This window comes from Aedes albopictus, chromosome 3 (genome assembly GCF_035046485.1).
Source record: "Aedes albopictus strain Foshan chromosome 3, AalbF5, whole genome shotgun sequence".
NCBI lineage: Eukaryota > Metazoa > Arthropoda > Insecta > Diptera > Culicidae > Aedes > Aedes albopictus.
In genome coordinates this window covers 144916261-144988349 of record NC_085138.1, presented here as the reverse complement: position 1 = coordinate 144988349, position 72089 = coordinate 144916261, and the positions used below count along the sequence as shown (strand labels likewise).

The window sequence follows — 72089 nt, the reverse complement described above, 5'->3', positions numbered from 1 at the left end:
TACTGAAACACGGTGTTGTGTACTTTAACGGTAGATTATAATTATCCTAGGCGGGGTGGTAATTGTATACGTAATATAAGTTAGTTCATGAATTTTGTTTGGTTTTACAATGGTGCATGCTGTATGTCATATGGTAGGTCGGTCACTTACGTTTAGTCCCCTAGGTAGTATCGTACGTCTTCGGTTTCTGTCTCGTCTTGAGTATCAGTCGGTAGCTAGATAATTAATCTGATAAGTGGTTGGAAGAAACTCTACAATGAAGTTTTCTTACCGTTGCGCGGTATTGTACGTAGACTAGTGGACGGGTTATGTGCAAGGTACAATTGAAGAGCACTGGCTGAACCTATTATGATGGCAGAATTACTTAATTTCCTTGGAGTATGTCGCATTACAATTATTACCTAAAGCTCATGAAATAGCTATCACGAATTCAATTGACGTTCTAATTCACTTGGTGTATATCTAATAATCACAAATTATCTTCTACAAATTTAATGCCAACTCACTTTGCTATTGCAGGATTGTTTTCCTCCTATCCATCTTCTTCCTTACTCACCGGTTGACAGCCGTTGGTATTACCTGTCATCTCGGCGCTCGTGGTGTTCGTAATTCAGGGTTGTATTGTAGGGGCGCGCTGGCAGCAAAGGGCTCGCCAACAGTCATTGATTGCGTACTGGGATGATTATACGTATTTCACTTGGTACTTCATCTTATTATGTCACTTTTACTCGCAATGGTGTATGAATAAAAACGCATAAATGTAAAAATAACAACAAACTCGCATAATCGAGAATCATGTATGTTGACATAATGCGAACTAGTATGCGGTAACAATGGAAAAGATGCTATTTAACTGCGGTTGCAGCGTCAAAAAGCCACAAGAAAGTGAACAGTCATCATTATGGATAAAAACTCATATTATTTTTGTTTTCATAGTCTTGATAATCAACAATGGGTGGCGCTACCCAAATAACCAAAAGTTTAGATAAGAGGGTACTTAATTAGCTAAGTAGCTTGTTAGAGGTTGCTCTTTAGCCTTCTAAGCAGCTTCATTTTTAAGTAATTTCAGAACTTGAAAGTTCACATAAGGAAGTAGGATAGCCTTCTAAGCAGTTTCTGACGGAACTTTCTCAAAATGAATGTGAAAACAAAAATGTGCTTTTCAGATTCATCACAATTTGTTGTTGCGTGTATTATTGAGAAACATGCTCAAACTTTCTTTACACACTTATTTATTTATGCATATGTCACTCCTATGTGGATTAGACTGTCCTCATACGTGATAAGCTGCCGTCATACGCGCTGCTACAGATACATAATATGGGTAAGTTAACTTTGCTACTGTACAAGTGTGCAAACCTAGATGTCGACAGAGGATTGATTCAAGTCAGATCATCCGCTGCATTTCATCGCAATTGTGGTGTTGGGGTAGAGTGTAGGGCTCTAACACAGCGACTATCGGTTCGAATCTGGTGGGCGTCATAGTGTTTTTTTCATTTGCACTTCATATTCATTGATTGGGTGAATTTAATTTAGTTGTCTATGAAAATTTGCTTATAATGATGTTTTTGCTAAAATGACAAAAATAAATCCTTAGAATATCAAGCTACTGAAATGAACTTCAAAGAACTAGAAAGTTCCAACAAAGTTCCGCGTAGCATCTTAACCAGCTTTCAAGTTCCACGAAGTTCAGATAAAGTAACGAATGGAACTTTCTGGCTGCATAATGTAGGAGTTTTAGTAGGCTATGATTAGCAGAATAGGGTCATTCAATGTATGTCAAAGTATTATTCCTCGATACGCCAAATAAACGAGACGTACCTATTGTTCAAGCTCTATGTGTTAACAATCCTTCAATAAGAGGGTAACAATGAGCCTTGCTGGAGCTTCGCACTTAAGTTCCAGCAAGGCTCATTGTTAACCTCTTAAGCAGTTAGAAAGTTCCGTTCGGAATTTTAGCTGAACTTTGTGTAACTTGAAAGTGCATTTTGTCATGGAAAGCGGAACTTTTGGTTACTTGGGTAGCGAGGAAGTGGCAGTGAAAATTGCGCGGGAAATCACGGTCCGTCGTTTTGTACTCCTAGTTTGCAATAAAGCAAAATGCATTTCAACAAACACTGAAGTGAGTTATAGTGTCATAATGTCACCCCCGCCCCTAAATTTTGCTACCGCCCATGTGATCGCATTTGAACTGCATGCAGCCCAAACCAGCCATCCAAATCTTCTCCAATGCCATCCAAAACCGTGGTAACGAGTAACAGCATCCACCTCCTCCCAGAAGAAAAAAGCAAAAGTACTCAAGATCGTTCGAGTTTCGTTTTCAATCAAAGGATTATAAAGAAATAAAAAGCAAGCACCATATTTGAAAGCTGCCGAACACTATCGATTTCGATGTGACCACATGCGTACCACGTACCTATATGCATTGATATCCTACAACATCATTTGTGGCAGTGGAGATTTATGATCTTGACGCTTGGTGTTGTTCTTTTCTCGACAAGGACCGGGTCACGATCTCCACTCCAGGTTGAATGACATGTCACATTGGTGAGGTAAGTAAGGCGCTGTCCACAAATTACGTAACGCTCTAGGGGGAGGGGGGGAGTATGGCCGAGCGTTACGGCTCATACAAAAAATTTCGGGTTTTCATACAAAAAAGCGTTACGGAGGGGGGGAGGGCGGGTCGAAAAATGTCGATTTTAGCGTTACGTAATAAATGGATGTCGCCTAAGAAGATCGATAGAAGCCCAAGCACGACAAATGCCAATGCAATGGTATAACTGGGCTGGGTACCTGTCATGCAATCAACCTTGAACTCCATCTCCCAAGATCTAGATCAACAACGGCGACGCAATGAAAAATGATTCATTCGCACGTGACCGTGGTGCCACACTGCTGCTGCTACGCTACGGCACGGGGCGCTCGATTCCCGGAAAGGAAAGTTCGACCAAGTGCATAGCGCTACGATACGATAGAAATTCTTTGCCGGCATCTGGCCGGGCTCTAACATCATCGACGTGGATCGGTAAGAATTCCAATGCATTCCGATGCAACGGAACTCTGTCCAGCCAAATGCAACTCAACCGAACAAACGGTCCCTATCAACTTAATCTAATTCGTGTTCAAACACGGTTCGAAATCCATTTTTATTGGGTCGGTGCACTCGAAGGTGAAGAGGATGTGGTGGACAGGTAACCACGAACCAGACACCGCTTGTCCTCAAATTTTCTATGAAAAATGAACAAAAGAGTGCCGTGTGTGTCAGAAGAATTGATAAGCTAGCTTACGCATATAACAGCACGATTTAAGGCGGTCATTTTCAGCTTATAAAACAACCACTGATCCGGGGAAATCAATCGGGGATGGCTCTTCGCCCGTTCCGTCCGGGTCCAGATCGAAGCTGACGGTGAGACAAGATGCACAGACACTACACGAAAGAGAAATGGTGATCACCGTTCGATATTCTTCGGACCTCATCGACGGGTCAGTTGGCGGTCTCTGCGGGTGAGGTAGGAATTAAATGGTAATGATTCTTAAAGCGTTGCACACTAGAAGAATCTAATGAAACAATTCACATTAGTTCTAGTTTTATTTTTGGTATACGCAACACGTCTCCAGTTAGCCTAGTGATTAAGTCTCCTCCTCCTATTCTTGGCGTTACGTCCTCACTGGGACAAAGCCTGCTTCTCAGCTTAGTGTTCTATGAGCACTTCCACAGTTATTAACTGAGAGCTTCCTTTGCCAATGACCATTTTTGCATGTGTATATCGTGTGGCAGGCACGAAGATACTCTATGCCCAAGGAAGTCAAGGAAATTTCCTTTACGAAAAGATCCTGGACCGACCGGGAATCGAACCCGTCACCCTCAGCATGGTCATGCTGAATACTCGTGCGTTTACCGCCTCGGCTATATGGGTGATTAAGTCTATGGATCGCCAATCCGGCGATGGCGGGTTCGATTCCCATTCCGGTCGGGAATATTTTCTCGGCTTCCTGGGCATAGTGTATCATTGTACTTGCCTTACAATATACAAATTCATGCAATGACAGGCAAAGAAAGCCCTTCAATTAATAACTGTGGAAGTGCTCAAAGAACACTAAGTTGAAGTGAGGCAGACCAAGTCCCAGTGCGGACGTAGAGCCATAAAGAAGGAGAAGAAGAACAACATTTTTAACGTTGATATAATAATAAAAGTGAAACGCAGTCAGAGGAGTTAACATTAACGTTGTCATTGTCATGATATGTATCGAATACTGAAAACTAACAATATTCATGTTCCCTTTGGGAATCGCGCCCAATTTACTCTTAGGAACAAGTCTTAGGAGTTAATTATAGTCCAATTTTAAACAACAGCACAACAGCAACTATTACCCGCCACGGCCGTCTGAACTACTTTGATTCCGCAATTTGATTCCACACACACTTTAAATGCCAATTGACGTATTACCGAAAGGATCCTTAGAAGAATTCTTGAAGGTATTCTCGAAAAAGCCTTAAAACTATCTATGGAAGAAACCTTCGAGATATCCCTGTAGGTGTTCCTGAAGAAATTCTTGGAGAATTTCCTGTAGGTATTTCCAGATGACTTTCGAATAATGGAATCCTTGGAAGAACTCTTGAACTCACCTGAAGGAATTCCTTGACGTCTCGGTGTAATATATCCAAAAACAAATGTTTAGAGGAATTCAAGAAGGAATTCCCTTAGGAATTCCTGGTGCATTACCAAAAGAAATTCCGAGAGGAATTCCTGGGAGAATTTCGAAAAAGTTTTCCTTGGGTGAATTCCTGGAGGAGAAATGTCTGAAATATAGCTGGAGGAATTGGTTCTGTCACATTCGCCCGAATTACAAATGCCCGAAAGTTATTCGCCCGAAAAGACCATTTGCCTCAAAAGACCATTCACCCGAAAACCATAATAATCTTGAAAACACTTTTCTGAAATCAATTTAGGCGTAATCAACTAAAAGTAACTGCAGCCATTTTTGTCAGAGGGTTTTGCTTTCTTTGAACACGATCTGATTGAGAACTTACACTGTTACAGACATTTCCGGCAACATAGTTGTGGAAACATTGATTGGAATTGTCCCTTCTTTTGTTTATGGGCTTTTCTTTCTAGTTTCACCTACAAGGAAATTAAATTCAATTTGATGTCATTTTGTACCAGAAATTTGCCCTTCTTTCAATCAGGAGCTGTTCTTTTAAGTTTTTCTGTTATGTTCTGTTGTTCTGTTATAACTTTCAACTTCAGGATTCCAAACATGGTTTCAAAAGAAAAGCTTGTTCAAATAAGAATGGAAAATTCTTGCGATTTTGGTGTTTATGCATCCAGTAGCCGTGAACACTATCAACTTAAACGTTTTGACTACTCTGTACTGAAATTTTGCCTTTATCTTTTCGATCAACAATTCTATAACAATTAATGTCCTATTATGTAATATTTTCACAAGCAATTATGCCTTCTTCAAAACATAGGTGGTCCTTTGAACTAAGCCAATATGATTATTATTGGCGCTAGTTCTTGTGATTGGCCGTTCTTCCATATTAAGCTAATATGATTATTATTGACGCTAGTTCTTGCGATTGGTCGGATACTAATACACCATGCGTTTGTCCTTAAACTTTCATCATGGCAAACCAGAAAAAAATGAACTTGTTGTAAGAAATTGCATGGACTGGTTCTGGCGAATGACTTTCGAGCGAATGTTCTTTCGGGTGAATGGTCTTTTCGGTCGTTTGTCATTCGGGCAAATGGTTTTCGGGCGAATGTGACAGAACCGGAGGAATTATTGTAAGAATGGATGAAGTCTAGTGTTGGTAAAAACTCAAATTCTCAAATCTCATGGTTGAGCTGTTTCACACGCGATTCTTGACTCGCCGAACTCACCGCTGAAAAAATCATGCATGAGTTGACTCGCGATTGCACTCATTGCTTTATTTCTTGGTGTTCTTATTATTTACATCAAAATTTTATGGATTAGATAATAGAACAAAATCTAATCTGGCGTGAAATAACATTCAATGCCGGTCAAATTGATTTGGATTCGTTTTACAAGCGAACGAAATTTCGGTGCTTGACTCGTGAGAGCGAGATTTAGCATGAAAATCTCACGCATGAGAAAATGATTCAGAATCGCGCGCGAGTTTGCTCACGCAGGAGCGGTTCATGAGTCTGCTTTGAGTGTGATTTTACCAACACTGATCCTGAGTAAACTCCAAAATGAGTTGCTGGAGGGGTTCTCGAATGAATCCCTGGAAAATTTTCAGGCAACCTCTTGGAGTAATTCAAAGAGAAATTTCTGGAGAAATTTCTACACAAATTTCGGAAGGAGATCCTTGGAGTAATACCGGAAGGAACCCTTAAGATATTCCAGAAAAATTTTTTGAAAGAATCCTTTGCAAATTTGATGGAGAAATCCTTGAAGGACTAAAGGAACACCCTCAAACATCCTTTAAAAAACTCCTAGAGAATTCTCTGGGGGAGCTCCTGAAGGAATCCACGGATAACTTCTTGAAGCATTTCTAAGGAATTTTTAGAATTTTTAGACTAAGATTTCGATTATGAGATAATATGGATACTCATACAGAATTCAATTCTTTTGCAGGAGCTTGAGGGTTATTTGCAGGGTTTACAAATAAGTGGATAAACTCTTAAAGGATTTCTTGGAGATAACTGTGAAAGAATTCTTGGATGACTTCCTGGAGATTTTTCTGGTTCCTGCATGCATCCCTCTAAAATAAAAAAAAAAATCCACACAGTTCGAAAAAAAACCTGTAAAATTATGACGGATCGAATGTAACAAAAAGACCCCGTCATATATGATGGAAATTTTTGTGCGATCTTAAAACCACATTGCAGATATCTGTTAGAAAATATAATGAAAAATTGAACTCCGAGCGAGAATTGAACTCAGATCCTTGGGGTGTGAGTTGCACGCCCGAGCTCTCTCGGCTATCTCAGCTTGTTGAAGAGTAAATAGTCAAAGTTAAACTGCTTCTACCATAATGCACGCATTCCCGACATGCTCCGGCTGCTGCAGAGAGTACTGTGAGAGACAACGGGGAAACCGCCACAGCTGCGAGCAGCCGTTCGTTTAGCTGATGACGGAGAGTGGCTGGCATGATTTATAGCAGATGCATGTAAATTTAAAGCGAATATGTTTTAAAATCTGTAAACAAACGTCTGACCAGCAGCAGGCTGCTCGCTGTGATTTACATTTTTCTGCCGCAAATTTCAGTTAATCTTCAATTTACGTGCTGCTTAACTTTCATATTTTTTTGCTGTGCAACACAAATCGTAGATGAAATTCCTCTATACATCTTTTAATTATATCAAAAAAGTCTTCTGGTATTCCTGGAGGCATCCCTGGAAAAATTTATGGGTTTCCCTGGAAAAGATAAGGAAAGGATTTCTGAAATTTCGGAACAACTCTCTGAATGAATTTTTGAAGAGATCTCGAGAGAAATTTCTGAAAAAAAAATACTAGAGGGGTTCCCAGAGCATTCTCTGGAGAAATTCCTGGAGAAAGCCTTGGAGGAATTCCTCGAAAAACTCCTGACAAAGTTGCTGGAGGAATACATGGAAGAATTCTTGAAGGAATTCCTGGAGAAAATTCTGAAGGAATTCCCGCAGAAATCCCTGGAGGAATCTCTAGAGAAATTGTGGACAAATCCCAGGAGGCATTCCTAGTGGAATCCCTGCTTAAACTCCTGGAAAAATGCATGGAGGAATTCCTGGAGAAATCCCTAGAGGAATTCCTGTAGGAAACCCTGGAGGAATTTCTAAAGGAATATCTAGAAGATTTCCTGAATTTGTCTGAAGAAATTCCTGGAAGAATGACTGGAGAAACACTAGAGCAATCCCTGGAAGAATCCCAAGAGGAATTCCGCGATCAATCCCTGGAGAAACTTTTGAAGTAACTCATTGAAGAATTTCTGGAGGAATTTGTATTTGAACTCCTAGAGGAATTCTTAGTGGAACTCCTGGAGGAATTTCAAGTGGAATTCTTAGAGAAATTTATGGGAAAGCCCCTGGAGACATTTCTAGATTAAAACCTAGATGAATGTTTGGAGGAATTCATGAAGAATTTGATGGAGGAACTACTATAGGAATTTTTGAAGGACTTCGTGAAGCTATTACTGAGGAAATTCTTAATGAAATTCTTGGCGGAATTCCCGGAGGAATGCATAGAGGAAATCCTGGAAGAATCATTGGAGGAATCTCTAGAAAAATCCCTTGAGGATTTCTTAGAGAAACTCGTGAAGGAGTGCCCGGAGGAATATCTGTAGGAAACTTGGAGGAATACCCGAAGAAATTCTTGCATGAATTAATGTAGGAATTCCTAAAGGAATCCCTGAAGCAATTTCTGGGGGACTCTCTGGAAAAATTCCTGAAGGAATACCTAGAGAAATTCTTAAATAAGTAGTGGGAGAGATTTCGCTAGAGGGAGCCATGGAGAAAATCCTGGAGAAATTTTAGAAGGAATGCATGGAAGAATATCTGCAGGAATCCCTGGAGGAATTTCTGGCGGGATCTCTGAAGAAATCACAGCAATAACCTCTAAAGAAGTCCCTAGAGAAATCCCTGAAGGAATTCCTGGAGAAAACCTAAGAGGAATCCCTATAAAGTTTTCTAGAGTAATTCCTAGAGAAATCCTATAAAAATGCCTGGAAGAATTTCTAGACAAACGCCTGGAGATCTAGACAAATCTTGGAGATAACCCTGAAACAATGCTTGGAGGAATCCTAGAAGAAATGCCTGTAGGAATCGCTGAAGCAATTCTTGAAGGAATCCCTGTAGAAATTTCTGGAAGAATGTCTGAAGGGATTCCTTGAGGAATCTATAGAGGAACTTTGCAGGAATCTCTAAATGAATTCCTGGAGAATTGTTTCGAGGCATTCCTAGAGGAATCAGGAATCCCATGAGGAATTTTTGGAAGAATCTCTGGAGGAATCCCTGCAGGAATTCCTGGAGAAATCTTAGGAGGAATCCCACACACTAAGAAATTCTGAAATTTCAACGAAACGGAATCACCAAAAAACGTAAACGTTTTCAAGACTGAATCACAAATTGGACTCAATTTTACGCGCATCATGTAAGTGCTGATTGGTTGCGTTAGATGTCAACAAATCCCTTTCACCAGACACGTAGAATCAGCATCACGTTCATCGACCACCTTCCAACTCGGTGAAACAGCCGAGAGGCAAGAGACGTGGCTCACGATCAGCAGATCCGGTGTTCGAATCCCATGCATAACCATATTTTACATTTCTATGTTTTGTCTGTCATATCGGTTCTAGCGATTGCTAGACGCTAAGAAAAAATAAGTTTTCTTTTGGGGTGTCTTGTAAGACGTAAATTTACATGTTATAACCTTTAAATTTGTGTTTTTGAAGATGCTCGTATATGTCAGGTTCAGGACACTTAAAATTACATGATATTTTCTAGGTGTGCAGGAGGAATTCCTGAAAGAATTTCAAGAGGATTTTCTGAAGAAATACTGTAGAAGTTGCAGAAGGAATTCTTGGGAATGCTAAGAAGAGTTCATGGGGGAACTCCTGACAGTTCCTGAAGGAATTCCTGAAGAAACTCCAGAATGATTTCCGGAAGTAATCTCAAGAAGAATTCCTGAGATATAGACTGTTTCAGAAATTATAAATACACTAACGATTAACTGCCTTTTCAATTTGAGCACAATATCCAAAAAAGTTTCTTCTAGCTTTTATAGTAAATATGCTAGGGCCCATATAGCCGAGGCGGTAAACGCACGGGTATTCAGCATGACCATGCTGAGGGTGACGGGTTCGATTCCCGGTCGGTCCAGGATCTTTTCGTAAAGGAAATTTCCTTGACTTCCTTGGGCATAGAGTATCTTCGTGCCTGCCACACGATATACGCATGCAAAATGGTCATTGGCAGAGGAAGCTCTCAGTTAATAACTGTGGAAGTGCTCATAGAACACTAAGCTGAGATGCAGGCTTTGTCCCAATGAGGACGTTACGCCAAGAAGAGAGAGAGATAGTAAATATGCTAACGATGCAAATAATATAAATTTTATTGATGTTTCTGGTAAAAGTTCAAAAATAGGGCTCTGTAAACTAGATGATTAAAATTTGAAGTTGCACAAAGTGGTCTAAAAATGTAGCATAGTAGAAAATCTCACAGATTAAATATTTCATATCCAACCACAATAAAAATTGCTGTATTGATAATAAAAGATATTTCTCGATTAGTAAGTGTATTTTTCACTGGAATATTTGATCAAGAACCACCATTACGGGCCTTCCCAATACAAATTTTTTTGTTTGAAATTTCTCAACAACACCAGTAGCAGCAAACGTTAAGCAAACGAATGTCTTCATTACTGCTTAATGCATTCGTTTTTATGGTATGACAAGCTTTCCCATCTGAAGGATCGGATGAGCTGAGAAAATAAGTTTCTTTGGAATAAATGCGTTCAGGAAAGCGAAGAAACTATGTTGTAGTTCTTATGTTCCGTAGAAAATCTTAAAAAATAAGAAATTTGATCTCAGTTGTAGAAATGCCTTTATCGATTTTTCCCAAATTTTGATCAAGGCATTCCTTAGACAACTTGTTGAGAAAGCGAATGTGATACAAATTTAGATAACTTTTGGTATTTAGTGATAAGTAATGTTGAAATCATTAAAAAAACACCTTTGTGCAAATGCAAATTTGAAAAATTAAGTTTTTTGATAGAGAACTTGACTGTTGGTTCCGCCACATCTATTGATCCGACGAGCCCTAACGTCCCCACTTCTATGAACGCGAATGATCAGACGCATCCACACCCAAAGCGTACAAAGAGGATGGGCTGTAACCCGAAAGGTCACGAATCGGAGATACGATGAGTGGACAGAACGATCGATAAAAACAAATAGCCATTGGGGAAAACCTAAAGTGTCCAAATCTATCAGCATATGAATAATAACGAATTTGAGCTTAAAATCTATACCTTACATACTAAACATCTAGTGTATTTACCATCTAAATTTGCCCTGTTTTATAACAGTGGAATCTCGATATATAGTGAACTAAGGTGTTAAATTCAATTAGTTTTTTTTTTAAACATACCCATAAGGGGTATACTGTGCAACACTGTAGCTGCTAGCAATAGGGGAAACCGTCTCACACGCGTATTTGAAACACGTGCGGCATTCAGCTCAACTAATCCGCTGATAGAAAGATACTAAATTTCACGAAGTTTGCGGTAGCGAATCACCAAACGAAATTTGTAACTATTTTCCAACAAATAAAGTTCACAAATCTACTGGTTCGTTTATCGCCCAACATTGACTGTTCTTTAAAATATCAAGACAATTTAAAGGAAATATAAAAATATGGAGTACAATATGCTATACTCTGAAAGAAGTTGGTAAAAATCTTTATAAAAGTTCATTTAATTTAAAAAACGAAGTGTATTTATAATTTCTGAAACAGTCTATAATCCCTTAATAATTTGTGGTGGAATTTCTTAAAGGATTCTTAAGAAGTATTCCTGGAAGTATACTTGAAGAAATTTTCAATATTATCCCTTGAGTTGTTCCTGATAAAACCCCAGCAAAATTTCCCGAGTAAATCCCTTGAGGATATCTTTAGCAAACCCCTTCATAAAGTCTTGGAAGATTTTCCGAAAAAAAAAACCCAAGAAATTCTTTGGAATCTATCCCACGAAATTTTTTTAGGAAATACCAGGAGAGCTTTCTAAATGAACGTTCTGTAGGAATCTCTGGCAAATTATCGAAAGAATCATTAGATGAACTCCTGAAGGATTTATGTGTAGAAAGATCTGAAGCAATTCCTGGTTTATTTTTTGAATAATCTCTGGTGAAATTTTCTGAAAGAATTCGTGGAAGAAATTCCTCCAGAAATACTTCGAATGATTACAGATGGCATTATTGGAATTCTTGAAGGAATATTTGGAAAAATCTCTGAAAAAATCTCTGGGAGAAGTCCTGCGAAAATAACTTAAAGGATTAACGGAGAAATTTCTCAGGGAATCCTTGGGAAAAATCCTGAAGATTCATCTAAAACAGCCCTGGAACAATAACTGGGGGATCCGCTCAAGATATCCCGGGGGAAGTTTCCCAAGGAATGTGAGGTAAAATCCTTAAAGGAATTCTTGAAGGTATCCATGATGATTGCACTGAAGGAAGCTATGGGAAAATTCCAACAGGAACTCTTTGATGCATCCATGCAGAAGTAGGTACATATCTGTAAAATAATTAAAAAAAAGGGAAAGTAATTCCTGAATCATTTCTAAGCCATCGGAACCCCGTAACAGGGGTTCTCAAACTTTTTCAGTGTGCAACTCACATTTGATTTTCAAAGAATTTGGCGACCCTCCAGCACGAAAAAATATAAAATAAGTCATTCTTCTGCAAATTGGGACTGCCTTTTCAAATAAATCATTTCATCACTTTGATAAGTGGGACAAACTTACGTTACGTAGCCCTCAAATTAAAGAAAAAAGTTTTTTTTTGTTTATTTATAGTGTTCTTTCTTTTGAAAAAGAAAGGTTAAGATGCCCAAGTTTACAGCATTAGTTAACTCTTAGTCTTGAAAATTTGAGATTCCATGTTTTTAATATATTTAACCAGTCTGGGTCGAGATATAATGGTAATTTTAGAATTCTACAGAACTTTAAAATCTACTTTAAAATTAAATATCGGTTGAAAATGCTATAGATATTCACAGCGAGTGGGTGAACATCAAGTAGTTTTTATAATTATAATACTGCTTAATGATATCCTTCATACACACTTATTTTATTTTCATTTTTATTGAAATCAATTTTCAGTTGTTCCTTTAAAGTTCAGATTATCAACCTTCATCTGAATATCACAGAAGTTTAGCTTTACCGAAGTTCGGTAAAAGTAAGGTTTCTTGTCAAAGCTTGTTTTTTTTTGCTGATTTTTGGTATTTCTAAAATTTTGATATTTTAACTGCTGAAACTAAGTTTCATAGAAAAGGCTAACTACAAGCAAGAACTTGAATTCATTTTTTCCAGAACACAAGTAAAATCTAAAATTGTATCCTAATCATAAAACTTCTGAGTTTTCATAATTTTAGAATCGATTTTAGAACGTATACAGTAGTTACTCCAGCAGTACTCCAGACAAGATTAATAATACAAAATTTTGAATAGAATTCGGTAGAAACCGAAATTCTAGAAATAACTCCCAAAGAAATGGATTCTTCACGGGAGTATTTGAAAATTGGAAAATGGCTAGCAATAACATTCGACATTACGACCCACCAAAAATCAGCCCGCGACTCACCAGTGGGTCGCGACCCATAGTTTGAGAAACGCTGCCGTAAGACGTCCATCGAGGAATTCACGAAGAAGAAATTTTTGAAGTAGTGTCTTGTGCAATTCCTGAAGAAATTCCGTTCGTAATGGAATTCCTTGAAGACATTTTTAAAGATGTCTCTGGAGAAATTTATAAGAAATCCCAGGTTTGTTGCTGTTGTCATGACCATTGGCGGAGCCAGCATTTTCTTTTTTCTTACTCACTCTCCCAAATAAATATGAGAAAGAGCGAGATGAAAGAGAAGGCAAGCTGCCTCCTCTTCTATCTTTCTCCTTCTCGTGTATGTTTTGAAGAGTGAGTAAGAAAAAAGAAAATGCTGGAAAATGGTCATGATGTCTGTTTGAAATAAATAACAGTGAAAATTCATGAATTTTGAGATTGATCTCTAGCAGCATTGATTCTAGAAACTCCTTCTTTTTCGTTACCGGAACCGGTTCCTGGATAATTTGGCATGTTGTTTTTGTATTCCATGAATAGAAATCACAAAATTTAGCCATTCAACCGAACTTGTTATTTGGTAAAATTCTATGATAAGGTTGAAGGGGTGCTTTTATAGATATACTTGACAACATTTCTTGTAGGTTTCATTATTCACGCACTCATCCCTAAGCGGGCGTACAGCGAAGGTAATAAAGACAGAGAATGAGGTTTTAGAGAGTCGACTCCCACATAACTCGAGTATCCACATCCATATAACGGCGGGGGTGGGTATTTAGCGTGACCATGATGGATGATGAGCTTGATTCTCGGCCAATCCAGGAACTTCTCGTAAAGGACTTCTTCCTAAGACAACTGTGGTGACAACAATGATTGTCGGGGCTGACAATCCTTGTTTTTTCCAATGAGCTCCCGTGACCTTACCATAGAATGTTGCACTCTGATCCGTGCTGGAGCTTCGGATGTTTCACTAGCAATAGTGCGTATAGTGGCGAGCATTACGTACCTGGAAATAAAAAGAAAAGGAAATTTTTGAATACATTAGAAACGTTTAAGACAATTTTGAAACAATGATGTAACTTTAAGTTAATACAAGTAATCAATTTCTCAGAGATGAGTACGAGGATTAGCAAAAGTAAAATTTAAATCCGACCATCACGCCGTCGATTCACTGCCATAACCTGGCATTAAGTGGAATGCATTTGCTTCGTAATAAATCCACAAATCCACCTCGAAAATCCACCCACGAAGCCATCATCGCTTGGGGCGAATCCTGTGGCGTCAAGATTCAGATCGTCAGGTTGCAAAAAGCAAAAAGATTCTAGGTATGTGAGAACGATTACTTTCGGCAAACGACCCACCACACCACACGAGTCGCAAATTTACTGCGTGCCAAAACTCTGCGGGGGAGATATCTTGCAGCAGCTTAGAACGGCGCGGTCGCGCTTTCATGATGGCCCATTTTGCTTATCCCACGATGGTTGAGGTCAATAATCCCACCAAAGTGGAACCATTTAGTGCCGAGCGAAAACAGTAACAGTCAAAAGACAAAACGACTAAGCAATTTTGGTTGGGGTCTGCTTTCGCGGTACCATTTTTGATGGGTTAGAGGATTTATTGGGCGATTCGGTGAATGCACGGAATTCATGCTCTTTCGGTTAGTTTCCACGCATTTTGGATTTTAGTGATCCACGGTTGCATAGGTTTACCTGGGGATGCTAGAAAAAATAAAACTATATAAAACACAATACATTTTGGCAAGCATGATTGACTGCTCGCGGTAGCAACTGCTGTATCGCCAGATCAACAACACTCACAGGTTCTTAAGAAAAGAAACAACTCCAACAACATTTTATTATGATGGCCGATTTCTATGCATCTGGCATCCCTACCCATCAGCATCGGGAAAACATTAATCGAAGTGTACGCTAAAGTGCGATCCAGAAAAAGAAGTTCGTTAGATTTCGTAAGGGCTTCAGCAGGCCCCATGCCGATCTGCAGTTTGACTCAACGGTTTCACGGTTGGTTGCGGTTTTGGAAGCGAATCCGAAAAGATTCGTCTGGAACCCCCTGCTGAGTCGGAGCCCTGATTCCCTAAAAAAGGGATCGAAAAGGTGGAAGCCAACATTCCTAATCATCAAACTCGCACGCATCGCCACTCTTTCCGCCTGTCACTACTACTGTTCGTTGCTGTTGTTGTTGTTCGAATGCGCGAAAACGTGTCAGACCTCCTGGCGTGGCAATCCAGTGATCCAGTCAGTGTTTGTTTTTCAATCGGGGAATATTTGGACCGGTGAAGTGTTTATATCGAATGAAAATCCATCGTTTGAATTGGAGCTAAGCACGTTAACGAACACGGTCGATAGATTGATTCCTGAGGCAGCAATGAAGTTCTTCAATTCTAGATGCTGTACGTACATAGTACGACTTCAATACGCATACGACTTCATCGTATTCGGTTCCACATTAAGTCAACCGGCCGCTCAGAGTCATGGATAGTTCTGACAAGCTGACGATCGTAAATTATGCTCTTAAAGATGGGTCATAAACATCACGCGTAAGGGTTCATTCAAATATTACGTAACGCAAAATTTGACAATTTTAGACCCCCTCCCTCTCCCACGTAACAACTTTTGTATGAGATATTTTGAAATTTTGTATGAAGCGTAACACAGCGCTAGACCCCCTCTCTCCCCCATTAGCGTTACGTAATATTTGAACGAACCCTAAGCATGGTCAGTTTTTCTCTGTTGCTTGGCAGCATCGACACCACTGCAGAAGTTATAAGCGATAAAATCAATTTCCTCGTTGATTACGTTTCTGCGTTGTCTATTAAGTTGTGCTAGGCATAAGCACTATGATTGCGGCCTAGTTCTTTAAACGGTCGTGATGATGGCACAATTTATTGTATGCGGTGTCTGTACGAAGATATGGTACTAGGCAGCTCTCGGTGTGACCAAAACAAACGATATTTAGAGGAGCCACTAGAACAATTGAAAAAAAATCAATGTTGGTAGAAACACAATCACTATCGGCTTTGTGAATACCCAAGTAACCAAAAGTTCAGATAAAAGGGTACTTTATAGGCTAAGCAGCTTGTTCGAGGTCGCTCATTAGCCTTCTAAGCAGCTTCATTTTTAAGTAATTTTGGAACTTGAAAGTTCACATAAGCACGCTGGATAGCCTTCTAAGCAGCTTCTGACAGAACTTTGTCAAAATTCATGCAGAAACAAAAATGTGTTTCAGAATCACACCCTGTTGGTGGGGGTTTGTGATTCACGTCTGGAAATCGCTACTGATAATTATATTTTCACATATGACGCTGCTATGTAGATTTGAACTGGAACCTCCTGCGTGATAGCCTGCCGACTTACCGCTGCGCTGCTGAAGACACTTGACAAAGTCAAGCTAACTCCACTACTGTACAAATGTGCAAAACTAGCTGCCGACAGAAAATCGATTCAAGTCAGACTTTACCTGCTGTCCTCTCAATCGCAGCTGTAGTACTGCGGTAGAGCGTAGGGCTCTCACGCAGCGTCTGTCGGTTCGAATCCGATGGGCGGCAACTTTTTTTTGATCAAGCCTAGTATTCATTGATTTGATATATTCGTATTTGTCTTTTATTCGTGTACGCTTAAACAGTTGTTTTCTGTAAAAGAAATAAATTTAATCTTCATTGAAACACAACACTACTGAACTGAACTTCTATGAACTTGAAAGTTCCGACAAAGTTCCGACATAGCATCTTAAGCAGCTTTAAAGTTCCGCGAAGTTCAGATAAAGTTCCGAATGGAACTTTCTGGCTGCTTAAGAGGCTAACAATTAGCCTTGCCGGAACTTGTGACCGAAGTTCCAGCAAGGCTCATCGTTAGCCTCTTAAGCAGCCAGAAAGTTCCGTTTGGAACTTTATCTGAACTTCGCGGAACTTGAAAGTGCATTTTGTCATGGGAAGCGGAACTTTTGGTTACTTGGGTACCTTCTGGGAATCCGATCCGACATGCTAGAGTTCAATTGTACCATCGTTCAATATTTCTATTTCAAAATGATGCCGGTTGTCTTTGCTCGAGGTGAATAGCCGACTTCCTCATCAGCAAGCTACAATACACTGTGGTTGCCAGGATGTAGAAATTGCTTCTTGGAAACCAAATATAATATTAATCCAAATTTCTGACGTTTCGGCCAGGGGATTTGGCCTTTTTCAAAGGGTCCAAATATCTATTCTTTTTTTTTTTTTTTATTCTTGAAAAAGACCAAATCCCCAAACCGAAACGTCTGGAAAGTATTAAGATAAAAATCGTTCTTGATTCAAAGACTGAGCAAGCCATTTGCATTACCATTAAGTTTCTGGTCGTCAAACCCCATACAGAAGTAGTTCATTTTGTAGCCCTCGCTACCCTACAGCTTCGCCATGTATTCGGCTTCCATGGTAGACAACTCCACAGTAGTGGGTTGTTTCTTGATATTCCATGAGTTGACTGTATAAGCAATATTAGGCCTCGTATAGGTACTGTGCCAGGAATTGAAGTCCACCAGCTAATTGACAGAATGATACATCCTTCGGCAGTTCGTGGACCCATAGCCAGGCATGCCAGATGATTTATTAAAAAATCTGCTTCACACTTTTCAAAAATCTGTATGCTATACAAAATATGGGAGAAAAATCTGTATCCCATATAATAATAAAATGGCCCATCTAGCTCAAAAAAAATTTTTTTTTGTTGTCTTTTTAAAAAAAAAAAAGACGCGGACACGTTCAGTACTTCCAGTGAGCTATTCGCTCTTTGAAGGAAGCACGACACTAGACAACGGACTAGCATGCAACGCCCAGTGGCACAGCCGAAAACTTTTCCTGACAGCTGCGGCGGGAATCGAACCCGCGCTCCTAGCACGATGCGACTAAATGCTTGGTGACACTAGCCGCACGACCACGAAGCCACCAATTGTATTTCATATAAAACAAAATGTGTACGCATGCTCAAAAATCTGTATAATACAGATCAATCTGAATATATGGCATCACTGCCCATCAGTTTGCGATCAGTCTTCGTATCGGTTGGACGTATTTTCAATTGCGAGAAGCTTTTCTGTCAGTAGTGTGGTGTGATGGCTCTCAATTCCCGAGAGCACACATTTAAAGTAGATTTGTCAAACTTCACGCGACGGCCAAGTTATGAACAAATCCACGGTTTTGTTAGGCTAACACTTGGCTTACAACCTAATCATGTGAAACGCCTGCAAATCAATCATGCTGCGAAATGCGTGCATGTTAAATGTGCAGACCAAGCGATGGCTGAAAAAATAGTGGAAGAACACGACGGACGACACGAGCTGGAAGTGCAAGGCAGCAAACATCGAATACGATTAACGATTTACACTGGTTGTACTGAGGTCAAAGTTCACGACCTCTCCGAGAGTGTGAGCAACGAAGATGTAGCTGGTTTTCTTCGTCATTTCGGCGAAGTTCACAGTGTGAAAGAATTGAGTTGGGGTCCCTCATTTCCCTACCAAGATGTTTCTTCTGGGGTACGCATAGTAACGATGACACTTCGTAGCCACATACGATCTTTTGTTACGATTCGAGGTGAAGAAACTTTGGTTACCTACCGAAATCAACCAGCCTCATGTAAGCATTGCACCCAACCACTTCACCCCGGTAGTACCTGTGTGCAACACAAAAAACACTCCAAGTCAAACGCAACAATCAAACAACATCCAACGACCTCGCGGGCGATGATAGACCGACACGCAATCTAGTGACCGAATTGAACGAGCCGAACATCTGTTCAAGCTCCAGTGCAGTGGACGAGAACCCAAAGAACAAGCCATCGATCGACGACGTCGCAACTACCGGCGGTGGAAAAAAGAGGAGGAAGCAGAAAGATCAGCAACAATGCGTACAGCAGCCCGCGTGTGTGCAAATGATTGGACAAACAACAGAGTCGCCGCCGAGAAAAAAGCAGGATGGGAACTTTTTTCGTAAAGTGAAGCAGGGAGACAGAGAGCGCATCCCAGATGTTGATATGAGTACCGATTGGAAGGATGATGAGTCGGAGCCCGAGCCCGACCGCAACGACATGGATGCATGGCTTGCCTGGGTGCAAAACAGCATTGATAGAGGAATGCGTAGACGAGACTCCAAATTCAATAGTAAATAATGTGTGATTTGTAATTGTGTTTTTTGTTATATGTATTGAATTCGTATTCCGACCCGAATGATAATGTTTGATTAAAGGGTCGTTAATAAAAAAAAAAAAAAAACAAAAAAAAAAATCACTGCCCATAGCTTATGTTAGCTTCTGTGCTGAATCGCAGGGACTCTGGTTTGTAATACAGTTAGTCATCCAGAACCTTTTCATCAAACAATCCTTCACGTAGATGACCCAGTGACAGAATTTGAAAAGAACGGGAAATCGTCGATATACACGGCGATAATAATAAGCCGCTCGCTGTCCACGTGATAGTAGACACATGAATCAAAACTGGAAAGCTTCCAGTTTCAAAACTGCATCCAGCTTCCTGTTTCATACGCAAGTGGATTGTTTCAGTCCGTACACCGCCTTCTGCAGGTGACAAACTTTCCTGGGAGCGGTTGTATCCCCATGCCCTTGAGGTTGAGGCTGTTCAGAGTAGATGACTTTTTTACAACTTTTCTTGAAGGCATTGGCGTAGCTAGGATTTCTTTCTGGATGAGGCCCAGGGGGGCCTGACTTGAGATGACTTTTAAGCAACATGGGTCCCGATATGTGTACATGCAAATCGACATTGCAGTTTTGAGGAATCCTAATGACTGGTTTAGATTTGATACTAGTTTCTTTAACTATATGAGTATGAACAATTCCTCCATGATTTTTTTCCATAGCTTGCATCAGTGACGTCATCATGAATCTCTCCAGAGATTCCTTCAAGAATTCATCTAGGGATTCAACCACACATTTATTTGGGGATTTGTCCTGGGATATCTTTAGAGGTTCTTCCAGTGATTGTTCAAATACTGTTTTTGAGGCTTTTTCAGGACTTTCTCCAGAGATCTTTTCAGGTATGGCTGCAAGTATTTCTTCAGAGATTTTTTCAAAAATAAATCCAGGAACTTCTTAAAACAATTGTACAAAAATCCTTTAGGAGTCCATCCAAGTATTCCTTCAATAATTCGACCAGAAATTACTGCAGACATGGATTTCTTCAGATTTTTTTATCCAGAGATTCCTACAGAAATTCTTCCAGGAATTCGCCAAGAAATCTCCCCTGAGATTCCCTATGGAATTCCTCTTAGGATTACTTCCGGGATTCATCATGGAGATTCTTCACGTTTCATCCTGGGATTGCGTCCGAGATATCTTTTTTTTTCAGAAACTCTTCCAGGGATTCCTTCAGTATAACTGCTACAGGGATTCCTCCAAACGTTCCTCTACACACTCTTTTTAGGATTCCTTCAGGATTTCCTCAGAAATTTAAACTTTTTAACAGTTTTGGTTTCTTCAGTACTTCCTCGTTGGATTTCGTCAGAAACTCCTCCTAGAATTGTATCAAAAATAGATCCTTGGAATTCTTCAGGAATGCTTCCTGGGATTCCTCCAAGAATTCTTTCAGGGATTCTTCCAAAAATTCCTCCGAGAATTCTTTCAGGATTCCTCTGGGGATTCCTGCGTGAATTTCTCTAAAAGATCCCACAGGGATTCGTCTAGAAATTCCTCCAGGAATTCCTCAAGAGATTCCTCTAGCAATTCCTCCACAGATTCCTACAAGTATTCCTTCAGAGATACCTCAAGGAATTCCTCTAGAGATTCCTCCAGGAATTCCTCCAGGAATTCCTTCAGAAATTCATTCAGGGATTCCTCAAAGGATTCCTCCTGAAAGTGCTCCATTGGTTCTTCAAGGAAATTCTCTAGGAATTCCTCCCGAAACTTCCTCATTGAAATATTACAGGGATTCCTCCAGGAATTCCTCTAGAGATTCTCAAGGAATTTCTCTAGAGATTCATCCAGGAAATCCTACAGGCATGGCTCCAGGAATTTCTCCATGCATTCCTCTAAGAGTTCATCCAGGGATTTCTATAGGGATTCCTCCAGGATTTCATTCAGGGTATCCTCCAGGAATATCTTCAAGAATTCCACCAGGAATTACCGCAGGAGTTCGTTCAGATATTCCTCCAGGAATTCCTTCAGAAATAACTATTTCTCCAGAAATTTCTCACAGGAAATCCTCTAGGGATTCCTTCAGAAGTTTCGCGGAATTTCTCCAAGAATTATTCCAAGATTTCCTTCAGGGATTCCTGCATGAATTCCTATCGAGATTCCTCTAGGCATTCCTTCAAGGATTTCTTCAGGAAACCTCCAGGAAATCCTACAGGTATTCTTTCAGAAATTCCTCCAGGAATTTCTGCCGGAATTCATCGAGGAATTTCTTCCGGAATTCATCCAGGAGTTCCTCCAGGAATTTCTCCAGGAAATCCTCCACGAATTCTTCCAAGAATTCCGCCAGAAAATACCCCAGGTATTTCTCTAGGAATTTCTCCAGACATTTATCCAGGAATTCCTTCGGAAATTTCCAAAGAAATTCCTCTAGGAATTTATCCAGGAAAACCTCCATGGATTCCTTCAGAAATTTTTTCATGAATTTAACTAGGGAACCCTCCGGGAATTCTTCCAGGATATTCTCCAGGAGTTTATCCAGATTTTTTTCTTCAAGAGATTCCTTCAGGAAATCCTCCAGGAATTCATAGAGGGATTCTTTCTGGATTTCTTCAAGGGTTTGCTACAGGGATTCCTCCAGGGTTTCCTTCAGGATTTTCTTCAAGAATTCATCCAGCAATTCCTCCGGATATTTTTCAAGGAATTCATCTAGAGATTGCTCCAGGAATTCTACCAGAGGTCCCTCCCACAATTCCTCTAGAAATTCCACCAGGAATTTATTTAGGAATTCATCCGATGATTATTCCAGACATTCGTCCAGAAATTTATCCAAGGATTATTACTTCTCCACATTATTTCTTCCGAAATTCCTCCAGGGATTCTGCTAAGAATTTGTCGAGAAGTTCCTCCAGCGATTTCTCTAGGACTTGCTTCATGGATTTCTCCAAAAATTCCTTCTGGGATTCCACCAGAAATTCGTCCAGAAGTTCCTCCATGCATTCCTCCTGAGATTCGTCCAGAAATTGCTTCAGAGATTCCTCCAGGAATTCCTCGAGGAATTTTTCCATTATTTTTCCCAGCAATTCTTCCAGGAATTTCTCCAGAAATTTCTTCAGGGTTCTTCCAGGAGTTTCTCAAGGGATCCCTGAGGCATTTTTCCAAGAATTCCCCCAGGAATTCTCCCAAGATTTTCTTCAGAAATTTCTCTAATAATTCATCCAGAAACTCCTCAAGAGGTTTCTTCAGAAATTTTTCCAGGGATTCCGCCCAGATTTCCTCTAGGAAATCCTCCAGGAGTTCATCCAGGGATTCCTTCAGGATTTCTTCCAGGGTTTGCTACAGCAATTCATCCAGGAATTTCTTCAGGGAGTACTCCAGGAAATTGTCCTGAAATGCCTTCAGGGATTCTTTCAGGGTTTCTTTCAGATATTCCTTCCGAAATTCCTCTAGGAATTCTTTTAGGAATTCCTCTACGAATCTATCCAGGAATTCCTCCAGAGATTTCTCTAGCAATTCATCTAGGGATTTATCCAGGCATTCATCCAGGAATTTCTCCAAGAATAAATCCTCAAAATATTGTTCCAGAAATTCCTCCAGGGATTCCTTCAAGAATACCTCTAGCTATTTCGCCAGGAACTCCTCCAGGTATACTTTCAGAAATTCCTCCAGAAATTTATTCAGGGATTCCGTCAAGAATTTGTCCAGATGTTCCTCCAAGATTTCCTTAAGCGATTCCTCAAGGAGTTGCTTCAGGGATTTCTCCAGGAGTTCCTCCAAGGGTTACTCCATGAATTCCTAGCTACTGGAATTCATCCAGAAACTTCTCCAAGGATTGGTCCAGAAATTTGTCTAGTAACTTCTTTAGGGATTCCTCAAGCGGTTTCTTCAAAAATTTCTCCAGTGATTGCTCCCATAATTGCTCTAGAATTCCTCCTTTCAGAAATTCCTACAGGGTTTACTCCAGGCATACATGCAGAAATTCCTCCAGGTATTTCTTCAGGGATTCCTTCAGGGGTTGCTCCGAGAGTTCTTTCAGAAATTGCTCCAGGAATTCCTATAATGATTCTTCAGAAACCTCTCTCGGGATATTTTCTAAAATTTATTCAGTGGTTCGGTCAGAAATGTCAGAAATTCGCCCATTGTCTTTTCCAGGGATTCACCCAAGATTTTTTCCAGGATTATCATATTCTTTTTGATTACCTGGTACTTGAAAAATTTCTAGAGGAATACCTCCAGCGATTTGTATTGAAATTCCTTAAGATAAATTTAGAGGGATACTGGACCCAGGATGTTCTTCAAGAAGTCATCGAAAAATTCTTTTACAATTATCTTCGAGATATTTTTAAAGAGTTCATCCAATTATTTATACATGAATTCCTTCAAGAATAGCCCCTATAGCTCCTGCAAAGCAGTTTCTTCAGAAATCCGTTCTGTGATTTTTTCGGGAATACATCCTGTGATTCTTTCACAGTAACTGTTACTTACTTCAAACAACTTGCATGCTTACTTGCAACTTACTTCAAGTACTTGCATGCTAGACACGATTTCAGACATTTCTCCTGGAAATCCTTAAGGAAACCCAGAGAAGACTCTTTCAGCATTCTCCCAGGGTTTCCTCCTGAAACTTCTGCTGAAATTCTATTGCAAATTCAACTAGATTTTTTCCACATGGTCTTTGAATTCCACAAGGAAGCACTTAACAATATTTTGCAGTAATGCTGCTAGAAAATTCAGAGGTTCTTTGGGATACCCATCAAAGGATTCCTTTGAAAACTATCATATCGATTTCATTTCCCGGCGATTAAAAAAAAGATACGAAGTATTGCTAATTATCCGGTTATATCATATTTCCAAACAAAACTAACAGTCCATTTTGGACAATGATCTTGTGAAGTGTGACAAGTTGAGAATAGTCTCCAATAACTATCATTTGTAACGCATATTATGCCAAATAAATGTCTACTATAGATCTGTGTTTGTCATTAAGACAGTGGTCTTCATTTTTTTTTTTATTTTCATACCTATATGAAGTCATTAAAAATTTCTGTGGGGGGGGGGGGGGGGGTGGAGCTTGGCCCCCACATGCGTCGGACCTAACTTCGGAAGTGGTAGTCCTAGTCGTCCTCCACAGGACTACACCGTGAAATCATCCAAACATTGCTCATATTCCCGGAAGAGAAATCGATTATTGTAGATACGCCCGAATGATACTAAGTGCGAGATATGTTGATTTTCATGGCTGCAGTAGAGCTTTGACAGCAGAAGAAATCGCAAAAGGAAAAAAAATCTGATGAGAAATATCAGAAGGAACCCTGGGAGGAATCCCGAGACGATTCTCAGAAGGATTCACTAGAGAAATGACTAAGAAAACCCAGAGGAATCCCGACAAAATACCTACATTAATCCCGGAAACAATTCATGAAAGAATCTACTGTGAAGTTTCTGAGAGAATACTAGAACAATACCTAAAGAAATCTCAGGAATAATCTAGAAAAGATTCCTGTGATGAATCTTCGAAGGAGTCTCTGAAGGAACCCTGGGAAAATTTTCTTAAGGAAATTCGGTAAGAATCATTGAAAGTATCACGGTAGAAATATCTGACGCCGCTCTAAAATTATTGAATAGATTGTTTGTCACTGGATACTGTTGAAATTGATCTATGATCAACCACGAGTTAAACATCTGATCCGTCGTAGATCGGCCCTCACGAAAACCAGCCTGATATTCACCGACGAAATTTAGCAATTTGCACAATCTATATAGGATGTGTCCTTTTTTCGGGCATATGATAAGGTCATCCAATAAGCTGAGAGGTAATTTTTGATCCGCCCATATCTTTATAGGATCTAGGGAACACTTCCGCGTTGCTACTACAATGTATGTTATTTATTACAATAAACTCCCTTTGTTGATTTGCTTAAGGTATTCTACAGAACGTGATAGTCTATTGTACAAAAAAGAAAGCAGCAGCGGAAATTTCCTCTTTGTCAAATGCAAATCACAATGATGGTATTTGTCAGGTGCCAGTCCCAACAACCTAACCTAGGCCATTAATCAATTTAATGGCACACCCACGCTTGCCGGTGCACCGCAAAGTATATGATTAAATATGAATCAAAGACGCTGATCGGTTGTATACCATTTCATCGAATACCATTTCGCAGAAAAGACCGTATGAACTCCCTCCCTCCCTCATAGTTTTTTTTTATCAAGGATAATTTAAAATTTGAATGAAGTAAAGAGTTTGTAGGACCCATAGAGGCGCAGAAGTAAAGGCGCGGGTGTCAGCAAGAGCATGTTTGGGATGACGGGTTCGATTCCTGTGCAGTCTACAAACTTTTCAACGTACTTAAAATCACCTATATTTATTTTCGATATCTATTTCCTCGGTTGTTCTTTATCAGTTCAATCTAGTTAAATTTGTTTTTCTTATGTAATGATTTTAAGTGAAACGAAACATTCTGCCAAATGGTTTTCGTCAAAACGGTCAAATCTACTTAGTTCATTCCGTCACATGTGGTTCCGTGAAATGTTAAACTGTGAATATGAACTATGAACTATGAAAATGATTTTCGGTGAAATGTGATACATTCACCTTGACCATGATTTGTAAGAAGTGGCCGGACCAAATGCAATCAATCGACTTCACTAGTTTTAAACGAAACTTTGATAAGATGGTGTATTGGCACGGAAGCCTTGCCAAGGTTCGACTCTTCAGGGGTCAACTGGAAGATGCAGTCAATCGATATCTGGACCGGGATTATTTCTGTTGCTTGGAATTGGTCACCATTGGTGGAGGAATCCAGTACAGCAACTGGGAACCGTGGAAACGATGCTGCATGACGTTGTACCGTCTGCTGGGTGTTTACCAATTCTGTGTGGCCATGTGCAAGTTTATTTTCGATGTGAATCATCAGGAAGATAGAATAACACTCTACGCCACGGTCCTGGTGTTCGTAGGTTTCTTGATATGCTTCCTTAGGATATTCATAGTACAGAACTACGATGAAGCGATTCAACAATGCAGAACATTCGTTGGGAGACGTCGCTGCAGTTCCGGGGATCCAGATTACGATACATCAATACGGAAACAGACATCTCGTGCCACAGGTCACGGAGTCCTGGCAATGATTTTGTTCTTCCTTGGTAACCAATTTCTCATCTGGATACCGTGCGCTGCCAGAGACCGCGTTTTCGGAATACCCCACCAATTTCAGAGTTTGGGACCTACTCTAACTGTTTCCATGCAGCAACTGTTCACTGCAACATTGGCTTTCTTTTGGGACTGCAGATTGTTCTACTCCACTATCATGATGTCCGTAATACTAATGGCATTGCGAGCTGAATTGTTGATCATTTCCCATGGGTTCAGAACAATCTTAAGTAGAGCGAGACAAATGCAAAAGGAACACGATCAAGGACCATTGCCGGATGTCGTCCAGCTTAAATACTTGCAGAAAACATTGAAATCGGTCTTGGAACAACACACTGAATTTCTAAGGTTTACATTGTTCAGTTATCCAGTCTAGTATGAACTTAAAGAATTTCATGTAAATTTCAGAATCATAGATGTGTTGCAACCGTTCATCAACTATGCATTTGCTGTGACCTATTACTGCACAATGGTCCTCGTTGCTGTCTTGGTATATGTGCTCATCCGAGATGGGTCTATAACAAATGCTCTCCTGTCTGCGTCAACTGCGATGTCCTACGTTCTGGAATGCTACTGGTGGTGCTATTTAATTGATTCACTACAAGTTCAAGTGAGTTTTTTTTTTGTTTAGTTCGAGGAATGTCAAATCAACTCTTTAAATTTGAAATTTTGCAGGCAGTCGGCATTGCCAATTTGGTAAATGGTGTGATATTTGAGCTGTCACGCCTAGCCGAGAATCACTCTGAGTATGTGCAAATGCGTACTTCTCTCATGATCATCCAAATCTACGCGTCTACGAATAGCCAGTGGTTCAGTTGTGCGGGAGTTTTTCCTGTGTCTATCGAGGCGTTCAAGAATTTGTGCAATATCATTTACTCATTGATTACGTTTCTACTCAATATGCCGTAATAAATACTTTGAGAAATGGTTAGATGTAGTTGTGATCACGTACTTCACGGCTAGATCATTTAGCAAGGCATAACAGAGCTGCTGCACCTAATTTTCTTCCTCACTATGCTCCAGCAATAATATCCATGTCATTCGCAAAACAGACAAATTGGTGGGCTTCGTGGCCGAGCGGCTAGAGGCGTCAGTCATCTAGGCGTTTCGTAAGCCTCGGAGTGTGGGTTCGATTCCCGCTCCAGTCGGGGGAAACTTTTCGTCAAACGGGAGATTCTCCACTGGGCCACTGGGTGTTATGTGTGTTGTCCGTTGTCATATGTTAGTGCTTGTTCAGTCTGTGCAACCTCTGGTTGAAGACGGTTTAGTGTCTTTTTTTAAATTGGCAGGATTTCGTGAAAATCATTCCCCGACTGTTAAGCCCGGCTCGTCACATAACACCAGGGCGATACTGAATAGTCAACATGAAAGTCCTTGTCGAAGTCCCCGGTGAGATTCGAACGAACCCGAGACCCTTACGTAGTTTATTGTACTGTCCATCGTCGAATTGATCAGTCTAGTGCGCTTCCCGGAGAAGACGTTCCCGTCTATGATTTTCAATTACTCCTCACTACGCCGCGGCGTAGGCGCGATGAACAGGCAGGTGGTGCGTTGGGACCTGGTGTTCGCGGCATTTTTTGGAGGATAGTGAGCATAGTGAAGATATGGTTCGTTGCCGAGCGGCCGACGACAAAGCCGGCTTGATAAGTTTCCAGAAACTCATTCAATTTAGGTAAAAACGACCGAAGATGATCTGGGATAGCACTGTGTAGGCGGCATTCTTCTTCTTCTTCTTCTTTCTGGCTCGACGTTCCAACTGGAACTTGGCCAGCCTTTTCTCCAACTTAGTGTTCTTTGAGCACTACCACAGTTATTAATTGGAGGGCTTTCTATGCCAGCCATTGCATGAATTCGTATATTGTGAGGCAAGCACAATGATACACTATGCCCATGGAATCGAGAAAATTTTCCCGACTGGAACGGGAATCGAACCCGCCGTCTCCGGATTGGCGATCCATTGCCTTAACCACTAGGCTAACTGGAGACCCCAGGCGGCATTCAGAACTGTGATTACTCGGAAGTTTTCATTCTCCAACTTGTCACCTTTCTTGTATATGGGGTAAATAGCCCCTTCCTTCTCGTCAGTGGTGTCATAGAGGTTACTCCAAGTTACTCAGCAATCAACTGTTGAGGTCAAACAAAAACAATTTTAACTCCCAGTATAAGCGCCTTCGAAAAGCCGAATCCAAAAGCGTGAAAAGGACAAAACGTCGAAAACGAGTAGTAAGTCAATAGTGAGTTCTTTATTCTTTTAAAAGAAACCTTTTTTTTTCGTATTTCGACGTTTTGTCCTTCCGACGCGACGTTTTGTCACATTTTATTTATTTTATACGTTATGGATATTTTTCCTCTTAAATATAAAAAACCGTCTACGATTTGTTTGTATCCTTATATTTGTAGACGTAGAGAAACTGAGCTACGTTTGTGAGTTTTCTATTTTTCGTGTTCATGTACAACAAAAAAAATTGTAATATTGGAACTTCTTCTAGGGATTCATTCAGAAATAAAGGGCGAACACGATGAAATTGCCACACAGAAAATATTGTATAACTTTAGATTGCGTTCGCCAAAATAGCTATTTTTTTACCATGAATAGTATATTATGTGTAGCTAATACCATAAAATTTTCATTAAAATCGGTTGAGTATAAAGGTTGAGTAAAGGATTCATTAAAAAAATCATCGAAAATTTCTCCAGGGATTTCATTAGTATTTTCTGTTTTTATTAACGTGCATTTTAACAGGGAGCTGGTTATGTTCCGAACAGAGAATAAAAGCAGGGAGCTAATTCAATACTATTTCATTAGTAACTCTCTCAAAGATTCTTAAATAAATCCTTCCAGTGACTTTCCGAGATTTTTTTTTCAAATTCTTCCTTTCGAAATTAGTTTAGGTATTTCTTCAATCCATCAGAGATTTGTTCGGGAATAACTCCAAGAAAATTTCCACATAACTATGCCCAGAAGTATCTTCAGGAATTAATACGAAAAAAATCTGCGGGAATCCCTCCAGAGATTCTTGTGTTAGTACCTCCATCGATACAGGCAGGAATTCTTCCTGCAGGAGTTCATAGAGATTCTTACAAGAATTTATACAGAAGTTTCTTTACAAATATCTCAAGAGTTTTTTTTTTCAGGGATCTCAGGGTCCACCCATATCCCCAGCAATACTTTCAAAATCCCCAAATAATTTTGTTATAGGGTTTCTCCAGAAATATTCCTTTAAAACCCGCAATATTTTTTTACTTGGAATTCCACCGCGAGTTTCGCGAGAAGTCTCACCAGGTATTTCTTCAGGAAGTTCATCCCAGGATTCATCCAAGAATATCTCCGGAATTTATTCGGATGTCTTTCCTGAGATTTAGTCAAAAGTATTTCCTAAGATTTCAACAGTGATCCTACTGAAGATTTTTTCAGAAATTTTGGGTATCTTTTTCTGGGGTTTTTTAGAAGATCTTCCAAAATTTGCACTACAATTACAGAAGTACTTTTTTAGAATGCTTTTTTGATTTTTTTCGAGGAAACCCTTTACAAAAATTTCTGGAGCAATTTCGGAATCTTGTACCGACTTTTCGAACCCTCTAAGCAGAATACCCTCTTCGAATGAGTGTAATCAGTTTCGTACCTTCTAATTCCGCCCTATGTTGCTTATCCTTTGACAGATACGCGTATTTCGACTACCACTTGTAATTTTCCTCAGTGTCAGTTATCCACACAATTTCGGAAGTTATTTTTTGATCAATTTCTGCATGGATGCCTAGGATTATACCTAAGAGAGTACCTGAAAAAAAAAACTTTAAGATACCTTTGGACTTCTCTGAGAAAAATATTTGAAGACTTCTGAAGGAACTCTGTAAGTAATTCCAAAGAAAAAAAGATTGACCAATTTCTAGAGGGATTTCTAGAAAATCCCCAATAAATTTCTGAGGTATCCCTGAGTGATTTGCTGGAGGAATCCAAAGAAGAGTTGCAAGACATACCTCTGAAGGAGTGCTCAGAAAAAATATTAGACAATTTCTAAACAAATTTCCTGGAGGAATTCTTTGAAGAATTTTACTGAAGAAATTAAAACACAACGTTTTTTTTTTTTCAAAGAATCGTTTTCGCTGATAGAAATACAGAACTCTCTTCAGGTATACAAAGACAAATTTATGGAAAAAATTCTTTGATAAGTGCCAATGATTAGATTCTGGAGTAATTTTTGCAGCAATTGTTGGGAGAATCTCTAGAAAAAATTTGAAAAAAAAAATCCTTGAGGTCATATATGGTCCATATGAATCCAAAGCAATGCCTGGGGGAGTACCTAAAGCAACCATTGGAAAAATCCCTGGCGGATCTTCCAGAAGAATGCTTTGAAAAACTTTAAAGGAATTTCCAAATAAATGCCCGAGAAAATCCCTGAATATCTTCTTCTTCTTCTTCTTGGCGTAACGTCCTCACTGGGACAAAGCCTGGTTCTCAGCTTAGTGTTCAATGAGCACTTCCACAGTTTTTAACTGAGAGCTTCCTCTGCCAATGACCATTTTGCATGTGTATATCGTTCTTTTTAAAGACAGTTGATAAATCCTTAAACAATTCCCAAAAGAATTCCTGAAGGTTTCCCTGGAGGTAACCCTAAAGAATTTTCTAAAAAAATCAAGATGAGTTCTTTTTAACCTCGTAAAAGGAATTCCAGCAAGAATGTCCTTTCCGGGATATTTACAGAAAGAATTCGTGACATAATAATGCATGGAGGGGTTTTCTCGGAATAATTCATAATTAGGCGCGATAGTGTAATCCTATCCTTGGGCCGTGTACCAGTATGGAGGCGCTGAAATTTAGGAACGTTGAGTAAGCAGTTCCGATTTTACCATGACTGCTTCTTCTCCTCCGGTAGCTGTTTAGTTTAATCCAGACAATTAGCCAGTGCAGACAGGTGGCCAACTTTTCTGGTCCATCTAGCAGTGATGAAAAACAGTGAGGAATGCAGCTGAGTAGACACAAACGCAAAGCTATCCTACTCGTAAACAACAGAAGCCAGAATATATTCGCACTTCCTTCACTCGCGAGCTAACGAAGCTGGTCGCACTCGTGATTGATTCGCGAAGCAGCTCTGAACATTTTTCAATTTTTTGAAACAACGAATTTACACGGCCGACAGATTAACTTTTCAGGAACAATAAAGCACAAAACACTACTATCTGATGGATCATTGCTTGTTTTGCTATTAAAATCGCACTAAAATGCAATTCCCGCATCTCCACTTGTTCTTCGCGAATAAAAATTCATGAGTGTTTTTGTTTTTGTTTTGCTTCATACTCGTGAAGCAAGCGAGTGCGAATAAACTCACACACGGCTTACTCTCGGCACCGGCTACTTCAGTTCTAAACACACTACGCTGTAGCAGATGAGCTTGTCCAATGAGGTACAGATACAGGTGGCACAGATAAACATTGCAAACCACTAGTTGTCTCTTTCGTTCTACCGCTGATCAAATGCAACGCAATTAGTGACGTCACTAATTGATTTGCATTTGATCAGCGTTAGAACGAAAGAGACAACTAGTGATTTGCAATGATTATCTGCGCCACCTGTATCTGTACCTCATTGGAGCTTGTTTAGTTTGATGCTGATGGTGAGCTGCAGTAACCCGACGTCTCCACTAGACAGAAATGTCTTGCCATTTTGCTGGACAGATGTGTCATGACAGAAATGTTCTCTCGCTGTTTGCATGGAAAGCAGCGGTGTTGATCATTTCTGTTACGTTTTCTCTTTCTGGCAGCAAAATGGCAAGACATTTCTGTCTAGTGGAGACGTGGGGTAAAACGCCAATTGTGGTGAAGATTCTCGTTGTTGACAATCTTAAACATTGTTACTCCAACCTTCACGGTATATAGCCCGACAACTGGGAGAATTTGTGGTCCATTGCACTGTACAGTGTGTATGATGATAGACAGTAGGCGTAGCCGCGATCAGACGTGTTTTGTTTTGCTCGTCGCGTTTTTTTCGCGTTCGCCAATTTTTTTGTTATTCTGCTGACGGTTTGGCCGGTGCTACGCCATCCGGATAGCTTCCGCGTGTAAAAGAGTGCTTGTCATTTGTGAATTTTAATAGTGAGAAATGGATTGATTGATATTGAAAAAAATAAAAAAATTCGGAAACGGTGCGAGAAAGTGGGAATGTGCCGTCTATTTCGCGTTTTCACGTAGGACGGTCAATGGCGTTACGCCTTCCAGTAGTTTTCCATAGTAAAGTTGTTGTAAAGGCGCTATAACTGCAGTTTTCTTTCGTGTTTTTTTACGTATGTGGCTATGCCATCAGTGATTCGCGAGGGATAACAGAATCATCCCGTGTGGCTTAACATTCATATTTTTGTGGGAGCTAAAGTGACGTGTGTTCAAATGATGACTGACTGCAAGCACAACGGTGGCGAGACGAGGAGGAAACCTGACTGCACAACGAAGACGTTCCCATGGTGATGGCAGCGCTACCTTGGATTGGATGGATTCCGGTGAGAATGTTCTGATTACTTTTACTATAACAATATGAACTAAATACGCACCAGTTTCAAAGATTTACTTTGAATCAGGAAGTGTGTTTGCATTATCATTGTCGAAATGATAACGGTAATGTACACATGCGGGGCTTATTGTAAGTGAAAGTGACTTCTGAATGGACGTGTCTCTCCAGCCATTCTGAAATGGGTCTCTGAATCTGCAATAGAGCTATCACCTTCTAACTCCTGGACTAAAGCTTTTTGCAATAGTATAAAAATGATATTGCAGAAATCTTTCTTCCATAATACCACTGCCGGACAGTGGGGGTTAGTTGGATCACACACACACACACACACACACACACACACGGCTTACTCTCGGCACCGTGAGTAAACCGTTTGTTGTTTTTACACTCGCGAGTTGATTCACGATGAGAGTGTTTCCATATCTGTCATCTAGATGAGTTCATCACCGATATCGACAGCATCCTTATCGCAGGAGTTGACTCGTTGTTGCTCCCTGCTGTACTGACGTAGTTATTTCTCCCACTGCACTGCCTTGATCCACCATGTCTGTGCTCCCCGCACCAGTCAGGTGTTTGTCGTGAAGCTGCTTTCAACTTTCGATCACATTTTTATAGCTGCAAAGTCCGGCTGGCGTTACGAAGCTTTTGTGGCATGCATTGAATTTCTGGTAGAACTTCCGAACAGCGCAGCAATTCCAATTATTTGCATTCCTATTCCTCCAGGTTGCGCTTTTTCTCCCGGAAGAGACCGGTCTGCTATTTCAGCTTTTATGTCATGCCTCATTCTGCCGGGTCCAGTACTGCAGCATTATCACCACCCTCGTTGCGTTTTTCTCTCCCAAGAGCTCACTACTCTCATCGTCGAACCAATCGTTACTTCGGCTCCGTTCCACATATACTCAATGTTTACCAGCGTAACCCCAGCAAGACTGAAAAACTGTCCCATAACCGCAGCATACCAAAGTTAGGTATCATACCAAAACAAGGTAGAGATTAGAAATCGAGGTTTTGAAAATAGCTTATTTTGGTATTGTAAAGGAATTGCGTCATCGACCTAAAATACATAACTGATTTTTTGGTTTGGTATTGAGGACTGCTTGAGTATTATTCAATAATTGCTGAATCGCTATTTGTATGGAAAAATCGTCCATTATTATTGAGGTATTGCAAGACCTGGTGTCATTATTCATCAGATGACACCCAAGTTATCATTATAGGTATTTTAATTCTTATGCAGGGCTTTCTAATAACTCATTCAAGTTGTAGGTATTGGGTTTTACCTTTTTGTTTTGGTACCTGAGTTTGGTGTTCTAGAGCTAGTCCCAACTAACAATCACTCATTTAACAGGCACCATTATGACGAATTAATTCAGCATAATGTTGAATAACATTTGAATTATTTTCACGTACAACCTATGTTCGGGTTTTGTTCACACAAATTTGGAGAAGTTATTAAGCATCATGTTGTGCACCAACTTTATTTTTTGTTCAAAGCGTTTTACAAATGTACAAGAAAGTTGTTATTCAGCTATGGCAAAAATGACTGAAAATAAATAAAATGCAAAAATGTTGAACCACTCACGAGAGTAATTATTTGCACTCATGTTGAGAACACCTATTATGAAATAAGAATTACATATAAAATTACTTAAATCCGGATTAGAACTCGAGACCTGTCGATTGCCAGCCGCATGCCTTCCTATCTGCGCCATCCTAAAGATGGTGAGATGCAGCACCCAAAGCAAAACATAATCTTCCCATGACTCAATAATGATCACTCCTGAACTTGTGTTCAGCAGTGGTGAATTAGCACAGCACGTGCTAATCAACTGAACAACGCTTCAACTTCAACAGCTGTTCAGCCCAAAACACGTGTTTTCCATTCTGATTTCGCTGTCAGTATTTTTATTGCACGGTGAGAAAACTTGTATCGAATGTGGCCAAAAAGTGTTGATCCTTATTGAAGATATTGTTTCCAGACGAAGTAATTGCGATATGAATATGTTTTTATTTTTATTATTAAATATCGATCTTTAAAAATGTATGACAATATGTGGTGAATGGTCTTGGACGTGGTGCATTCACAGCATCTGTTCAGGTAATCTACTCATGCTCAGTCGAAGATCCGTCAAGCATTTTATTATTTATGCTTTTGTCATGGAATCTTGATATTATGTTCAATAAATAGTGCATAAGGATGTTTAGGGATACTTGAAATATGTCGATTTCTGAATGATGTTTGATTATCTAGGTGATTGTGGGAACAATATTCAGCACTAATGTCAAATGCATCGATCCAAGCGTCTCGTACAATCGAACTGCTGCGGAAGATAACAAAATATAATAATCAAGGTACAAGATCTATACAAGATATCAAGATAATAATAATAAATAAATGCCGCATTTTTACGTTGATCACGTCTCTTGGCACTCAATGTTAAACTACATAATTCTTTTCTGTTTTATTTTATGTGATTCGTTTAAAATTTTGGTTCTTTTACCCTTCGCGCGCTATTGTAAAAAGAACACTACCAAAAATCCTCGGTTGCTTGATGGCGCGCGTCCTGAAAGGCTAATAACTTGGTTATTTAAACAGTTTTAGCCATGATTTATCCCATAATCCGAGCAAAGTTCCGAGTCAAACTATGACGGGCTGAAGGCGTTTATTTGACAAGTGAAAAGCACATTGTTCAGGAGCATATGCTTATCGATACATCAGCTTAATAAGATGCAGACAAATGTTTTGTTAAACTCTTTTGTTAAAGAATCAATGCTTGTCGAATAAATTTCTTGTTAAACTTTTGAAAAGTGTTTTAATCTATCATTGTTGATACCGATGAGGAAAGTCGAACATTGACTATTTTCTCAATTGAAAAATCATTTAAACAGTTACGTGTTGAGCATAATTTTAGTTCAGCTATCATTACCATTATTAAGCAACAATTCAGCAAGCTTGCTTGTTTGTGACTTGCAATTGTTAGTTGGGAGTTTCTCTTGTTCGGGAAGTGCAGCAGTCAATTGCAACCTCTAAGTGCTCTTGTGGACAACAGAGCTGTAAAATAATCGGTGGATCGTGTTAAAGTTTATGTCTTTGTCATCAAGGAGAAAGGATGAATCATTGCTAGTTGGATTATTCGTCTATGACGTTTAATTCATACGCCCCAAAAAAAGCAAACCGCTGAAATTGCCCGATCGCTGTCAACAACTCGTAATGCGATTCCATTATCTCTCGACCAATGAGAGTGAACTGCTTAGGACAGCGCCCGAGCCTGCCTGGCTTGCGGCTAGAAAAACTTGCTCGTGAATTATTGCGCATATGATTTATGGCTGGATCAGGAGGGACACGAAGCGCGGTCAAATCAGAAAAAAGCAGATACTGTCTGCTACATTGCTTCTAATCCAATCTAAGTATTCAACAGCCAGGACAACACCTTGACGAAAGCGCGCGACCCATGGACTAACTGGCAGAGTCAGCGAAAAGTGATTCGGACCCTCCGGGAAGACAACAGCGTAGTGCGCCAGTCAGTCACGGCGGCGATCATGATGGACTGATAGGCGCTCTGGCTGGCTGTCTTCGAGGCGAATTTCCTACCAAACCGCGCGGACAGGTTTTAATTGGTGGTGCCATAACATTCGTCGGATTGTTTCTAAGCATTACACGACGTGAATGGAAGGCGGGCCCACTCAAGTGATTTGCTCTTGATGAAGGTTTTTTTATCGCAATGTTGAAGATATCTAGGGTAAATGTACCAATAGTGGTGCTATTAGTAGCTCCTTGTAGAAAAATAATTGAATAAAATTGATAATACCACAAAATAAAAAGCCTGAAAACGTTAATCGGTAGTTTTTCACTTAAATTTGCTAGGAAAAATGTAAAAACCATTGTTTATTACAGTTTTTGCTAATAAATCACTTGCACCAACTATAGGTACATGGTTCCTATTATGGAGGTAAAATTTAACATTGGTTCCTATAGTGGCGCATCCCATTGAATTCTTATGGGACCCACCACTATAGGAACACTACCACCACTATAGGTACAAAGGAGCCAAAAATTTAAGGAAAATAATTGTTTAAAATAGGTTTTTCGGCGAATCCTGAACACAAAACTGAATTAATGTTATTAATTAGTTATGATGAATCTATTAAAAATGTCATTTGCAAGCTTTTTGTTTGAAATAGTGCAAAATACGCACTACCACCACTATTGGTACTACCTCCACTAAGGGAGCTTTTACCCTACATTGCATTGTGGTAGCTAATCTGCACACAAATGTCTTCTACGCGGGAGTTCATCATGTCAACGGGGTTTAGTCAGTTTATCTTGTTGAATTGAAAAGAGGGGGGGTTTCAGTGTGGAGATGAGCTTTATTAATTTTCATCACGTCAGATTGGGATGATGTGACACGGGTGCAAGTGATGCGACAGATGACGTGAGGTGAAGAAAGGTCAGGATCAGCAGTGGGTACTTTTGCTGTGCAGTTATTTTCGTTATACTGGACCGAGAGATTTGAACAATGAACCGTTAGCGTTTCTGCTTTGGGTTTCAAATTACTATTGATTTTTTTGCGTCTCATCCATTTATAACAGTCAACAATTGAATTCTCGAAAGAACCTCTAAAAGGATTCCCGAAGGAATCCCTAGATGTATTCCTAGAGGAATCTCTGGCACAATCCACGAAGGAATTCTTGAAGAAATTTTCTAGAATTTTCAAAAACTGAAACCACACTGAGTATTTCGTTAGTAGGGTATGTGTGCCATCAGTAATCTCATGCTGAGAGACGAACCAGCCAAGGGCTGAAAGTCTCTCTAATAAAGACAAATCAATCAATCAATCAATCTCATGCTGCCATTTTCATCCTATTCGAAAACAAGCTATTACGGCACCGATTTACTCCGTTCTTTTTGTTTTCATGGGTGCTCGCTTCATACAAAAAATACAAAAATAAGAAACAAAACTAACAGCGCTTCAATCCTTTGTTTTTCGTGGGATGAAAATGGGAGCCACATGCTTAATAAGGGAACCAATACCCTATATGAGAGCACAGTATTTATTCATCTAGTATATTTCATTTAGTACCAATGTAGTGCAGACAATAAATTGCGAGTTTCGTTTCATAGTTCGATTGAACTCACACCCTTTATTACTTGTTTCAACTGGTGTCCAATAAACGCAACGTTCCAAATAATTTCGTTGGTTTGTCGAATTTTGCAAGGTCATTGTCCTTTTGGTACAAATTCGACTAACAACCAAACAGCAGATTCCAATTGCCCGGACGACTTCATCACTTCAGTTCGGCTGAAAATCACTTTCTGAATGACACTTTTCATCTGCAATAACATCAGCACCCGCGCAATCGAAATTGATAATTCCCGGTAATAAACTCAGCATCAACCGAATGGTTATGGGCCTGTTCGGTGGTCGATAAAATTACCGTCTCATGTACCAACCACATCAAATCAACGGGAGAAATGTGCATAAACCCCCAATTGAACTGTTGCTGTTCGCAGTAAAACATTTCGAGTTCGCTCGACAACAACTGCACCAATAATGGAGGAGAACGGGGTGAAATTACTTCATCTCTTATTGGCTTATTATCTCGATTTAACATAGAGGCTTTCCACGAAGCAGCACGAAAAAAATCCACTTTTAATTTTACATTTTTGATTTGCATATAATTTTGCACAGCTGTTCTAATCAATATAAATAACCATTTTTTCATATTAAAACTTTTTATGGAGTCTCGACTAACTTTCAAATAGGGCCTATGAAAAAATGGAACACATGTGAATGAAAAATCATATCTCTGAAACTGCTTGTTTGATCGGAAAATTTTCTTCGGCAAAGTTGTAGATTAATAAATGGTGGCTCTCAGAAAAATACACATTGAAAAATTTATTTAGTTCTTCTTCCGAAAAAACTGAATTTTGTAACTAAAAATTAAATATCTCAAAAAGCTATTTTTTTACCTTCGTCATATTTTGTGAGATTAAAGTTCATTCTGTTAGCTACCATCTGTAGAAATTTCATAATGGTAAAAAAAAATGTACAAAAAAGTTATGGCACTTTGAGCATTTTCGGTTGTGTGTTTTTTAGAGTGTATGACGAATTCACGCAAACTCGCCGTAGGGGTTTGGCAAAACTGTCTCAGAATCCGATGGAATTTCTTAGGTTTAAAGACTATGTATTTTAAAGCAAGATTGCATACGTTGTTTTTTTATTTATCTAGACTAATATTTGAAAAGGGCTAAAGTATTTGACCGTTTTTTACTCAATATAACTTAAAAATGACATTACCTACAATAAAGTTATGTATAATTAGATAATCATGTGAACTTTTATAACATTGAAAAATGTCAATTAGCTTTTAAAGTCAAAAAAATGCAAATAAGAAAAATTATTTCAATTTGCAAAACATGACATTTTTGTTATTATTGAAAATTTTTCCATATATCGCAAGATGGGCACTTTTGAAGAAAAGCATTTTTGAGGTACCGTGATTTCGGGTGAAATTGATCATTCATTTGTTAAAAATATTGCTTTAAACTTAAAACAATTTGTATAAAATGACCATCATCTGGCTAAAGGATTATTGAATGATAAGTTACATGTTTTACAGTCAATTAGTCACATATTTCTGTATTAAATTAAATATTTTCCGTAATTGCGTGTTTGGCACCCTTTCAAACTTTTGTTACCGAGGCTGTATCGCACATGTAATGAATATTCGAATGGATGCTTTTAGCTGCCAAGTATTTGCTAAACACGATTTCATCATCAAAATTTTTATAAATATTCAAATTTATACATAAAATTGCACTTTTCCGGAAGTAATCACTTTTTCAGCATGAAAAGTGCATACTTTAAGGCGTTTTCATAAAATTTACTAGATTTAAAACTTGAATAATTAAAAATTGAGAAAAGTCGTAAAAGTTTTGCGTAGCATTTCGCATACTGGGGTGGTTAATACAAATGGAAAACATATTTTTGGCACATGCAAAGGTGTTTCATTTACTGATCAATTTCATCCCGAAAGCAAAATTATTGAGTTTTTATTTCAAATGATATTTACCTATTGCAATAAAATGATTTGTAGTAAAAGTTTCAAACTCGTTGACTGATGAGAATCGTACGCGTACTTGTTTTATTGCTTTGAGTTTGACTTTCTTTGGGTGATCGACTGCACGTTGGATGATATCTTTAATTGGCATTTCAGTCTAATTTGGTCAATCAAAAACAACTATATGTTTTCTTAACTCGACGTTTCGGTCCTTATTGGACCTTTTTCAAGGATTCTGTAATGTTTGAGTTTGACCATATCGCTGCATTCGAAATCACGGTAGCATTAGTGGAAAATTTTTGACAGCTCCTCCCCTCTTAAAGTATATTCTCCCATACCTAATAGAAGGCTCCTAGCAATATCACAAGCTTCCCCTAAAATGTTACATCTTTAATGGACGGTTCCTAACAACAAATACTTCATGTCATCATTTTGCGTGTTTCTCTCCGGTAGAAAAAAAAAATGTTTTTATCCAGGGCGTTTTTTACAGATATTTTCATATATTAAATTAAACATAGCTCCATATGTTTGATTCACAAGTCTATCTAATGCAAAGTATTTATTTTATTCTCCTATGAATAAGTTGAAATTCGACTTCTGGTTGATATTCTGAATTTCTGTGTAACAGATCTGGTGTTCTGGTTCAAAAGAGAATCCTAAATTATACTCTTTGTATTGGATAGATTTATAATTGAAACAAATTAAGCTATGTTCAATATTAATATGTGAAAATCCACGTATAAAAATACCCAAAAATTGGTTTGACTAAAAAAAAAACATTTTGTGTTGGGTTGGATTCAGATAATAGCAATTTAATTACTTTGATCCATTTTGAATTCTATTCTTAACGGTTGGTGTGGGGTTTGGTTCTCCGAAATAGGATTTATTTAATTTCGCATATGGGCATGTATTCCAAATTGACTTCAATTTATTTTTAAACTTTTTTTAGCGTGATCGTTTTTTCAATATTTCAATTTTTTACTTGAAAGTTCACACAAATTCCTTAAAGTCACACATACCACACTTTTTTGTAGGTCATGTTATTTATAAGTAAGGGCCCATATAGCCGAGGCGGTAAACGCACGGGTATTCAGCATGACCATGCTGAGGGTGACGGGTTCGATTCCCGGTCGGTCCAGGATCTTTTCGTAAAGGAAATTTCCTTGACTTCCTTGGGCATAGAGTATCTTCGTGCCTGCCACACGATATACACATGCAAAATGGTCATTGGCAGAGGAAGCTCTCAGTTAATAACTGTGGAAGTGCTCATAGAACACTAAGCTGAGAAGCAGGCTTTGTCCCAGTGAGGACGTTACGCCAAGAAGAGGAGAGAGAGAGAGAGGAGAGGAGTTATTTATAAGTTACATTGGTATAAAAAATGGTCAAAAACTTAAGCCCTTTTCAAATATTAGTGTAGATAAATAAAAAAAACAACAAAGTATGCAACGTTGTTTTAAAGTACATAGTCTTCGTACCTACACAATTCCATTGAAATCTGAGAGGGTGCTGCCTACCCCATAATCTAGTTTGCGGGAAATTCGTCATGCACTCTAAAAAAACACGCAATCAAAAAAGATCAAAGTGCCACAACTTTTTTGTACATTTTTTTACCACTATAAAAATTTTAGAGATGATAGCTAACAGAATGAACTTTATTCTCACAAAAAACACGAAGGTAAAAAAAATGCTTTTTGAGATATTTGATTTTTAGTAACAAAATTCAGTATTTTCAAAAGAAAAACTAAATAAATTTTTCAATGTGTATTTTTCTGGGAGCCGCAATATATTATTCTACAACTTTGCTGAAGACACCTTTCCGATCGAACTAGCCGTTTCCGTGTTATAATTTTTTATTTGCTTGTGTTCCATTTTTTCATAGGCCCTAATTGAAAGTTAGTCGAGACAAAATATGAATTTTTGATATGAAAAATTGGTTTCTCACATAAAAAGGAATAGTATACAAAAATATCAAGTAGATTAAAAAACATCGATTAAAATGGTTTCGTGCTGGTCTGTGGAAAGCCTCATTAGCAGTGACACTGTTTCTGCACTATGCATAATATTTTTCAACAACAATTGATGATTTTGAACAAGATCATCTAACAAATTCATCAATTTCTGCTGAGCAAACCAACAACTAAAAGGTGAAGAAATGTTACACCAGAATGTGATGAGCTCGTCCCAGTTTATGTTTATAATTTTGTGAAGACAGATATTCTATGATTTTTTTTAAATTCTAGATTGCCAATACTAAAATTCATTCGCAAATGCTTATTTTCCCCAACATTATATGCTGCGCTTTCTAAAAGTATGAATCTTACCGATTCTCCCTAGTGGTTGCAGAGTCCGTCGCTGCTGGCGCTCAGTTGATTGGGTTTTACGACTTTTTGAAAAATTGTGCGATACACGAATAAAATTCGCATTATTTAATTTAGAGAGGCCCGGACAAATCGTGGTGGTGACGCTTGCCATCCGTTGTCAGAAAGAACTTGGAATTGGATGATACGTCGCCGAAAGCAGACTCCTCTTCTCGCATATAGAGGAGACAGGCAGGCCGGCTCGAGAGTGATGCGTCCAATCGAAAGTGATGGGGCTGACGACAGCGAACGAAAGACAAATTTTACGACCGGCGAGAGAATCAAGTTAATCAAAGCATCTGAATGAAGGATTCTACTAAGAGCTGACGATACAACCGACTATAGTTTGCATGATGATTGTGCGGCCGCTTTTGTGAAATATGGTAAATGTGGGAATGGGACTTTAAATTGAATAAAGTCATTTGCTAGAAAACCGCGGCTGCGGTCATAAAAAAGGCGGGATAGTAAAATCTCGCTTGGAACTATTGGCAAACGGGTTGATCCCTGTGCGAATATTGGCTTATTAATGGGATTAGCAGCTGTAGCAATTATGTTGACAACTGATATGTTAATCAGCTTTATAATGGGTGATTAGATTTCAAAACTGACATGTTATCCAAATTTAGACACGGAATAGGTTGTAGTTTAGACATAAAATGGCATGTTGCTTCATTATCTACATCAATTTTATGATAATTTTTTTTTTAGCTTTTTCCTACATCTCAACCCAAAACTAGTATTTCTTTTGACGACAGCTCATGATTATTTATGATTCACATGCAGTAGTTTCCCTCCACTGACCAATCAAACCATATGGTAGAGCTGAGAGAAGTATCTATATGGATCTTTAGATAAGGTTTAAATTTATATTTTGCAATGTCAGTGAGCCGACCTTTGCATGATTATTGTGATCATCATCTAGGATTTCTAGAACAAATCATAGAATTAATGACCAACAAGATGTATCGCCACCTTAATGACTTTAGAGTAGCTGAAAAAAAAATCAAAAGGATGTAATACAGAAATTTCCGAAGAAATCCCTAAATAAATATTTGAACAATTTTCTTGTCCAATTCCTTGTTCGAATTCTTGAAAGAATCTTGGAAGTATTATCTGAAGGAATGATAGGAATGGTGGAATTATTTGATGAAATTATTGAGAAGTTTGCAGAGCATTCCTGCAAAAATCTCCTTTTAAAATTCCTGGAGGATTTTGAAAAAAATAATCGAGAATCCGTGGAGCTGAGCTGAATTTCTGAAGAAATCCTTGGACGATTATTAAAAAAAAAAAAACAGAATCCCGTATAACATTTGGTAAAGATTGTCTAATCTAAAGTAAACCATGGAGAAACTTCTTGAGGAAATCTTGAAGATTGTTTTAGAAAATACATTTAGAAAAACATTAAGGAATTTCCAAAAGAATCTGCATGAATTTCTAAATCAATCTTTGAAGGAATTCCTACTGTAATCACTCAAAGAAAGCATGCGAGAATTTCTGGAGGAATCTCTGGAGAAATTTCTGAAAACATTCCTGCAGAAATTCCGATTGTCGGAATCCCTAGTGGAGTTCGAGGAGGATTGTTTGATTCCTAAAGTAATCCCTGGAAGAATTTCTGAAGGAATAAAAAGAAAAAACATCCATGGAAGAATTGCTTAAGTAATTTGCAAAGATATGTCTGAACAAATTACTACAACAATTTTGCATAAATCCCAAAATTTTTATCAACTCCATGAAATAATTTCAGAAAAAAAGTTGGAAAAAATTCTAAAATAATCATTGGAAAAAATGATGATGGAATTCATGTAGAATTTTCTGGATGAATTCGTACATAGAACATTTTCTGTAGTATCCATGTAAAGGCTTTTTAACTGGAGAATTTCACAAAAATGATCTTGAAGAAATCCCCAGAACAATTCCGAATGTTATTTTTGGAAAAATTCTATAAGAAATCCATAGGCGAATTGATAAGGGATTCACTGGAAGAGTTTTCAAAGGAATTCCTGGATTAATTCTTGGATGAATCAATGGACTATTTTACGAAATGATCTTCGGAGAAGTTTAGAAGAATATTTGAATAATTCCCTAGAAGAATTTTATGGAGAGTCCGTGGAAGCATTTCTGAAATATTTGCTTAGGAAAATGCTGAAAGTATAAAAGGAAGATTTTGTGAAGAAATTCCTGGAGTATTTTCTGAAGGAATTTTCAGATTTTTTTTTCCGACGGAATGCCTGAAAGAAGTTCCAAAGGAATAAAGAAATCGATGGAAGGGCTTTAAAGATATTCTGATAAAATCCATGGAAGACTTTATGAGGAAATACATGGAATATTAAAAAAAAAATAACCCTAAAGGAATGCGTGGATTATTTTCTGAAAATAAACCCTGGAAGATTTTCTAAAGGAATTCATGCAGCAGCTTTGAAAGGAATTCACGAAGGACTTTGTGCATCTGTTCTTGGAGACATGTATGAAGCAATCTCTAGGGGAGTTTCTAAAACAATCACTGGAGTGATTTCTGAGGGAATCATTGTTAGAACTGCTGCACTATTGAACCCTGGAAAAATTTCTGAGCGTATTGCTGGCGGAATTGGAAGAGGGTTTCTGTACAAATCCCATGAAGGAATTACTGAGGAATCCATGGAGAAACTTGGAGAGTAGTATCTGAAGTTCTTAATAAAACTCTGGAGAAAATGGAGAAATTGCATGGAAGAATTCTGAGGCCTTTCCAAAGAAATACCACAAGGTATCTCAGATGGCATCCGTGAGGAAAATTTTCAAAAGAATCTATAAAAGTTACCTAAAAAATTTCTGCAGGATTCTATGGAAAACTTTCAAATGGCATCCAAGAAGAAAATACTAGAGGAATTTCCAAAGGAATATCTGGACAAACTTTTAAAGAAAGCTTTGAAGACAATCTATAAACAAACTTCAACAGATTTGTTCAAAAAAACCCTTAAAGAAATTTATGAAAGATTTGCAATGTTTTATTTTTTAGACGAATTTGATTTGATACTTGCTAGAAGAATCACTGGAGAAATTTCTGAAGCAACTTTAACCCTCGAGCGATCGCGCTATTGTATTTTGTACAACACGTTGAAAAAATCTCGTTTTATGTATTCAGCATTGGCGTGGTGCTGGCGGTGGTAACCAACCGCGCGAGTTACGGAAGGTTAAAAAGAATCCACGGAAGATTTTTCAAGGAGTTTCTGAGGAGAAATTTCTGAAAGAATCCCTGAAGGAATCCTCAGAAGATTTTCTGAAGAAAAAGATTTCCCAGAGGAATCCATGGACAAATTTCTGTATGAGTTCTCAGAAGAATTTCTGAAGGAATTCTAGAAAAAAAATCATTTAGAGGAGATGAAAGATTTTCTGAAAGAATCCCTGAAGGATTTTGAAAAGAGGAATACATTGAGTGAGGAAAATCAATGGACGTTTTCAAAAGGAATTTTTGGAGGATTCTCTAGAAGAGTTTGTGGAGAAATTTATTTCTATAGCAATCCATGAAAGATTGATTTTAAAAAATCTCTAGAAATTTGTCAAAGAACTCCTGAAAAAAAATGTGAATGAATCGCTGGAGATTTTAAGTGTTCCAACTGAATTGCTGAGAGATTTTTTGGAAGAATCGCTGGAGGAATTTCCGAAAGAATCGCAACATTTTACGCTATTTCAAATTTTTCGTTTTACCTTTTTACACATTCACTCTTCGTGGCCGTCTGCTTCAATCCGTCTAAGAACATAAAAGATAAACACTTCGTTCTCGAACCCTTCAGCGTTGTACGTATCTGCCTTATTAGTATCGCCGGAGAACTATGCTTTGACACTATCTTTTCACAGAATCGCACGGAGAATTATTATCAGGGCCGGATTTACACATGTGGGGACCCAGGGCCACATTGTTGTTGGAGTCTTTTATATAGAGAATGCAGGGGGTGGCCAAAATGTTTGGTATATTCAACTTTTTATTTCTCCCACAAAAAAGTTTAACATTCTGTAACTTTTCATAGATTGTATAAAAAATTCTCAAATTTTGACTGTTTGTCAACCTATTATATTTGCATCATTGGTACAAATTTGAGCTTGATTGGGTAATCTTTCACGAAGTTAAAACCGTTCTGGTAAAACACTATTTTTTAGGCAACCAATTTTTGAACTGTCGTATCTCGGAAACCAGCGAACCGAATTGATTGAAATTTTGAACGTTTATCAACAATATATAAAGGCTTCACAAGTTATTGAAACATAGGCACTTTTTGAACGTTTAAAAAGTTATCACGGATTGACACTTTTTGGATCCTTCTCCTAAAAATGTATTTTTTTACATCAATATCATCATATTTTAGTTATAATATCCAAAGATTTTCTACTTCTGTTCTCAAGATATCTTCAATAAGATGCATTAAAACCTAATTGGATAAAAGAAAGAACACTTTAAGTAATTTTTTTATGGTATTGTCAATTTGAGTTATTTTTCTATTTATGGGTGAAAATGTCAAACCGGTATAACTTTTTTCGTCGTATGAAAATATTACATTCTATAAAGTCGTATCAAGTAATAATATATTGTTGATAAACGTTCTGACGTTTTGACCATCCCCTGTACATAGAGAATTATTTTTGCCAATGTAACTTGGAAATACACAGCTAGAAAAAATCATGTAATTTTAGGTGTCCTGAACCTGACATATTCGAGCATCGTCAAGGGCAGAAATTTAGAGGTCCAAACATGTAAATTCACATATTTGAGGGCACCACAAAATCACACTTTTTTGTTCTCAGCGTCTAGCAATCGCTAGAACCGATGCGACAGATAAAACATATAAAAGCAACGCATGGATTCGAACTCAGCTCCGGTGATTGAGAGGCGTATCACTTACCTCTCGGCTATTCCACCAAGTTAGAAGGCGGCTGATTTTACGTTTCTGGTGAAATAGATTTGTTGACATTTTATACGATGCGCGTTAAATTGTGCCCAGTATCTCATTCAGTCTTGAAAATGTTAACGTTCTTCAATAATTCCGTCACGTGTAAATTTCAGATTTTTTAAGTGTGTAATTTAAATACTTTATTGATCATTTTACAAATATAATCATCAAGGTTTTTTTATGTCATTGTGGAAGAATTTCAATCTAGAACAATAAGCAGTGCTAGGAAACATGTTGATATTCACTAAATGTATTCATAACGAATTTGAAATTCCGACGTAAAAACAATGGTAATTAAAGTTTAAATAAAGTAACAATGCTTTTCACGAGTATATTCACAGCATGATCCCAGTTTTAGTAGAAATTCTTGCCAGAGTTCACAGGGAAACTGCAAGAAGGATTTCTAGCTGATTTTTTTTTAATAATTTTCAGTAAAATTTATAGTGTAATCGGTTATGTCGCTTTTGCAAAACCCAAAGACAATTTCTAATGGATCCCTGCTGCAATCTCTGAAGAAGTTGCTGGTTGATCAACATAAAAAATGAACACTTAACAAAAACTTGTTCTAGCGCGACTGCTAGGGTAGGTTTACAAAACTCTTAAATCAAAAAGGAAATTCTAATAGAAAATGCTGAAGAAATTTTGGAGAGAATCCATGACAAGCTCCCGAAAGAATTTCCGACTTAAGGACAGACTTGTTAGAATCCCAATATGGCCGCCACAATGGCCGGCTTTGGCACCTACTCACGATTTTGAGGGCACAAATCCCTTCGTAAACAAAACCAGTGCACCTCAGCTTCTTATTTTAAGCTTATTACAAGTGAGCAAGAACAGAATAATAAAATGTATTGTTGTTTGAAGCTTGCTTCTTGAGATTTGTGCGTCTGAAGTTTTGATGCACTGTTGAACCGGGATTTCAAGACGTTTGTCCTCCGGATATTTTTTGGCCAAGTTCTCCACTTTTTTTCTGGAACTTTCTCAATCTATGGATTTAATCAGGAGTTCACGATGGATTCAACCTTATTTCAATAAGCCAATTTCTCAACTCAAAAAAATCGGACTTAAACTCTTCAAAATAATCTGCTAGATTTCCTAAAAAAATGTTTCTTTAGTTTTGGTGTTTTCCGATTCGAGTAAGTCGTAAGCGTTTTAAGTAAAATTAGACTTAAGAATCCCAAAAATACTTCTTCCAAAAATTAAAAAAATCTTCAAAAAGTTTTCAAAAACTTTTGACAGAATAAAATACAAACAAATTCAACAGGAACTGTTTGACTCTGAAATTGATAGTTTAGTAATTCTTCTAGAATTCGGTCAAAGATTTTCTTCAGAATATTCGATAGTTTTTCTTAAGGAATTGCAGAAAAAATGTTAATAAATTTTGGAGGCAAAATTTGAAAGTTCATGAACAGCTGTACAAATAAAAACAGACTTCCTCAGAATAATCACAACATATCGCATATATCTTGCCAGTAGACAACAAGTTGAATTCTTGTTATAAATACACTAGTTTACAAAATAAAACGAAAGTCGTGAGCTTCTGTCATCGACCAAAATTTTTGAAGCACAATTTAGCGCTGATTTCGAAACCGCGCTTCAAAAAATTTTTAGTAGAGCAGTTTTTCAGTTTTAGCTCAATATCGAGTTTTACAATTTTTTAAAATATGGAATTTACTAAAATTCAAATATCTTGCGTTTTGTTTAACCAATTTCAAACCTTTTCCCGTAAATTAAAAGCTGAATACAATAACATTCGATCATCTGAATGCAAGTTTTGTGTCAGATTGATGAAATTCAAGATATTGACGAGTTTTTGGGACAATCTTCTTAAATTTTAGCAAAATTTCCACAAATATTTGAAGAAAGGTTTTTTTTTCAATAACAAAAAAAAAACAACCTAAAAATTCTTTCTCAACGTTTATTTGACATTTCATATGCAGGCGAGTCACAGTAAAAAATTCAGCTCAATCGGAGCATTTATTACGCAGAATGAGATGTATGAAGTTAGCGACTTTGCTTAAAAACAGAACAAAAATCGATTTCAAATCATCATCCCCCAAGTAACAATTTCTATGCCTTCTGCTCTTAGACATTATTTATGAAGGTTTTGTCATGGATTTGGTAAGCCCTTTTAGGTTTAATGAAGATGTTCATGTAGTAAGCAGCTTTAACAACAAAAGCAACTTTAAAACAGTTTGTAGATATCTAGAAGTCCTAGGAATAAAAGCGATTATCTTGCTTTTTTGATAAGCAATAATGTCATTGTAAACGAACTGTTAAGTACGTCTTAAAACTTCATCATAAAACTATTTTCGAAGCCGTGTGCACGTCTTAAAATATCGGTCTTAAAACCTGATGAATTGCATAAAGTCATAATAAATCAATCTTAAATCCTTTCGGAATTTCCAGTGGATGCATTAAAACTAACTTAAGAAGGTTCCTGTAATACGATCTTCTCTTGAACATACGAGAAGATAATCAATTATGCAAAACTTGGGGTCATTATTATTGAAGCATACGCGATTGGAAAACCTCGGGTGGGCTTAAATTTTCTGGCTAGGAGATCAAACCAGTTTTCTTCACTAGAGTTCGATTGCAATCGGGGTTTTCGAAGCAGCTGATGGGTGGGTATTGCATCGTTTGTTCTGGGTCTGGCACTACAATTGTGTATAAAAATGACTATCGCGCCCAGCCGCAGTCGGCGTAAGATAAAATAATACAATAAACTCACCCACCAAGCACTCAAACAGCCTAAAAACACGAAACACCACCAGAAAACTCACGAAAATACCAAATTTTTTGGTTGGATACATTTTTGACGGCTGTCGGCCAAGCGAAGTGTTCTTAAGAGCATGCAGTCCGAGCCGACACTTCCCTAAAGCTTAACAGTGTTTGTGTAGCGCACATAATTATGCGTTAAGAATAAGTAGGTGTTTGCTAGTCATTGCATCGTATTCATAAAGAACAACAACTCCAGAACATGTTCCTTTCATACTAACTGATCTTAAACCATCTTAAACAAAACCAGGAGGATTTAACTTGACGGCATCCATATTTTTCATTACGATGATCAATTCTGGCTTGCCAAGTGTGTACGCCATGTTGATGTTTGGACTGTAAATTGAATTCATGGTTTTGCACGAGGAATTAAAATGATTATTATTTATATGCCAAAAACCTCAAAATGCGCACCGAGGCGCACCGCCTTTTTTTAGAAACAGTTCATTGCATTTCACGGTAAATTTTTTTTGGCATAGATTTTTTTTTTTTGCCACAGCAACAGGGTTTACATCGTGAAAATTTGCAAAAAAAGAAACATAATGGGCATGAATGAATGATATAATTTTCGTTCTTGCATTATAAAATATTTGCAATTTACTGCCAATTTATGTGATGATTTTATTTTCAGATTCAGTTTGATTCTTTGGTTTTAATCCTTCTTTTAGAATGTTGTACGAACTCCAAAACGGCATGTTGTTCTTCTTGCGACCTACACAACAAATCTTATCTATGTTGTATAGTATACTACAAGAATATGTCACAAAACCAAGTAGCATACATAACGTTTTAAGGGTTGGTTTTAACAACCTCCTGTAGGGTGGGCCCTTTTGGGTTTTAATGGGCTTTATTACGGGTTTATTAGAGCTGTTAGGATTTCTAAGCTTTAAAATTAGTTTTAATTGTTTGGTTGTAACAACAGCTTGTAAGCAATGAGAAAACTAGAAATGTTACTTGGGTCTTGTATGGAAAGTCGAAAAAATTCCGCTCTACTGTAATTTTTTTGAACTCAGGGCATGATTCTACACCAAAAATGATCATCAGCTTACCGAGTTCAAAATGCTGTAAACTAGTGATATCAAATCAAGAGAAGTTTCTCGCACTATTTGTTTCTCCTGCTTCTCTTTTTGTCGTGAAGTAAAATATTGTGGGGGCCACTGAAATATGGAGCCATTCTTTAAGAATGAATGAAGCTGCAAAAGTGGTTATTACACATGGCGGGTACTAGGCACAGCCTTTATTAACAGTAGCGTAAGATCTTTGCATATCATTCCGACCCATGCATTCTTGTACTTCAACAATCACCCGAGGCATGCACATTAACCATCACACCAGGTCCACTCCGAACTACTAGGTTTTGTACAATTCTCAAATTCCTTTAGCGGGTTCTCGAAAGCTTTGGTGCTCATTTCATGAATCACTCGAATCAGCCCTATCATTTTCCAATGAAACATGGCATAATCCTTCCGAAGCATTTATTATTGATTTTATTATTTATTATGATTTGATAGTTCACCTCTCCCAGGCCCCGCGCGGCACGAGATCATCCGAATCTTCTCCATTTGTCTTTCACCCAATTGCCGGACCATGCATTGCATTGCCAGATGCAGAGCAATCGAAGGCCCTTTCAGCCACGCGGATCGAACCTCGATCGATCGGTTGTTGCTGCCGGCTGGTTGCACGAAATGCGTTGCTCTTCAGCACCGGATTAAGATAAGTCTTTCGGATATAAAAGCCGCCCCACCGAAAGACAAGAGACAAGCTCACGCACCCGCACTACGGTGCCGCGGCGTGAGGCTTCGAACGACGATCGTCATGGGAATATCGCTCTTGGTTGGTCGGCGGCGGCAGCCGGGAGCCTTAATCCGGTTCCACCGACGGAGCTCAGTTGTGTGCCTCGGAGCCCGTGGTCATCTTCGAAGACGAAGCCGTGTAATCGCTCCGAGCAGGTGATCGGAGAGCTGCGTGTTCGAACTCGATCGGTTTCGGGCGCTCCTCCTTCTCCTCCCGGAGCACTCGACCCGTTGCTCCGGATAACGCGTTAAAGTCAATAAATAAATATTTGTTTTTATCTTTAAATACCTGATAGTCATAAATTTCCCTTTGGCTGTTCCCTTTTAAAAAGCCATAAAGTTCTAACGAGAATAAACGCTTCTTATTTCTTCTGGGGGCGCCTTACCTCTGGGGTTTCTTTTCGGGTGGAACGATCCTCTGCTGGCCAGAAGATGTATGGAAACTGGTTCATTAGAGTGTTATGACATCATGGGGTGTTAGTTTCATCAATCTTGAACTGATGACGGCAAATGCGATGAAACGAATTTTTTTTAGTTTATTTTTAATTTAATGAATCAAATAACTGATATTTTTACAATATACAGAAGAGTTTGCCGTTTGAGCAGCTTGATTCACCACCAGTACTGTTGCTACACCATTGCGAGATATGTTACCTATGTATGTATAAAAAAAAACATACAGAGCATTTCCAGACCAAAACACGAAAAAAAATCGTAAAAACCTAATTTTCTTTTTTTTTTAAATTGTAGCTTGGAAAAGGTTTGTTGGATTGAAATAATTTCTTCAAAGATTTATCTTAGATGGATATTTTTGGCGCTGGTTTTGAACAGGATAAATCTACGTAGGAATCACAGCAAACTTAGGACCTATTCAAATCGAATGCCTGATTTGAAGCACTTAAAAAACACACTAAGAGTAATGCTCATCGCAGATCAATATGAGATGCCATATATTATATATTATATTACAGAAAATTTCCAAATTGTTGTCAGTTGGAAATCAGTGACAGGCAATTATGACTGATTTCCAGTATTTCTCTTAAAAAAAACATTAGAAAGTTTCTGGAAATCATTTTTGGTTAATGTCTTGATTTTTTTTATTCGTATTAAGGCCATTACAAATGTTTATTTCACTTTTTGTCCCACCACTCTTAGGCTGGTCGAGGGGGGGGGATAAAAATAATAAAGCATTAAATCTGAAAAATATTAAAAACTCATCGGATTTGTTAAAGAGTTTTTGACAAGACCCGATATTTTAATAAATATTTTTTTGCCTGCCCCCTCAAAATGCAAAATCCGGCCAAAATTTTTTGAAGGGGGGGGGGGGGGAGACAAAAAGTTAAAATTAAATTTGTATCAGCCTAATTCTACTGAAGGAAAATTCAACAAAAATGTCCAGTGGAAATCCGAGGAGGACACTAAAGGGGCTATTAGACTGTTTGTCATGATGACAAATATTTGTCATTGTAGCCCGACATTCATCCGAGGTTGCCATGATTCACGTTGTGTTGGTCATTTGTTGGGCTTGTTTGGCCAAATATTTGTCATGTCTAATGGGACCTTAAGTATCGTAACCTTCCCTTGTAAGTGGAATTGTTGGTTCAATTCCTGGAGCAGATCCTGAATACATTTCTTAAATTTTGTTTGTGGAAATTCCTGTTAGTGCCAAATTGCTAATGTGGTATATCAAAATATGTCGTATGCAAACAAACCCATTCAAATGACGTTTGCAGCAGGTATTACGCAACTCTCCTCACGCAGCACCAGGTGCATAAACTTGTTTCCACCTAATTGTATCACGACCCATATTTAATACATCCACTTTCTTATCAGTGTCTCCCCCAGCCGGAACAAAAGTCTTATCATTCGGAATGCAATGATACCTACCACCATACAGCGCATCGGTTCGAATCTTGCCAAAAAACCCAAACAAACATTACTTATGTGGGTTATCTCATGTCTTCCTGTACGTTAGCGCACTGTCTGCCCGATCACGTGTTTGCTGTGGTGTGGATGTGGACATTTCTTGTCCTGATCACACCTCCAAAAGTCTTATTCGCGTCCCGGTTTTTAACGGAGATAACACTTGAAAAAATGTGCGTGACTCAAGCCTACCGGTTGTCTACGGCGCTTATCAGGCGTTGAACCGGTACCTACGTATCAACGTTGCGTGGCGCAGCATTCTTTCATGTGAACTTCCGTCCCACACATTCGACTTCGACTTTTATAGGTTGACAGAGCTTATCTTGTTGAAATCGCGTTATTTTTGCGATAAATACTGCCCGAGAAGGGTGCTATCGAAAGCTGCATCTGCAATGATCGGAGATTACCAAGTTGCAGTGTGGTTTTATAACTGGTGAACCAAAACACGATGTTTGCGATTTTTTAAATGATAATGACTTAATCTGGTGAACATGGATAACATTTTGTACTTAACGCTAACCGCGTCCATTGTAGATTGGCTTATTGCGTGAGAAGTGTTTAATGAAAGGTGATACTGAATCTTTATTGTGTAGGGTATCGCGCCACTTGGGCGGTGGCTTCTATATTCGTCTGTTTTCCACTATAACTCAGTTAATTTTGAACCAATTGACTTGAAATGTTGTACATGAATAGATACTATATCTATCTCACCACATTCCAAAAGTTGTGTCAGTTGGTTTAAATTTGACTGAGTTGTAGTGGAAAACAGACGAATATAGAAGCCACCGCCCAAGTGGCGCGATTCCCTATTTCAATGGTTTTCTCTCGGGACCCACGGCTTAATAACCCTTCCGTAGGAAGAATTCATTTTTTGTGAGTAAGCTCACGTTCAGAGTTGTTGACTCATTTGATACGGTGCGTATCAGCTTTAAGCTGGAAGAATTGTGCATATCTGTGATAGTAATTTTAGGTTGTATTTAATTCAATTAGATTTATGTGAGGCTTACAGTGATAGCTAATTGTAAATTCTGCTGAATACTGCTGAATACAGCTATACTGCATTGTTTACCTTTGGCATACGGTTTTGATAGTTGGTGTACTGAGCCTCAGTAAAATCGATTACCGAAGCTACTGAAATAGTTCTGCTGTTATATTTTCGTCGAAAAAGTACTGAACAGGCAATTCAGGATTGAGTGTGTAGTTTAACATTTTAGATGTATGGGATAAATTAGGCGCGTTCCTAAGCTTTAACACAACTTTTTTACCACTGATCGGTTGGAAAATTATTAGCAAAGTTACGACTACTCTCTTTTTCTCTCATTGAACTCCTTTTTTTCTCTCATTGACTTCTCGCCTACTTTTGACATTTTGAAGATTGCAAGGATAGTTCCGCAGTGCTGCCAGCAACAACGAGAATAACTCCAATGATCAGACTCCGGAAAAATCTCGGTGCATTTGTGAAAAAATTCCGAAAAGAAGTCCGGAAGAAACTCCAGTATGGAGAAAAATGGTCCATATAGACAATGCAGCAAACGCACGGGTGTTCAAAACAACCATTCCAAGGGTGAAGATTCCCGGTTGGTGCAAGAATTTTTCGTAAGTAAATTTTATTGATTTCCTTTGGACTAGTGTATCTTCGTGCCTACCATACGATATACACATGCAAAATGATCATTGGCAGAGTAAGCACTCAGTTAATAACTGTGGCAGTGCTCGTAGAACACAGAACTGAGAAGCAGGCTTTGTCCCAGTGGGATCGTTATTCCAAGAAGCAGAAACTCGGAGAAGAATTTTGAAAGCAATAACGGGAGAGTCACAGGATAAAATCCCAGAGAAATTCAGGGAACACTCTTGGACATGTCGTTAAAATTTCTTAAAAGAACCTCGGATATGGAATCGGATGACATTCCGGCAGGAACTTTTGAATTAATCTCGGAAAACCTAAAAAAAAACACCCGGCAGGAATTTCTAGAGATATTCCGGCAAATACTCTGGAAGAATTCTCGGTACGATCTACTGTAAACATCTCGGAACACACTCCAAAAGAATTTTACGAACATCTTTGGAGGACTCTAGTAGAAATCCCAGAATCACTAGAAACAATTCTGAAAGATTTCCGAGTAAAGGAATATTGGAAAACCTCCTGAAGGAAATCCTTGACAAAACCCGCGAGCAACTTTTTTTAGGAATTTCAGAAAAATCATGAAAGTTCAGAAGAACTGATGCAGAAGTTTTTGGAGGAACTTCTGCAGAAGTTCTAGGAAAATCTTTTTTTAAACAATCTCGTTCTTTCTGCTTTTGTTCGGATGTTCTACACCGATTTTTGCTGCAACTGCTATTTTACAAGCTGCAACTCAGTGTTTTCCTCTCTGTCCTTTACAGGAAGAAGACAGAATGCCGGCAATGTATAAACCTTAAACAGATCCAAATAAACAAAAAGGGACTTGCCACAAATGTTCAGTAATTAGACGCAGTGGCTTAATTGGCCCAACAGCAGGGTAGGGAAAAAATTCAAATAAACTTATTAGCAATACATTTCCGCGTGTCCTCCCAAGCGGGGTGACATCGGGAATATTTCTGATTTGCAACTAAAACATGCCGTGTGACGTATCAATCTTCATGATTTCGAGAGAATGGGGCAGAACAAATTGACTGAAGTATGCATCAACTGATGTGACCACTCCGCAATATTTGGAACAGGCTCCTCGGGGGCCTCCCAAACACAATAACACACAAAATAATCACTTTTATACATTTGGCAAAACAGCGATTCGCCCCAAGCCCCCTTCCCTCCTTCACAGCTCAAAGTTGTTCGCATAGCAGGTTCGCTCGACATTGAGGCTCAGGGGCAAAATACACTGTAGTCACGCGTATGGAGACAGATCTCGCAAGTAATCTTGGCAGAAAGTTCGGGAAAACTTCTTGAAAAATCCTTTGAGAAACTTATGGAAAATCCCAAGAGGAACTCATTGAGAAAACGAGATAGAAACTACCGGTAAATCTACGGGAAACACCCAGCATGAATTCTTGGGGGAATTCTCCAAAGGCTCGTGTTATTCCATGATAAAATTACTGGAGATATTTCTAGAGGAATTTCAGCAGGAATTTGAGATAGATTTCTTGTAAAATCCCTGAACAAAGACTTGATGTCAAACAATAGAGTTCTTGTGGTTACAAATTTTGCTTCATAGTTTTCCCTGGTGGGTAAAAATAATAATTGAAATATTTTTGTCCTTATTCTAAAGATATGTACAGCCATCTCAATTTAAAAGCTTTCTGCTCAAAAATCCTTACAACACATGATTCGATTGGGATTGCGAAGAATATGATCGACTTTCCGCAAAAAATACTTAAAAATTACGATCGGACCCGTAATTTATGTCCATCCTATGTACCATAGTGGCACGTAAAAGATGTGCCGGGAATTGAATTCAGAGTGTGCCCAAAATTGACGTGGACTTGGCGAAAACAGAATTCGAGGGACAATTATTCAATCTTTTTGTTTTAGGGAAATTGTAGGTTTTTCACAATTTTTCTTTACATGATATGGAAGCTAATTTATAAATAAGTAATTGATATCAAATTGGTCATGAGAAATCAAGCGAGTTGCAAGAATAAACTCGATCATTATTGGTCGGTGCTTAGCTGGACGGGAATTGGATAGAAACCCTATATGTATTTTCCATGCAGCACTACATGCTAAAGCTTAAAACATTTAACACATCTCTGTATAGCTGGGGTGAAATGGGTTAAGAAAACAGCTAAGATCAGAGGAAAGTGTGTGTCCTCAAAACCGACATTCCCACAGAGCATCGAAAGTAAATCGACACACTTGACTGCATTATCCAAACAACTTTTTAAGCCGACCTCGCGGGGCCGGGTGCACCTTTGAGTGACAAATTCCTGCGCTAGCAGGTCCTCTCATACCACGCAGTCAATCTCCCACGTTAACGAGAGTCTAATCCGCCTAATTAAAACGGTTGACAGCTAGGAATCAATCTTGTTCCTGCAGGCAGGCAGGCACCCACCTAATGGTATAGTATGACTGTTGCTGCTGCTTCAGCAGCCCAACCAGCTGTGATGATCCCGTCAATGAAACAACAACAAGCTACTCGTTCACTCTCAGAAGAATCGCTTCTTGTCGAGCATTCGACTGGGTTTTCATTATCTTGGCTCACAAAGACAAAATGTTGTTGCGATAATTTGAATTTGAATTTAACTTCTGAGAGATGACAATTATTAATGTCCTCTACCTCTACAAAGTTTTATCCTTGATCATCTTCTCAGAAGATTCTTCTGTAGTCTACCTTCTTCCCTTCTTCTTCTTGGCGTCCCAACTGGGATGAAGCCTTTCCCTCAGCTTAGTGTTCCATGAGCAGTTCCACAGTTCCAGATTGAGTTGAAATAAGGGCGAAAGTAACATGATCGATTTTTCTTCATCGACTCTCTCTTCTGCAAATTAAAGTGACAAGTTGCAAGTATGGTTGCACTAGCGATGCAATCTAGCGTCAAAGTGTGAAAAAGTTCAATTGAATTTGCATCTTGTCTTTTTAATTTGCAGAAGAGAGAGTCGATGAAGAGAAATCAATCATGTTACTTGTGCCCTTATTTTCATAAAAAAGACAATTCACACCGTCTTCAGCCAGAGGCTGCACAGACTGAACACATTACTTACACAAGACACAAACAACACAGAACACCCAGTGGTGAATTTTACGTTTGACGAAAAGTTTCCACCGACTGGAGCGGGAATCGAACCCACACTCCGAGGCTTACGATACGCTTAGACGACTGCCGCCGGTAACCGCACGGCCACGAAGCCCACAATTTTCAATTCAATCTAGAGTTATTAACTGAGAGCTTCCTCTGACAAAGATTATTTTGCAAGCGTAAAGCGTGTGACAGGCACGAAGATACTCTCACGGTGTGTTGAAACAGGATTATTATCGCACTTTCATGAACCTAAAATATTTTTTCGTTATAAGTTAGCCTTAGCTGTATATATTAAGATTCTGGAGGTTAAAAAATCTTCCATCGGGGAAAATTAAAATAAATTCGATTTTAGTAGTTTACCACTTTTCCCATATGATATGGTATTACGCAAATCTGATGAACCTAAACTCCGCTAGAAAAAGTCCCCATTTCTATTCATAAATTTGAAACCATTTAGAGAGAAACGAATGTAAAAGTCTTGACAACGAGTTTAAATTTGTTTGGCGTTCGTTTCATGTGTCCAGCCCACCACAGTCTGCCGAAAGTCAATTAAAAAAGTCTACATTTCTTCCATTTAATGGAGGTAAACGAATACTTCTCATTAGTGCGACTCATACATTTGAGGAAACGCCATACACCTGTGGCTCGTACCATTTGCAGCACCCTTGATGTGCTAATTTTCCTGAAATGGCGGGTATTTGTTGCACATACTTTGCATGTCAAACCACATCCACATGCATATTTGCCAAAAAGTATTAGTCGACTATACTGAGCGTGCATGTCTCATTTGTCTCATTTCTGCCTCTGAACTGTTGAGGGCTTTTGTCCATATCAAAGTTTAAAATTTTAAAAGCTTTTTTTCCTTGTTTCTTCTAAAATGATACCTTTAAGGTTCAGTGGGCTGTTGAGTCTCAAATAACAAAAAGTTGACGTGAAATACATAAGATTGGCGTTGAATGTGGCATTGTCATATTATGTTGATGCATTCAAAAATGATTATTCAACATTTGGTTTAAAATAAGGCACACTGGGCCAAGGAGGTGACACACAAATTATGTCACGCAAAAATCGACCTTTTTCAAACCCCCCCCTCCCCCCTATGTCACATTTTTTTGTATTGGACCTCATAATTTTTTGTATGAGTCGTCACGTTCTGCAAAACCCCCCCTTCCCCCTATGAGCGTGACGTAATTTGTGTACGGCCCCAAGTTAAAACGGGTGGGGTAAGAAGAAACACCGGGTTAACGTGATATTATCTAGTCATGATTAGCAATTTGAATGTCATAACAATTTTTTTTAATCAAACAATCGTTTGGTCAAGGATAATTATACAAATTGTATTGAAATCTTTTTCAAAACATCACAAGTTTTTATTAAGAATTTACCGAATGCAACGCATGCTTAATGTATGTCAATGTGAATGACATCTTATAGTATAAGCCTAAAATATATTGGAAACATATCAATTTGCAAGTAATCTGATGAATTTAAATAGTGGTAGTCTCGTGCAGTGTTTTTTTTTTTTTCTATGTTCGTCTGGGTTATCTGTAGTTTTATTTTATAAGACTCTTTGGTCTTGATAAAGACTTCATGCATTTTAATGGTTTCAATGTTATGACTGCATAAAATAAAGTTTCTTTCATAAATAAAGTTTCTTTTTCTCAAGAAAAATCCCTTTATTTTTGCAAAGTGAGTTTGAAAACAGATTCAGTATGGGGAGAAATGTCACTTGTCCTTGCACAGTGTGATAAAAACGAATTAAAAAGTCACCCGTACACTCGATACCTTCCATCCATATTCTATTTAGCAATCTAAATCTATCCAATGATTCCGAAATGAAGCATAAAATAAATAATAAAAGTTCTCAATAAGTTGTATTGAAACTTCAAATTGCGCCAATCTTTATTTTATGACATTCCCAGAACATTGATGTCTTCTTAATATTGTTCGACATTTTCAATTTTCATTTTGTCTGTAGATTTAGTTAAATTTGTTCTCAGCATAAACAACAATTGACATATTTAAAACTAAGTAAAAAAGAAAATAGAGTTAAGGACTGTTCCTTTTAATTGCACTACGATTTTGCATTCTTTGATAGATATTTCAACCTCAACTGTTAGATCATCTTCAGTGTCTCGTACTTAATCCGATATTCTGTTTACGTACATGTATTCCGCTAACATGCCCAGATTCATCATCATTAAATCTAAAACTGTTTCAAAGTAAGTGATTACGTATGCTTACTTTAAAGTACGTGTATCAAGGGCGTGTGCCGAAAGGGTAATCAAAAGCTATTCTCTAAGGGCCGATTTCTTCACCCTGGCTTAGGCGTTAAGCCAGGTTTAACTATATGGGTAAGCCTGGCTTACGAGTTAAGCCGAGGTGAAGAAACCGGCCCTAAGGGCTGATTTCTTCACCTCGGATTAACCGGTAAACCAAGCTTATCCATATAGTTAAACCTGGGTTAACGCTTAAGCTAGGGTGAAAAAATCGACCCTATGCCAACATGCAAACAAAAGTATTCATAGGATGAATTGTCACTTGTTAGTAAAACATCGAGTCCTGCAAAATCAGAGCACAATATACATAAAAGTTCTTATTATATTCGAAGAGTTATAAGTATTTCTGCTAAACTAGCTCAAAACAAGTAAATTTACAGTTAACATGAATGTTAAAAAATACGCGTGATTAAGTCACCATATTTGTTTAATGATATCCCAATCGAAGCATCTTTCCTGGCCGTGTGATCGTCGTTTAGGTGCATCGTTACATGGTTTGGCATGCAAAGTATGTGCAACTAATACCCACCATTACAGGTAAATTAGCACATGAGGAGTATGTGCTGCAAATGGTATGAGTCACAGGTGTATGGCGCTTCCTCAAATGATGAGTCGCACTAATGGGAAGTATTTGTTTACCTCCATTACAAATATCTATGTGCCAGACAAATGGAAGGAATGTAGGCTCTTATGATTTATGACTTTCGGCAGACTGTAGTGGGCTGGACACATGAAACGAACGCCAAACAAATTTAAACTCGTTGTCAAGACTTTTACATTCGTTTCTCTCTAAATGGTTTCAAATTTATGAATAGAAATGGGGACTTTTTCTAGCGGAGTTTAGGTTCATCAGATTTGCGTAATACCATATCATATGGGAAAAGTGGTAAACTACTAAAATCGAATTTATTTTAATTTTCCCCGATGAAAGATTTTTTAACCTCCAGAATCTTAATATATACAGCTAAGGCTAACTTATAACGAAAAAATATTTTAGGTTCATGAAAGTGCGATAATAATCCTGTTTCAACACACCGTGACTCTATGACCAAGGAAGTCAAGGAAAGTTCCATTACGAAAATTCCTTGGACTGATTGGGAATCGAACCCGTCACACTCAACATGGTCATTCTGAATACCCGTGCGTATTGTGTATTTTACGGCTATATTCAACATGCTGCCACACCATTCGGTGGTGTGGTGATAAGCTCGAATGTGGACTCCTCCGCCAGGAGAGACGAAAAGGAAACCAAAGCCGAACCGAAAGGAAAAATCTCGTTTTCTGTGTATCGGTTGAATAATCGTTTCAATTTTTCACTTGTCAAAACTATCCATTGCGTTCGCGGTTTGTGGCTTCATCTTGTCTACAATACGGACGGATCGGACGAGCTGTGTAGGTATTCCTGAATGAATCCCTCTCCCAGAGAGCATCGAAAGGAACGAATCATCACCACCGCAGGGATGAATGGGAATGCACGAGGGAGGGGAGGTGGAAGGAACAGGACTTGTTTTCGCGTTGATTGCCACCACTAGCAACGCAGCCACCAGGCCAGCATTCGATAAGTGAGATGTTGACGGTGTCAGACAGCCGTGCTGCCGCCTTCCAAGAGGAGAAGGCCCAGTCTAACTAATCATGTCGAAAGGAGGAGAAAGAACCAGTTGATGATGATGTTGCTGTCAGGTTGCTTCGGAATTGAAACGGAAACAGCGCGGTGCGAAAGCGAAGGGATTTTAGTGGGAACGAGCATTGTCGATGAGAACTTTCGAAGGATTCCTTCTGGAACGTTAAGGCTCAAGCATTCGTCATCATTTTTCGGAAAATAAAAAGCAGTTTTCTCGCTGCAAATCAAAACAAGGATCATGAAAATATATTCACTGCATTGTATTCCTCATGTGGAGTACAGTGAATATATTTTCATAGCAAAAACTTTTGTTTTGAACGAAAAAACTGCTTTCAAATGTTTGATGATGACGATGATTTCAATGACGAAAAGTTCAACGTTAAGCCAGTACAGTAAGTTGATAACTAAACATTGAATACTACATCCATATTTGTCTACTTTGTTGCTTTAATGGTTATTTATGTAGGAAGTTGCAAATTATGTTTTTAAAACTATTTATTAAACACGGCAAGCCTATGGAGTTATCTCAACACTGCTAAAGAACGTTTTCTACGTTTAACGTTGAACCATTCGTCATTGAAATCATCGTCATCATCAAACCTTTGAAAGTAGTTTTTTTCGTTCAAATCAATCATTTTCGCAACGAAAATGAATTCATCGTATTCCACATGAGAAATAGAATACAGTGAATACATTTTCGTGCACATTGTTTTGATTTACAGCGATAAAACTGCTTTTCTATTTCCGAAAAATGATGACGGATGCTTGAGCCTTAATGAATGACATTTTCTCTAAAATTTGATCATGTTCTAATCGACGGTAAATTCTTCTCCCTCTGTAACATACTGCAGTGCGAGTATGAATTCGAATCACTATCTAGTCGTTGTAAGCATGCGCTCAAAAATTTCGGTGGCGAACGGCTCAACATCGAGCGGCTGCGAAACGTAGAAGTGGCTCAAGACTACGTGCAGCAGCTAGCAGTTGCCCTACCAACGGAAGTGCAGCTTAGCGCAGCTACACTTGAAGATGGCTAGAGGGACATCCGAGTAGGTGGGAGCTCAGGATTTAGGACCTAGGAGCGAACCATATACGCACGTCAGTGTGGACTACAACCTTTGGCACCGGGAGGTGACCGAGCACCGGGAAATACGATTTGCTCAAGCGGAGCAAGCCTAGGCGTGGCGGGGGACCTGCAGTGGGCTCTGCTGGTCCTCTTCAGAAATTCCACACATCCGGAAGCAAGCTCTGTACAAGCGACATGACACCGCTTCCAAAGTGTCACAGCCCAGCTAGGAGTGCCTCGGGCACATCAGGAACGATGCCAGTAAGTTCCTTATTATGGTATACTGGTCATGCTTAGTAATTGGCTTTGAGATGGTACACGCTTAGGTAACTACGCACCAGTGAGCTGATGGTGACGGCTTTCTATCCTTTTTGTAAGGTCGGGTGACACTGACTTGAAACGGTGGATAGGCGCAAGTGGAGCAAGCGCGAAATGCGGTACAGCGCCTGAGGAAGCACAGATGACTGGTGCAGACCTCACGCGGGCGCTAAACCGCAATAGAAGTGGACTACCTAAGATGTTGGTAGTGACCGAGCAGCTGGATTAGCGGTCGAAGCAACATCAGCAAGGACCTGAAGCAGGACCTTCTGAAGTTGCGCAACACAACACAAACGGACAGCTTCCTCTTTGCGGGTAACGCGACTATGCAGCATGAGACCATGCAGCTCGCCGGGGCCGTAGCGGAACGCTCAAGCCGCCCTACGACCCAAGCTGCACGGACGAAGCCTGCCAAAAGGTCGCGGCCCAAGAAGCGCCCGGCAGAAATGGGTGCGAAATCAAAGCGAGAGGAAAAGGGTGCAGCCAGCGCGAGCAACCAGGCTGCCAAAACGGTTGCGAAACGCGCAAGGGGCACGGAAACCAAGCCCCAGCAAGCCAATCCCAAGAAGAGAGGCAGCCAACCAGACCAAGGGAAGGATAACCCTTGGATTACGGTTGAAAAGAGAAAGAAGTTGAGAAAAAGGAAACCAGTCCGCAAGCGCGGAAGGAGCGACGCGCTGGTCATCAAAGCCGAGGCGGACACATACGCCGAGGTGCTGAAGGCCATGCGGGGCGAAAATCGTCTCTCACCGCTGGGTGCGGATGTAAAAAGCATCCGACGCACCAGGACTGGAGAGATGATGGTAGTGCTGAAGAAGGATGCGGCCGAGAAAGGTGCATCCTACAAGGCACTAGCCCAAGAAGTACTTGGAGAAAAAGTACAGGTAAGAGCTCTAACAGCGGAGGCAACTCCTCAGTGTAAAAACCTGGATGAAATCGCCTGCGCAGAGGAGCTCGTAGTCATACTTAAACAGCAGTGCGAGATAGATGTACCAAGTGCATCAATCCACCTGGGGGCTGTCCATTAATTACGTAAGGGAAATTTTACGATTTTTCAACACCCCCACCCCCCTTGTAAGATTTTTTGTATGAGAACCCAAATATTTTTGTATGGCGCGTAAGATTCCTCAAACCCCCCCTCCCCCCATAAACCCTTACGTAATTAATGGACAGCCCCCTGCGAAAGGGCCCGGCTGGTACGCAGAATGCCACGTTCAAGCTCCCCGTAGGGGAGGCGAACAAGGCGATAGCAGTCGGCAACGTTAAGTTAGCTTGGTCAGTGTGCCCGCTCAGCATACACGAGCCACCGCTGGCGTGCTTCAAGTGCTTCGAGCAAGGTCTTAAGTCCTGGGCATGCAAAGGCCCTGATCGGAGTAAACTCTGCAGGAAGTGCGGAGTAGAAGGCCATTTCGTCAGGGAGTGCAACTCGGCACAAAAAGGCCTGATTTGCATGGCGAACAAGGGCCACATGACGGACGGGCCTAAATACCCAGGCACGCGAGGAGGTCGAAGTGTTGAAAGATAATGCAGGTTACACAATTAAACCTGAAACCACTGTGAAGCTGCGCAGCAGTTGCTGTGGCAGTCAGTTTCGGAGTCTAGTACAGACATCGCCCTGCTAGCTGACCTGTGTAGCGGATAAGGCTAAGCTAGCGGCGATCTATACAACCGGTCGTTTGCCGATCCAGGAAATAATTTCCAGGTCGCACGAGGGCTTCGCAATAGCGAAGATAAATGGAGTGTACTACTGTAGTTGTTATGCCCCACCCAGGTGGCCGATAGACCAGTTCTCAGCAATGCTGAATGCGTTAACAAACGCGCTAGTAGGGTTGAGTCCCTTGGTCATCGACGGAGACTTCAACGCCTGGGCGATAGAGTGGGGAAGCCGATCGACTAACACGAGCGGCTGGGCACTACTCGAAGCCATGGCAAGGCTGAATGTGGATGTCGCGAACGTAGGTGAAAAAATGTTCTACAATAGGAACGGTGCAGAGTCCATTATTGACGTGACCTTCTGGAGCCCGGGTTTAAACCCTAGCTTAGACTGGAGGGTCGACGATGGGTACACGCACATTGACCACATGGCGGTACGATATAGGGTGGAACATGGTGGAAGGAGGACACAGCCGAAGGTCATAGACAACCATCGAGGATGCACAGATAAAAATAATGAGATTTACACGTCATGTAAACTTCATTTAAGTCATGTAAACTTAGTGTTCTGATGGTTTACATGATATATCATGTAAATTTGTGTTATATGTCATGTAAACTCTCAGAGTCATGCTGAATTACATGACATATAATGGAAGTTTACATGATATTTCATGAACTTTACATGATATGTCATGTAAACTTCTATGATATCCCACGCTCCAATCATGTGCATCATATGTCACAGAATGTTACACTCTTTTTTCGATCTGTGTGGCTGACTCCGCGCTTCGATAAGGCGTCATTCGTCAAAAGGTTTCTTATGGAGCCTAACACCGACGATCTGTCCAATGAAGATTTAGTCGGATCTCTAAGCCGTGCATGCGATGACGCGATGCCTAGGCGTGCGCTACCCAGAAATGAACGGAAACCGGTATACTGGTGGTGTCCTGAAATCGCAGAGCTCAGAGCGTCCTGCCTAAGAGCGAGGAGGAGGATGCAAAGAGCTCGTACCGATGAGGGTAGAGCGGAAAGAGGTGAGCCCTATAGGGCGGCTAAACTGGCACTGAGCAAAGAGATTAGAACACGAAAACGAGCGTGTTTCGAGAATCTCTACCAGGCAGCCAACACGACACCCTGGGGTGATGCCTACAGGGTACTCACGGCCAAAACGAAAGGACCGTCTGTGCCCCCGAAACGCTCACCCGTGATGCTCCAGAGGATCGTAGAAACGCTCATGTCCCACGTCCCACGCCACGATATAAGACCATGGGCTGCCATCCCCCTGGCCGAATAGACCAGGGGGAGGTAGCCCCAGTGACGAACGATGAGCTCATTGTAATTGCGAAGTCGCTCAAGTTGAACAAGGCTTCGGGTCCGGATGGTAGCCATCAAGCGACGGTAGCCATCTAGTCGGCCATCAAGGCATGCCCTGATATGTTCAGAATGGCTATGCAGATGTGCCTGGACAGAGGCGAATTTCCGGAGAGGTGGAAAAGGCAAAGATTGGTGATGTTGCCTAAACACGGGAAGCCTCCCGTCTACCCGTCGGCAAACAGACCTATCTGCCTACTGGACACCTCCGGGAAACTGTTGGAACGAATCATTCGGTCGAGGCTAATGGTCTATACCGAGAAACCAGATGACTCTGGGCTCTCGGATAACCAGTTTGGCTTCCGTAAAGGTCGATCGACGGTGGACGCTATTAAGGCCGTAACGGAAACGGCTGAGATAGCGATCCAGCATAAACGTAGAGGAATTCGTTACTGCGCGGTAGTCACGTTGGATGTGAAGAATGCGTTCAATAGCGTCAGTTGGGCAGCCATTGCATGCGCCATCCAACACCAAGGAGTCACGGATAGTTTACGCCGTATACTGGAGAGCTATTTCCAGGATAGGGTGCTACTCTATGACACGGATGAGGGCGAAAAGAGATACAGCATCACCGCGGGAGTACCACCAGGGTCAATTCTGGGTCCGGTACTATGGAACGCGGCGTACGATGGCGTAATGAGGCTCACACTTCCACCGGGCGTAAAGCTGGTCGACTTTGCTGATGACATTACCCTCACGGTATACGGCGAGTCGATAGAGGAAGTGGAACTGACAGCGGCGCATGCAATTGGCATAATCGAAGACTGGATGAGGTCTCGTCAGCTGGCATTCGCACACCACAAGACGGAGGTGGTGATAGTGAACGACCGCAAGTCTGAACAACATGCGATGGTCACCACAGGCGGGTGCGAGATCAACTCCAAGCGCTCACTGAAGCAACTCGGAGTCATGACCGATGATAAGCTGAACTTTGGCAGCCACGGGGAATATGCTTGCATGGCGATTATGGCACTATCGAAGATAACGTCAAATAGCTCGGTAATAGTCTCGAGTAAGCGTAGACTTCTCGCGACAGTAGCGGTTTCCATACTACGGTATGGTGCCGCTACATGGTCGAGCGCGCTAGAGGTCAAGCGATACGTAGAGCTGCTCGAAAGTACACACAGGTTGATGGGCCTTAGGTCATCAGCGCATACCGTACGGTGTCAAAGGACGCGGTATGCGTGCTGGCGGGTATGATGCACATAGCAGGTGTCAGAGGACGAGGAGTACTTCGCGAGACGAGGCACAAGAGGCGCGAGACGGATAGCCAGAACATTGTCGATGTTGAAATGGCAGAGGGATTGGTCATCCTCCAAGGGCAAGGGCAGATGGACACACAGGCTCATACCGAGCGTGTCCAAGTGAACAAGCAGGCCCCTTGGCGAGGTGAATTTTCACTTGACACAATTTCTGTCAGGCCATGGGTGCTTTATGTTGTATCTGCACAGATTCGGACATACAGGTTCTCCTACATGTCCGGAGTGTGCAGACTGCGACGAGACCGCGGAGCATGTGCTCTTTGAATGCCCACGCTTCGTGGAGCAAAGGTCGAGTATGCAGGAGGTATGCGGTAGAGATATCACTCCCGACAACATTGTTGAAAGGATGTGTACGGGGGAGGACAAATGGGATGCCGTTTCTTCCATGGTATCTCGAATCGTCCTTGAACTACAGAGAAAATGGCGAGCCGAACAACAGCTAGTTGAGTTGGCTGCCCCTCTCCATCCAGGAGCTTGAGCTCAACGGGTAGTCTATGTACTAGCCAGGGCCCGAGCCTCCGGGGAAGAGCGAACAACTTTAGGCGGTAGCAGGTGGAACGCTTACCATTAGAGTGTACTCATTGTACGAAATCAATCCCCCTTCTCGAAGTCATCCCCAACGGGCGTACCGCGAAGGTAAGGAAGAGAGAAAAAGAGGTTTTAGTGTCGACCCCACATAACCTGAGGACCCACCTCTCGGGTATCTGTAGAAGCAAATTTCCAGGTAGAACTTCGGCTGCAGCACCTGGCTTCGCGACTCCGAATGACAAAAACGACTCGTACGACGACGAATGTAAACGATGTAAACAGTGGAAAAACGAAAAAAATGTAACATGGGCGAGAATGTTGTAACACCGTACGAGGGCGAATGAGGCGCGTTGTAGGCAGGTGCGGAACAGGCAGCATTGCGTCTTCCAGAGGAACAAGCGCCAGTAAGAAAAACAAGATCGTGAAGAGATGGCCATATTAATTGATACAGACTTCAGTCTTTTTTTTTCTGACTCAGTCATTCGAAATCATAAAAATTGATATGTCGCACGGCATGTTTAGGTTGAAAACCATAAGTGTCCCAATGAGGCACCGCGGAACGTGTCACGGAGATCCGAGTGGGACAATTTATTCAAATCTGGTTCATAAACCACGTAGACCAAAATTTGGTCATCTCAGAAATGCCCCCCCCCCTCCCGCTCGTAGACTTTTGTCCATACAAAAATTTAGAAATTTGTATGGAGCGTAGACTTTGGTCAGACCCCCCTCCCCCTAAACAATCAACGTGGTTTATGAACGGCCCCTTATTGCAGTTGTGTTTTACTGATCGCAACAAAATTCGCTGTAATTGACGAAATGCCAGCATTTTGAAAATGAGTTGTCGGGGATCGGGATGTGAAGGCTAAAACAACAAAGCCACTGGAGCAGATCAACTCGTGTCCCATCTACAAAAAGGGCGAAAACATGAACAAGTTGAATTGCAAGAACTATCGCGCGGTCACACTATTGAGCACTTCCTACAAGATACTCTCTCAAGTTTTATGCCGCCGTCTATCACCGATTGCAAGAGTTTAGTTCGTGGGGCAATATCAGGCTGGATTTATGGGTGAACGCGCTACAACGGACCAGATGGTCGCATCCGCCAGATGTGCAGAAATGCCACGAATACAACGTGCTCACACATCACTTGTTCATCGATTCCAAATCGGCGTATGATACAATCGATCGAGAACAGACATGGCAGATCATGCACGAATAGGGATTCTCGGATAAACTGATACGATTGATCAAGGCGACGATGGATCGAGTGAACATGTGTAGTTCGAGTACCAGGGACACTCTCGAGTCCCTTCGAATTTCGCAGAGGATTACGGCAAGGAAAGCGGGGATAAACACGAGTGGAACGATTTTCACGAAGTCCGTTCAGCTGCATGGTTTTGCTAATAATTACTAATATTATATGTGTTGAAGACAAAGTACATGATGGCAATGGGCTCAAGGGAGGAATAACCGCGCCGGCCACCCCTTATTCCGATCGATGGTGATGAAATCGAGGCGGTTGAAGAATTCGTGTACTTGGGCTCACTAGTGACCGCCAACAACGACACAAGCAAAGAAATTCAGATACGCATTGTGGCAGGAAAATAATTATACTATGGAATCGGTAGTTTTCACAACACATTTTAATTCATTATCATTACTAAGGTTCATTGACCTAGGAATGGCTTGCAAAAATCATCTTTGTTTTATCATGTTTACACATACTTCACCTCTCCGTCCTTGACCTACATCTAGCACCGCATCACAGATCTGACAATCATATGTTTATTAGTACAACTAGCATTACCGAGCATCAGTGTTGTACTAAAATAATATCAGATATCAGAAAAGGTTCAATTAATCGATATTTGCGGACAAATCTGATACAATTTCAGAATGATAGAAATGTAGGTGAATTGGTCACAATTTACGATACTATTGGACAACTGTTGTAAACTTTTTATTCAGATATTGATGGTTTAATTCACTCAAGGCCAAACCAGATAGCATTAACAGTTCCGAGAAGTCATGAATCATGATGTCATCAATTACGATACAAGACTGTGTATAGAGAAACAATTTCTGGAGTTCTCTCTTTTTCAATCATTACTGTTACTAAAGTTATCGTTTTTGTGCTTACTGTATAAAATTACAATGTCCATGGACATGACAAATCACTACTTTATAATTTCTTCCTTTTATGGACACATAACAGATACCTATCGTAGGATGAGAGGTTTGACATGATTATCAATGTACGAGAAACACCCAACGTTTTTATTTCACATGAATCACATTCTTCTACTCTCAATGCGCTAGATCCCGCAATAATCACATCAATTCACCCCAACTCAAGCTCAGCAAAATGATTTTTCCCATCGTCATCGGCACCTACCTTGCGGAGCTGCAGTGCGTGCACCCTCGGTTGGTGGTGATGTCGGGCGTAGCCCAGCGCTACCAGGCTGCCCCCGATGAGGCACAAATATTTCACTGACGGGTGCAGCAGCCATTTCCGGCCGGAATCGACACTAAATCCGCGCACTACCGCGTTCAAATTCGGCCCGAACCGGGAGCACCGCACGAAACTGTTTGTGTACATCGCCATTTTTGTTGTTGTACTAAAAACTCGAAGCTAGCAGATATGCCAAAATAGTCAGAGAATGGGGTGAGCGAGGGGTGAATGGAGTGTGGTAATATTTTGACGTTTCTACTGCCAGGCGTGTGTGGAGTGTGAGAAATGGCACACAATGTTGAGAGTCACGCGAGAGCGGGAGCGGTTCTGATGGTGGTGAGCTCAATAAACGAAAATTAGTTCTAAAGAAAGGCTGGATTAGGATTATTTGACTTAAAACATCATAAAAAGTCGGTTCTACAACATCATGTGATTAACTTGTAGCGTAACACCTATAAGATTTTCATGCTTAATCAAGTTCAGCTTATTTATGAATAAGTAATGTACAAAAGTCTGGCACAACGATATAAATTTTTTAAGCGTGTACCCGGCACAGAGAAATGTGAGGTAAGAGAGCGCAGTCCACAATAACAGAGCGAATCACGTATCTCAATAAGCACGTGGTTGCCAGTGATGCCAAGAGTAAGAATCCAAATAACATGTTGATTTTATTCTTATCAATAGAACCATATTTCAATTATAGAAAATTGTATACGATACAAAGGTGAACGCAAAGAAACCTAATTCACATTTTATGAGTTTCAATCAATTAAACAAGATCTAACAAAATAAGGCATTAACTAGGGCATAAAAGAGTTTAATGTTTAGTTGACATTACTCAATAAAATTAGGGACTGCGTATTTGTTTGCTAAAATTGTGAGATACGATACATTCCTAAGAGATGATCTGTTGGTATTATATATTATTTATTTGTTCAACATCATTAAGA

The 72089-nt window shown here is 39.7% G+C and overlaps 1 protein-coding gene across 1 annotated transcript; it reads left to right on the top strand.

Annotated features, from left to right (window-relative positions):
- The first annotated feature begins 26002 nt into the window (after positions 1 to 26002).
- Positions 26003 to 66820, top strand: LOC109423983 (uncharacterized). The gene is made up of 5 exons (XM_062842987.1): positions 26003 to 26896; positions 26957 to 27158; positions 27224 to 27453; positions 64091 to 64583; positions 66644 to 66820. Exons 1-5 carry the CDS (start codon positions 26025 to 26027, stop codon positions 66818 to 66820), a joined length of 1974 nt encoding a protein of 657 aa, XP_062698971.1. The 5' UTR covers positions 26003 to 26024.
- Positions 66821 to 72089: the final 5269 nt, after the last annotated feature.

Coding starts and splice junctions, on each gene's coding strand:
- LOC109423983 (XM_062842987.1), top strand. CDS start 26,025: ATGCAATCAATCGACTTCACTAGTTTTAAACGAAACTTTGATAAGATG. Junction 26,897..26,956: donor CAACACACTGAATTTCTAAG/GTTTACATTGTT, acceptor TGTAAATTTCAG/AATCATAGATGTGTTGCAAC. Junction 27,454..64,090: donor ACGTTTCTACTCAATATGCC/GTAATAAATACT, acceptor GTGACCGAGCAG/CTGGATTAGCGGTCGAAGCA.